At 34.1% G+C, this 72,089-nt stretch overlaps 1 protein-coding gene and 3 long non-coding RNA genes across 4 annotated transcripts in view; 1 reads left to right on the top strand and 3 right to left on the bottom strand.

Moving 5' to 3' along the window:
• Positions 1 to 21,168: 21,168 nt before the first annotated feature.
• Positions 21,169 to 22,474, bottom strand: LOC107946890 (uncharacterized). The gene is made up of 2 exons (XR_001697023.2): positions 21,801 to 22,474; positions 21,169 to 21,482 (listed from the first exon to the last, which is right to left on the bottom strand). It is a non-coding gene; the product is annotated as an uncharacterized lncRNA (long non-coding RNA).
• Positions 22,475 to 24,735: 2,261 nt separating this feature from the next.
• On the bottom strand, positions 24,736 to 29,608 carry LOC107946898 (protein NLP6-like). The gene is given in 6 exon segments (XM_016881391.2): positions 24,736 to 26,057; positions 26,167 to 27,100; positions 27,747 to 27,794; positions 27,962 to 28,153; positions 28,155 to 28,534; positions 29,026 to 29,608. Coding segments are annotated over 6 exon segments (2,961 nt in total). The 5' UTR covers positions 29,285 to 29,608; the 3' UTR covers positions 24,736 to 24,909.
• Positions 29,609 to 50,440: 20,832 nt separating this feature from the next.
• On the bottom strand, positions 50,441 to 51,276 carry LOC107946905 (uncharacterized). Its single transcript, XR_001697026.2, has 2 exons — positions 51,059 to 51,276; positions 50,441 to 50,766 (listed from the first exon to the last, which is right to left on the bottom strand). It is a non-coding gene; the product is annotated as an uncharacterized lncRNA (long non-coding RNA).
• A 19,265-nt stretch (positions 51,277 to 70,541) lies between these two features.
• LOC107946913 (uncharacterized) overlaps positions 70,542 to 72,089 on the top strand; it is a 4,265-nt gene continuing 2,717 nt past the window's right edge. The window contains exon 1 of the long non-coding RNA XR_001697027.2: positions 70,542 to 71,329. This is a non-coding gene — a long non-coding RNA (uncharacterized lncRNA). The remainder of the gene's footprint in view (positions 71,330 to 72,089) is intronic.

Consider the following 72,089-nt stretch of genomic DNA (forward strand, 5'->3'; position numbering starts at 1 on the left):
ATCCACTACTCGCTCATCCTCGTAATGGTTATCAGCTTCTTACCAAAGGTTGGGACACAAGCAGCTCGAGAATAAATCCTATCACACTGAAATCTAGGACACCGAAGTAAGGCTGTGTACTCCTCCATAGTAGGCACCAAATCTACCTCCCCAAAGGTAAAACAACTGTATGCTAGGTTCCAAAACTGAGCGAGAGCTTGAAACAAGTTCTCATCAACTTGAATATCAAACAAAAAGGGCAAATCTTCGTACTTACCGTAAAATGATTGCTTGGTCTCATTGCCCCACTGATCCCAAATCGCCTTAAGCTCCTGCAGGTTATTCTGTGTGACACTGATGCGAGTGTAGTCTGACAGCTCCGACATATATCCATAGTTATGCTATCCCCTTTCCCTAGCTGAGTTTGCTCAGACCACCTATGGATGTTAGCGTTGCCCTCCACTCTATCAAGAAGTCCGTTCTCCATAATAAAACTTTCTAACTTAAAAATTGACCGTGAATCGATACCTTTTAAATGTGAAATGACATGCAATGAAAAAAGGAAACAGTCAGTATCACATAATATTAATAAACTCAAGAATGATATGTAAGGGTAATATCTAAAGTATAATTCTAACTAAGTTGAACTCTTACGGTTTTTCTATATGAGGTTTTAGTTCTAAAGTTGAGGTACCTGAACCAGCAGATTCCTCGATTTTCACCCATTATAGGCTCATTTGAATCGAGTTCAGTTCAGGGGAATACATTTCCCTATGGCTACACGGAGATGAAAATCTCACGAAACCATAGGTACGGATGTATCCCGAAAGTGATCACTATCCTGCACAGAGGCAAAAACCTCACGAAGGCGTAGTTTCTCACTCCCACTTAAGGGTGTGACCACAACGGTCATGCAAATGCAATGCGTATCAGAATATATAACATATACAATAATACAAACACATGTAATGCAAAGAGGATTGAATTTTAAAATTTTTCAAATTTTCGACATTAAGGCAAAAGGTAATCAATTATATGGCTTGACTCTCTTATTAGTCCCCAGCGAAGTCGCCAAGCTGTCGAGACCATTTTCAACTGGTTTGGAAAATGGGAATCGACTTTATAAAAAAACGAAAACGGGAGTCGCCACCAATCTTTTTAGGTGTGATTGGATTACCTCTAAAACATTTTGTTTTAAAATTATTAGTTTTGGTCTACGAAATCAAGAAAATGGGTTCGGGAGTCGGTTACAAACGAGGAAGGGTTAGCACCCTCGTAACGCCCAAAAATTGGTACCTAATTGACTATCAAATGTCTTTAATGTCGGAAGTTTAAAACTTTTAAGATGCAATCCTCTTTATAATATTTTAAGTTTGAAAATTAGGGTTCACTTGTATCAAATGAATCAAAATATTACATCCAATAAGTTAGGAAGCAATATTTTTAAGACATTCGAAGCTAAACTAGCCCTTTTTTGAAAATCCCTATCTCAAAACGACAAAACGCCATATCCAGTAAGTTAGGACACAACGCTTTGAAATTCCAAGACAGTTGCTCGTATTTTGAAAACCTTAAAAATTTAGAAGGGTGCTTGACTATTCAAACTCAACGAGAAAAGTCGCAACCCAGTAAGTTGGGGCACTACCTTTCTCGAAGTTTCCAAATACCAAGCATTGCCTTTTTATTTTTGAAAACTTTTGAATTTCGTTTTTAATTAACGCATGAAGAACCATATATATACATTATAACATGTAAGATAGCATATTACAATAATAGGTAGCTCAAACATGCATTTAAATAATATGATAGCAATAATATAAAGGTCATATACTAGATACATACATAAATATAGCAAATCTTAGTTACATAACAACATACATATTAAGATATACATAGCATATATTGAAGATGAATAAGCAAAATATATAGCATATATTGAAGATGAATAAGCAAAATATACGAACATACAAAGTAATAATTAATTTAAAAAAAACAATGCATGATATACAATTAGACATATAAATATATATACAAAACAAATGTGATAATATATAAAAATAATAATAATAATGTAGTAACATATATATATCAAACAAACAACACTTAATAATATTATGAAACTAGCATTTAATATATAAATGATATAAAATATAACAATACATAAAAGATTTAATACGTATTAAAATATAAAATAAAGTGAGTAATTATTTAAAAAATATACATATATAATTAAAATACAATATTTAATAATGCATGATAATAATATAGATAATATATATCTAATGAAAAACAATTTTATAGCACATGGTATAACGTATAATTTTTAAAAAAAACATGATTAAATAATTAATAGAATATATAATACCAGTTTTGTACAAAAATCTATCAAAATAATAATATAGATAATAATATACAAAAATATATAATAAATATGATGTAATAATAATATAAAATAACATATATTAAAGTGTAAAATAATATAATAATAAAATATAAAATAGTATAATAAATATTATGTAATAAAATATAATATAGGTATAGGTAAATAATAATATATAAATAATTTTTTTTTTAAAAAAGGACTAAAATTGAATTAAAATAAAAATCAGAGGCTAAAAAAAAGAAAGGTTTGGACCCAATTGCAATGCCTATGTAAACCCCAGAGACTCATGGGGAAAAATTCCCTTACGCCTAAAACGGCACCGTTTTAATCCAGGACTTAAAGTGGCTATTGCAGGGACTAAATTAAAACTGAGTATTCTTTCTTGACTATCGATTTTTAGTATAAAAATGAGTTTTGTTTTTTATTGAACCTCTGTGTCATATTACAAGTCTGAAGAAGGGCTTTATAGCCTTTAAACTATGCATATTTAAGAAAGAAATCTTTGATTTCTTTCCTTGTTTGTTCGAGTTTATCTGCTGCTATTTGTCATCTTTTGTCTGTTTAGTTTCCTTTTCTGTTCCGTTTTTCTTTCTCTTTTAGCAGGTAATCAAAGAAAATACAGCGATGATCATGCTGGTGATGTAGATCTACCGGTGGCGTTGATCACGACGTGACTTGGAGCCTAGAATCGTGGCCTTGATGGTGGGCAACTGGAACGACGAGAACTGAAGGGACGTGACACTTGGCCTAGCTTCTAGATCCTTCCGTTTGCAGTGTCTAGGGTTCCAAAAACCCTAGGTCTTCCCTCATCTGTTAAACATTTGGGCCTCTTGGGCCCCAGGTGTAATGGGTCTGCTGGGTTTAGACTAAAACCAAGTGTAGGACTTTTGGTAGTTGGGTTGGGTATAGGGTAGTGGTAGGTTTACTAGGTTGTAACCGGTTTTGGGCTTATCAGGCCTTGAGGCCTGTTCATTTATAAATGGACTTTATTAATGGACTGTTGAAACATTTATTTTTTAGTATTAAAGACCGGGTAAATTTAGGTTATTACAATCATCAAAGGAATTTCATCTAAAATCTTACTAATTCCACCAATAAACTAATGGGTGTTTAATATTTATTGTACTTTAATAAAAAAATCAATAAAAAATTTATGACTAAACTTACCAATTTCCTTGGCAAGCTCGGCGATGGTGAAGAAATGAAGGAGATATTTTTCTTTCTTTCCTAGCTAGACTGTAAAAAGGATGAAAGAAAATGATGATTTCTTTCTCTCATTATCTGATTAACCCTTAATTAGTTAATTAATTAATCTAGTAATCTGAATTAACAAGTTAAATGATAGATAGTGGAAAGTGTTGACATTTCTAGTAATTAAAGGGTTGGCTAAAAAAATACCCCCAACATACTAAAAAAACACCCTAATAAATAACACACATTTACTATAATTAATAATTAGTTATTAATTAATGTTCTTTTACTTTATTGATTGGTTAATAATTAACATCTTTCTACGGTAATGATTAAGAATTAATTATCACCTCTCCACTCACTTTTTTATCTCATTTAATTGTTAAACATATTTTTATTATTGTATTATTATTAAATATTATAAGTATTATTATTATAAGTATTATTATTGTATGATTATTAATTATTATTATTATTATTACTAAAGATATAAGTATTATTATTCAACATATTTTTTTATTATAGGATTATTGTTAAACATATATATGAATACATAAATACAAAAATATGAGCAAAATGCTAAAATATAATAAATTAATATTATTCAATAATAATCCTTTATAGTTATAACAGGTGTTTTGAGATTACAAGGTTTCAGTTGTCTATAAAATTCCAGACGTGACATATACATGGTTTGTCATCCAACTGTAGACGGGGCTTTATGGTGGATCCAATAAGCCGAAATGGTAGGCATTGGGTAATCTCCTTCTAATTGTACCATCACATTATGATTATCATATACATGTGCAATTGTAATAGCATGATGATATTGAAAATGTTCTGGACCTCTCCAACGAGGAAAGAAAGTTATGTCACCTCGCTTGGTTAAATAATTGAGGATCACCCCAAACCTGTTGGCAATCAGGACACTTGTTATAGGCATAACCATCCAGTGTTCTGCTGGTGCAGGTGATTGTGAGAAACATAATGAATTACGTAATTCATCAATTCCATTAGTGAAAACTCTAACATAGACATAATATGAACTCAATAACTCGTCTAGCAGTTGACGTCAAACATAGAGCCACTGATGTGACAGCCCTAATTCGACCCTAGTCGGAATGTGGTTTCGGGACCACAAAACCGAGACATAAAATTTAGTTAAAATTTTAGTTGCATATCATATATGTGTGATAGTACCTGTACAAAAATTTGATGTTTCAATTTTATATTATGAATGTGAATTTTGCTTGAAAGGACCTAGTTGAAAGACTTGGAAAATTATGATAGGTAAATAAGTAATGACCAAATAGTATTAAAGTGGGAAAGTGTTGTCCTTGCATGTCAAATTAGCCAAACTAAAGAATAGTGGCCGGCCATGCTATGGGTGGAAACATGTCTCCAACATGTTATGCTAGTGATGCATGTTAAGAAAAATAAAATAATAAGCATGGTGATTAAATAATGAAAGGAAGGGTGATGAAAAAAAAATAACATGGTCTCACCCCCTTGTTGCCGTGAATGGAAGAAAGAAAAAAAAAGAAGTTCATTCTTGAACATCCTTGGCCGAATAGAGGAAAGAAAGGAAGGGGAAAAAGGCTTGAGAAAATCGGCTATGGTGGTTTGCTAGACTAAGGTATGTTGATATTATTCTTTGAGATTCATGTATATTTTAAGTTGTAAGTGAAAATCTACCTAGCCATGGTTCAAATTTTGTTAATTGATGGAGATGATATTCGGCCATGAATGTTACATTCTTGGTTGGTATTTTGATGTCTTTGGTGATGAGGTATGAAGATGGTTGATTTTAAGTGTTTAATAAAAAGGATGCATGAATTATTGTTAAATAATGGTCGAATGTAGCATGATTAAAGAGGTGAATAAATTGAAGTTAAGGAGGTTGTCAATGAAAAATATGAGTTGGATGAGGCTTAAAGAATAAAAATCTAGGTGATTAGAGGTCAAGGACATTCGGCCATGGATGGTTGAATTTCTTTGATGTCATTTTTTATGCTTTAGGGTATTGAGGGTTGATTATAGATGAGGTGAGTTTCTTGATTTAAAATTTGATGGATGTTAAGCTAGTTAGGCAACCAAAGGTTCGATATTTTGTTATGTGGTTATATGTGCATTTCGGCCATGGTTTTTGTTTGAATTTGAGATTTGCAATGTGATTTTCCTAAATTGTCTATGAATTTGGTTGTTGATTTCATGGTAATGGTATATTGAATCCATGAGAATTTAGTAAGGTTGCATTCGGCAACTTACTTGAAATTAAAAATTGATGTCTAAGCTTAGGTGATTTCGATGATGATATATGTGTATATACATAAGTATATTTAGTTGATTCGGCTTTGGTAGTTGCATGAGATTATTAGCCGAATATACTAACATACATATACATGGGAGATTGGATTGTAAATATTTAGCAAGGTGGTTAACCTAGTTAAATTATTGATTTAGCTCAAGGAGCTAAAGGAGGTGAATCGAGCAAAGGCAAAGAAAAGGTTATCGAGTAGCCGAGTTGGAACCGTCTTACCCAACACGAGGTAAGTCATTAAGCATGTAGTTGGTATTATTTCAAATGGTCATAATGTGTATGTATTGATGCTGAATGGAATGAATAAATATACATATATATATATGCATGTACGTATGTGATGATGAAATTGTTGAATGAAAGAAAAGAGGTAAGATGTACCGAGTTGTTGATCTCGGCACTAAACGTGCGGGATAACCATTTATGACCATGAGATTGGCGCTAAGTGCGCGGGATTAAATTGTACAGCACTAAGTGTGCGATTTGAATATGTTGCACTAAGTGTGCGAAATGAATATGATGCACTAAGTGTGCGAATTGACCATGCGGCACTAAGTGTGCGAGTCTGACTATGTGGCACTAAGTGTGCGATTTGATTACGTGGCACTAAGTGTGCGAGTTGATTATATAGCACTGAGTGTGCGGGCTCAATATATATTCGTGAATCATTATGGACACTATGTGTGCGACACTATTGAGTCGATCGCGGACAGCGGATAGGGTAAGTGTCTTGAGTACATGGCTAATATGTGCTATGCTTATACTCGGTGTTGAGCTCGGTAAGTTGAACCTATGTGACAACTATACTTGAAGTCACGTACATAAAAATTTATCGTAGGATGGGTGAAAGGCCGTTTTGTTGTTTGATTGTAACGAAAATAAATTGATTTATGAAAATGCTTCAATGTCCTATTGATGAGTATATGGATTGTGAATGCATGAATTGATATGAAATTGAATCGATAGATTGGAGGAACTATGGCATGGTTCGGTATGGATGGGGTAAATTATCTCATTCCATTTTGTTCCTCTTGTGATAATGTTATTGATGTATAGTAGTGCATTGCTTATGACTTACTGAGTTATAAACTCACCCGGTGTTTCCTTGTCACCCATTATAGGTTGCTTGGACTCATCTATTTTTGCGGGGTCGGGCCGTCATCGAAGTCATCACACCGGATAGCAAGTTTTGGTATTCTCTTCTTAGTGTGCTTAGAAGATCATTTTGGCATGTATAAGCTAGTACGTTGTGTTAGAATTATGGCATGTAAACTTTAAGCCATGCGAAAATGGCACGAATGTTCGATTGAGTTGGATCAAGGGTAGGCATGAAATGGACCTAGTTACTTTCGTAACAGATGCTGGCAGCAGCAGTGTCATGAGATTGAAAAATCACTAAAAATAGTAGGAGTGGAATTAATTGATGAATAAATTATGTAATCGAAGCTCGATGAGTCTGCTTTCATGAGGAAGTAACGAAAAGATCATATGGGCAGTATATTAAGAGATAATCAGATTTTTGTGGGACAGGGCCAGAACGGTTTCTGGATTCCCTGCTCCGACTTTGGAAATTCATTATAAATTAACCAGAGATAATTAGGGGTCATACCATATATGTACAGATTCCTCTCTGAGTCTAGTTTTCATAGAAACAAACGGCACCAGTATTGAAGCCCCGTGCAGGGAGATATTCAAGTCGTAATGGGAAAAGATCAGTGTAGTCGACCCCTGCAACTTGGGGAACTTTGACTAATAAACTGTACTAATTGGCCCGACCAAAAATTCTAGAAAAAAATACATAGATGGGAACATGAGTCTAGTTTCTGGGAAAAATTACGAAACTGATTTTCGAGTTACGAAACTCAAGATATGATTTTTAAACCGACTAGTACACAGATTGGGCAGTGTCTGGAAAATAAATTTTGTAAGGGGTTAAAGCCAGTTAACACCTCGGGTTCGACTCCGGTGTCGGTTTCGGGTTCGGGGTGTTACATTTTATTGGTATCAGAGCTATGGTTTAGTCGGTTCTAAGACTACCATAGCACGTATGAGTCTAGCTATACATGCCATAATGTTAATGTTTAAAAGGGGTGATGACTTCTGACGGTTGAAATGTTTTTGTCTTGATTAGTAAATGGATCCCGGTGAGGAAAGAACCCTAGCGGATGACGTTGAGAGCGTAGCGGCTGCTCCTGCACAAGGGACGCCGCCTGTTGAACCTCAGTCATCTGCGAATAATCAAGGTGAGGGGGCTAAACAAGCCTTCTTTACCATGATGAATGAGTGGGTCGCGCAGTATGCCCGAGCCAACCCGGCTGTCCAACAATTCCCAAATTTGAATAATCCACCCCAAGAGCCTGTAATGCCATCAGTCGCTGATCCTGTGAGGCTGAGTAAGCCACCGGTAGACTTGATTAGGAAGCGTGGGGCCGAGGAGTTCAAGGCCATAGTAACTGATGATGCCGAAAGGGCCGAGTTCTGGCTTGATAACACCATTCGGGTGTTCGATGAATTGTCATGCACACCCGATGAATGTCTAAAATGTGCTGTATCTCTGTTGCGAGACTCAGCCTACTATTGGTGGAGGACCTTGATTTCCATAGTCCCGAACGAGCGAGTAACTTGGGACTTCTTTCAAACGGAATTCCGGAAGAAATTTATTAGCCAGCGGTTCATTGATCAGAAGCGTAAGGAGTTCTTGGAACTCAAGCAAGGCCGTATGACTGTATCTGAATACGAACATGAATTCGTAAGACTTAGTAGGTATGCCCGGGAGTGTGTAGCTGATGAGGTTGCTATGTGCAAAAGATTCGAGGAAGGATTGAATGAAGATTTAAAGCTACTAATGGGTATTTTGGAAATAAAGGAATTCGTAACACTAGTCGAACGAGCCTGCAAGGCGGAGGAACTTGGAAAGGAGAAGAGGAAGGCTGAATTTGAAGCTAGGGATTATCGTAAAAGATCGACGGGTAAAGCTCCGTTCTCAGCTGTAAAGAAGTTCAAGGAGGACATTAATAAGTCGAGGGCGACTGCGGGAATTTCCATCAGGGCGAGACCATCGATGGGCTCCCGAGCTACTTCGGTAGCTAGTGTGGGCAATAATCGTCACGAGAAACCTGAATGTCCCCAATGTGGAAGACGACACCTAGGTGAATGTTGGGGCAAGTCTACTAGCAGGGCCTGTTACGGATGCGGTTCGAAGGACCACCTCATTAGAGATTGCACGGAGCTGGATGAGAAGAATAAGATTCAAGGTGCAAGACCTAGTGGAGTGACATCTAGAGGTAGACCACCGAGAATTTTTGGAGGCAGGGGTGGTAGTCAGAGGGGGGCTTCTGATACGGCCGATCGCGCCGAGAACCGTGCTCCTGCTAGAGCATATGCCATTCGCGCACGAGAGGAGGCATCCTCCCCCGACGTCATCACTGGTACCTTCACTCTCTTTGATACTAATGTGATTGCATTGATTGACCCTGGTTCTACTCATTCATATGTATGCGAAACCTTAGCAACCAGTAAGACTCTACCTGTTGAGTCTACTGAGCTCGTAATTCGAGTATCAAACCCTTTGGGTCAATGCGTACTTGTTGATAAAGTGTGTAAGAGATGCCCTCTAATAATCCGAGAATCCTGTTTTCCGGCCAATTTGATGCTTTTGCCGTTCGACGAGTTTGATGTTATTCTTGGTCTGGATTGGTTAACCGCGCATAATGCGGTTGTGAATTGCAAAAGCAAGACTATCGATTTGAGGTGCGCGAATAACGAAATAATCCGAGTTGAGTCTGCGGACTTAAGGGGGTTGCCAGCTGTAATATCAGCAATGTTGGCCCAGAAATATGTAAGGAAAGGGTGCGAAGCATACCTCGCGTATGTACTTGATGACAAGGAGTTAGAAAAGAAACCCGAGTCGGTGCCGGTGGTTTGTGAATACCCGGATGTTTTTCCTGAAGAGTTACCGGGTTTGCCACCTGTTCGGGAGGTAGAGTTTGGTATTGAGCTTGTACCTGGAACTACGCCTATTTCGATCGCTCCGTATCGTATGGCACTAACCGAGTTAAAAGAGTTGAAAGCTCAGTTGCAAGAATTGACGGATAGAGGTTTCGCTCGACCGAGTTTCTCACCTTGGGGTGCACCAGTATTGTTCGTGAAAAAGAAGGACGGAACCATGAGGTTGTGCATTGATTATCGTCAACTGAATAAAGTGACGATAAAGAATAAGTATCCGTTGCCGCGTATTGATGATCTGTTCGATCAATTAAAGGGGGCATCGGTGTTTTCAAAGATAGATTTGAGATCGGGTTATTATCAGTTGCGGATTCGAGATTCGGACGTACCCAAAACTGCTTTCAGAACGAGGTACGGTCACTACGAGTTCTTAGTGATGCCGTTTGGGCTCACTAATGCCCCTGCGGTGTTTATGGATTTGATGAATCGGATCTTTAGACCGTATTTGGATCGGTTCGTAGTTGTGTTTATTGATGACATCTTGGTCTATTCAAGAGATGAGGCCGAACATGCTGAGCATCTGAGGCTAGTGTTGCAAATTTTGCGGGATAAGCAGTTATATGCTAAGTTCAGTAAGTGTGAGTTCTGGCTAAGAGAGGTTAGCTTCTTGGGTCATGTGGTATCCGCATCGGGTATTCGGGTTGACCCGAGCAAAATTTCAGCCATACTTAACTGGAAGCCTCCGAGAAATGTTACCGAAGTCCGGAGCTTTCTAGGGCTCGCCGGTTATTACCGACGATTTGTCAAAGGTTTCTCGATGATAGCCACACCAATGACGAAGCTACTTCAGAAGGATGTTAAGTTCGAATGGACGGAGAAATGCCAGAAAAGCTTCGATCAACTGAAAACTCATCTGACTGAAGCTCCAATTTTGGTGCAACCCGAATCGGGTAAAGAGTTTGTCGTTTATAGTGACGCATCCCTACTTGGGTTGGGTTGCGTATTGATGCAGGAAGGTCGAGTTATGGCCTATGCGTCGAGACAATTGAAGCCACACGAGAGAAATTATCCGACCCATGATCTCGAACTAGCCGCCATTGTGTTTGCATTAAAAATATGGCGACATTATTTGTTTGGCGAGAAGTGCCATGTGTTTTCGGATCACAAAAGTCTCAAATATTTGATGACTCAACGAGACTTGAATCTGCGACAAAGACGTTGGCTTGAGTTGTTGAAAGATTACGAGCTTGTCATTGATTACCACCCGGGAAAGGCTAATGTGGTTGCGGACGCCTTAAGCCGGAAATCACTGTTTGCTTTGCGAGCGATGAATGTACACTTGTCTGTTCTACCTGACAATGTGTTAGTAGCTGAATTAAAAGCCAAACCATTATTGACTCATCAAATTCGTGAAGCTCAGAAAGTTGATGATGAATTGGTTGCAAAACGAGCTGAGTGTGTTCCGAACAAGGAATCGGAGTTTCAGATTGATGATGATGGTTGTTTGAGGTTTAGAAGTCGTTTGTGCGTTCCAAGGAATTCGGAACTCATTCCGATGATGCTGAACGAAGCCCATTGTAGCCGAATGTCAATTCACTCGGGGAGCACGAAAATGTACAATGACTTGAAACGTCGGTTTTGGTGGCATGGTATGAAGCGAGACATCTCTGACTTTGTTTCGAGATGTTTAATATGTCAACAAGTGAAAGCGGAACATCAAGTGCCTTCAGGATTACTTCAGCCGATCATGATACCCGAGTGGAAATGGGACCGAGTCACAATGGACTTTGTGTCCGGACTGCCATTGTCTGCAAGTAAGAAGGATGCGATTTGGGTTGTTGTTGATAGGCTGACTAAGTCGGCTCACTTTATCCCCGTACGTACGGATTTTTCATTGGATAAACTAGCCGAATTGTATGTGACTCAGATTGTGAGATTACATGGAGTACCTATTTCTATCGTGTCGGATAGAGATCCGAGATTCACCTCGCGATTTTGGAAGAAATTGCAAGAAGCTTTGGGTACCAAGCTGCATTTTAGCACCGCTTTTCATCCCCAAACCGATGGTCAATCCGAGCGGATAATTCAGATACTCGAGGATATGCTGAGATGCTGCATCCTTGAGTTTAGTGGTTCATGGGAACGGTATGTACCTTTGATTGAATTCGCTTACAACAATAGTTTTCAATCAAGTATTAAGATGGCACCTTACGAGGCTTTGTACGGTCGTAAATGCTGTACACCATTGTTTTGGACCGAGCTCGGTGAAAGTAAAATTTTCGGAGTTGATTTGATTAAAGATGCCGAACAGAAAGTAAAAGTAATCCGTGAAAGTTTGAAGGCAGCCACAGATCGTCAGAAATCGTATGCGGATCTGAAACGGAAGGACATTGAATATCAAGTGGGAGATAAAGTGTTCCTTAAAGTTTCGCCTTGGAAAAAGGTACTTAGGTTTGGCCGTAAGGGCAAGTTGAGCCCGAGATTCATTGGGCCGTACGAAATCTCCGAACGAGTGGGGCCAGTTGCGTATAGATTGATTTTGCCCCCTGAGCTTGAAAAGATTCACGATGTCTTTCATGTTTCAATGCTTTGACACTATCGATCTGATCCGTCGCATATAATTAGCCCATCAGAGGTTGAAATTCAAGCCGATATGAGTTATGAAGAAGAACCGATACGTATCCTAGCTCGTGAGGTGAAGGAGTTGCGAAACAAAAGGGTTCCGTTAGTGAAGGTGTTATGGCTCAAACATGGGATCGAGGAAGCTACTTGGGAAACTGAGAGCTCGATGAAAGAACGATACCCAAACCTATTTACCGGTAAGATTTTCGGGGACGAAAATTTCTTAAGTGGGGGAGAGTTGTGACAGCCCTAATTCGACCCTAGTCGGAATGTGGTTTCGGGACCACAAAACCGAAACATAAAATTTAGTTAAAATTTTAGTTGCATATCATATATGTGTGATAGTACCTGTACAAAAATTTGATGTTTCAATTTTATATTATGAATGTGAATTTTGCTTGAAAGGACCTAGTTGAAAGACTTGGAAAATTATGATAGGTAAATAAGTAATGACCAAATAGTATTAAAGTGGGAAAGTGTTGTCCTTGCATGTCAAATTAGCCAAACTAAAGAATAGTGGCCGGCCATGCTATGGGTGGAAACATGTCTCCAACATGTTATGCTAGTGATGCATGTTAAGAAAAATAAAATAATAAGCATGGTGATTAAATAATGAAAGGAAGGGTGATGAAAAAAAAATAACATGGTCTCACCCCCTTGTTGCCGTGAATGGAAGAAAGAAAAAAAAAGAAGTTCATTCTTGAACATCCTTGGCCGAATAGAGGAAAGAAAGGAAGGGGAAAAAGGCTTGAGAAAATCGGCTATGGTGGTTTGCTAGACTAAGGTATGTTGATATTATTCTTTGAGATTCATGTATATTTTAAGTTGTAAGTGAAAATCTACCTAGCCATGGTTCAAATTTTGTTAATTGATGGAGATGATATTCGGCCATGAATGTTACATTCTTGGTTGGTATTTTGATGTCTTTGGTGATGAGGTATGAAGATGGTTGATTTTAAGTGTTTAATAAAAAGGATGCATGAATTATTGTTAAATAATGGTCGAATGTAGCATGATTAAAGAGGTGAATAAATTGAAGTTAAGGAGGTTGTCAATGAAAAATATGAGTTGGATGAGGCTTAAAGAATAAAAATCTAGGTGATTAGAGGTCAAGGACATTCGGCCATGGATGGTTGAATTTCTTTGATGTCATTTTTTATGCTTTAGGGTATTGAGGGTTGATTATAGATGAGGTGAGTTTCTTGATTTAAAATTTGATGGATGTTAAGCTAGTTAGGCAACCAAAGGTTCGATATTTTGTTATGTGGTTATATGTGCATTTCGGCCATGGTTTTTGTTTGAATTTGAGATTTGCAATGTGATTTTCCTAAATTGTCTATGAATTTGGTTGTTGATTTCATGGTAATGGTATATTGAATCCATGAGAATTTAGTAAGGTTGCATTCGGCAACTTACTTGAAATTAAAAATTGATGTCTAAGCTTAGGTGATTTCGATGATGATATATGTGTATATACATAAGTATATTTAGTTGATTCGGCTTTGGTAGTTGCATGAGATTATTAGCCGAATATACTAACATACATATACATGGGAGATTGGATTGTAAATATTTAGCAAGGTGGTTAACCTAGTTAAATTATTGATTTAGCTCAAGGAGCTAAAGGAGGTGAATCGAGCAAAGGCAAAGAAAAGGTTATCGAGTAGCCGAGTTGGAACCGTCTTACCCAACACGAGGTAAGTCATTAAGCATGTAGTTGGTATTATTTCAAATGGTCATAATGTGTATGTATTGATGCTGAATGGAATGAATAAATATACATATATATATATGCATGTACGTATGTGATGATGAAATTGTTGAATGAAAGAAAAGAGGTAAGATGTACCGAGTTGTTGATCTCGGCACTAAACGTGCGGGATAACCATTTATGACCATGAGATTGGCGCTAAGTGCGCGGGATTAAATTGTACAGCACTAAGTGTGCGATTTGAATATGTTGCACTAAGTGTGAGAAATGAATATGATGCACTAAGTGTGCGAATTGACCATGCGGCACTAAGTGTGCGAGTCTGACTATGTGGCACTAAGTGTGCGATTTGATTACGTGGCACTAAGTGTGCGAGTTGATTATATAGCACTGAGTGTGCGGGCTCAATATATATTCGTGAATCATTATGGACACTATGTGTGCGACACTATTGAGTCGATCGCGGACAGCGGATCGGGTAAGTGTCTTGAGTACATGGCTAATATGTGCTATGCTTATACTCGGTGTTGAGCTCGGTAAGTTGAACCTATGTGACAACTATACTTGAAGTCACGTACATAAAAATTTATCGTAGGATGGGTGAAAGGCCGTTTTGTTGTTTGATTGTAACGAAAATAAATTGATTTATGAAAATGCTTCAATGTCCTATTGATGAGTATATGGATTGTGAATGCATAAATTGATATGAAATTGAATCGATAGATTGGAGGAACTATGGCATGGTTCGGTATGGATGGGGTAAATTATCTCATTCCATTTTGTTCCTCTTGTGATAATGTTATTGATGTATAGTAGTGCATTGCTTATGACTTACTGAGTTATAAACTCACCCGGTGTTTCCTTGTCACCCATTATAGGTTGCTTGGACTCATCTATTTTTGCGGGGTCGGGCCGTCATCGAAGTCATCACACCGGATAGCAAGTTTTGGTATTCTCTTCTTAGTGTGCTTAGAAGATCATTTTGGCATGTATAAGCTAGTACGTTGTGTTAGAATTATGGCATGTAAACTTTAAGCCATGCGAAAATGGCACGAATGTTCGATTGAGTTGGATCAAGGGTAGGCATGAAATGGACCTAGTTACTTTCGTAACAGATGCTGGCAGCAGCAGTGTCATGAGATTGAAAAATCACTAAAAATAGTAGGAGTGGAATTAATTGATGAATAAATTATGTAATCGAAGCTCGATGAGTCTGCTTTCATGAGGAAGTAACGAAAAGATCATATGGGCAGTATATTAAGAGATAATCAGATTTTTGTGGGACAGGGCCAGAACGGTTTCTGGATTCCCTGCTCCGACTTTGGAAATTCATTATAAATTAACCAGAGATAATTAGGGGTCGTACCATATATGTACAGATTCCTCTCTGAGTCTAGTTTTCATAGAAACAAACGGCACCAGTATTGAAGCCCCGTGCAGGGAGATATTCAAGTCGTAATGGGAAAAGGTCAGTGTAGTCGACCCCTGCAACTTGGGGAACTTTGACTAATAAACTGTACTAATTGGCCCGACCAAAAATTCTAGAAAAAAATACATAGATGGGAACATGAGTCTAGTTTCTGGGAAAAATTACGAAACTGATTTTCGAGTTACGAAACTTAAGATATGATTTTTAAACCGACTAGTACACAGATTGGGCAGTGTCTGGAAAATAAATTTTGTAAGGGGTTAAAGCCAGTTAACACCTCGGGTTCGACTCCGGTGTCGGTTTCGGGTTCGGGGTGTTACAACTGATCTTCGCCATAACCAAAACAAACAGATATTGCTAGGAATCCGCAATTTCCATCACCCCTGACGTCTTGTACATGTGTGATGTAAGGGTGGAATATATCTGGAATTTCTTTCATTAGTGGATGAGTGTCACATGATTCAGGCAGCTGGTTTAAGTCTATGAAGTCTGAAACTTGCTCTGATGGCTCCTGGTTTAAGTCTGGAATTTCGGTTACGTATGAACTATGTCTTGCAGGTTCTTTGTTCAACTCTACCAGATCCAACCCAACAGATTTTGACGTGGTTGAATGGTTACGTCTTATGGGAGCTTAACTTATAGAATCAACTCGTTTTTGTTGTTGTTTCTTCAAGGTTGGTTGTCCACGCGTATTTTTTTGAATTGTAGGTTCTTTAATGAGTGTTTTACTCGGCTAGAATATATCTCTTAACTTTCTTAACATGCTTTTTTTCCTGGCTTTTGACTACTTAGTGAAGTTTTCTTCGAACATTTCTAATTCACTGTCACAACAAATATCCTTATTTTCCACAGAAGTTGACGGTGATAAGTCAAGCTTCCTCTAGAATTCATCTATTGAATCCAACGGAATACACTCACCTGCATTGAAATGGCATTAGTTTATAAAATGTCAATATATAAATAAAATTTAGAAAATAATTGTTAAATATAGCACCTGAATTCAAGTAGACTGATAGAATGCAAGCGCATGGTAACCCACAACTATGACATAGTTTACAACCACAGTTTGAAGAGTCAAGTTGATGTCTACTCGACCACTGAAGTTCCCCTTCTAGGATATCTAGAGCTTCAAGTGCCACAAAACCCCGCAATAATTTGAAACACGGTAAGTTGTGTCTGTGTTTGAGGACAATTCTACTCTTTTCAAAACTTTCATATATCAATGTAAGTTGAGACTTGACAATTTGATCGATACAACCAACAAATTTATCTAGAGAAGAATTTTTTGCACAAAGGTATTTCTTTAGCTTTGCATGCTGGCTCTCAACTCTATTCGTAGTTCGTTCTCCATAGTTGAGATGCCGATCAATCCAGACCAACACAAATATTTCCTTATATTTTCTTAACCACACTTGATTTAAATATTTTAAAACACCTGAATTTATATAAATGTTAGTTATGTATAAAAAGTCTTCTAAAACTATAAACAATTATTTATAGAATAACGAGGCTTGTACCTGGATATTCGCTCAACATTGATTGGAGTTTTCTGTAGTTTTCGGTGTACAATATCCACGTTGAAGATTAAACGAGTACAGTCCACATAGCACGAAAGGAGTCCCACTCATGTTGCGACTTGATAAACTGCCTACAATGCTTTTTATATTTTCAGTAATGTGCCATCTGCATAGTAACCGAGTGGCATCGAGGAAAACTTGTTGGCATGCATTCATCAGATCCAACTCTTTGTTCGTCACAATAACACGTGGGTACATGCACTCCTCTAGTGTCAACTTTAGACATGTTAATACCCAATTATAGTTCTCCTCCTTTTCGTTAATGATAAAGGCAAAATTTATACTAAATGTCTTGTTGGTTGAAGTCACGCCAACAATCTGAACAAAAGGCAGATCATATTTGTTCGTTTTGTGCGTTGCATCTACAATCAAAATGTGCGGAAATGCATGCCATATATCCAATGATCGTGGATGAATGAAGAATAGATTTTCCAATTCATTTGAAATATTATTTACTGAAAACTCAGTAAAAAATTGTTTATCATTCAAAAGCAACATAAGAACCTGTATCAGAGTTTTACCGACATTCTGGGACGAGCGAAGCTTTTGCCGTGCATTTATATGGTTTTTAGTGTAGAAACGTTATTCTCGTCCTGCTCTTTCAGTGTCGATAATATGTCACGTGGTGTAACATTCTTACTCGTCAAATCAACTAACAATTTTTTTTTGTTTTCTTTCAACCGCCTCGCATAAGCATGTCCCTCCATATGTTGTGCAAGTGGATGATTATGTTGATCACATATCACCCTTAACGTCCACCCATCATATTGTTTTAAATATGAACCTACCAATCGGAATTTACAGTTGGTCTTTTTGGTGCCAGAACTTTTACTTGATTCTTTAAAGTTGTATTCACCGCCATGGTCACAAATAAGTGTGACGTAAGATACACACCATTTTCCTTTGCTTTTGATCTTCTCGTGATGATGTTATAACCAAGAGAGAATGTCGTGTTTTGCACCCATTGCATCAGCTATGTCGTGTTTTGCACCCATTGCATTAGCTCTTCATGAGACTCGAACACCTAAAATTTAAATAATTTTGTTAACAAATATTAAATGTTATAAAGATAAAAAAAATTAACATCATGATAAATATTATACCCGATCGATAAAAAATAGTGATGTCGCCATAGAGATCTCATTGCCTTCATTTAAGTTACTTCCGTAAAAATTCGACATCTTTTATTGAACACTACAAATTATGACGAAAAAATCAGTAGTTATAAAAATTTAAAACAAATTTTAATTTATACAAGAATTAATAAATAAAAAAAGAAAAAATTGGAAAAACAGATTTTTATAAAAAACAGTTTAGAACAAATTTATAAAAAATAAAATTACAAATAATAAAGTGTAGTGAGAAGGACTTACTTAATTTTATTAATAATAATATGAGTTTACGTTAGGGTGTTGTTAATGTTCATCAAAATAAACATATATATATATAACTCTGCCTATTTATTGTATTAATTGCAACAAAATTAATTTTTCCCCTTTTTTAAAATGTTGACTCTAATTTTTTGGACTAAATTGATTAACTAATTAATTTAATATGTTGAAAATGAAGATATTTGAAAAATGTACTAATTAATTTTTTGGACCACATTAATTTCTTTAGACCACATTAATTTTAGATATTGACTCTAATTATTATATTAATAAAAAGATTCGTTGAGAAAGACACTCATCCAATAAAATGAAAAATATTGTAATCAATTACACGGAAAAGGAGAATTAGAGTCTTTTTTTTAATATGTTGCGATTTTTTTTAGCCAACCCCAGTAATTAATTATGCTTCTTAACTTTACAATCCTCAATTTTCTCTATTTTAGTTACTAATCAATTTACTCTGTATTATTTTATTAATTAGTTTAATTCAATAATATTTAATAATTCAAATTTCCTAATCCCTACTTTAACTCAAAATTATTCTATTCTAATTGTTTATTACCTTAATTCCAAAATCTAGTCTAAAACTAAATTTTATAACATCGCTAAAATCAAGTTGTTATATCAAAGATGAGAAAATTTCTGCCCCGAATCACCATCTCAGTGGCCAATTTCGTGCCCCGAGACCGTAGAGATTCTCTGCTCCTTGGCACCGACTACACCTGCATCGGGTTCTTAAATCACTAAGTTGGCAATCGATTTGGTTCCCAAAGTCGACAGATGAGTGGTAATTTTCAAAACGTAAGAGTCCCTCCTCATTTTCACCCCAAATCGCCATTTGATTCACCTATTTGGGTGTCAGTTGTGCCTAAGCATATATTTAATTCTTGAGGTGATTAGCTCATTTTTTTTCTTTTTGGTTTTAGTGTAGCAATCGGGTAATGATTGTTTTATTATGATCCCACCTTGTTTTGTCATTACAGCTCTTTAGGGACTGGATTCTACTCTTTTGGCAATGGCTCTGTTTAATGGAGCTATTTTATCCATCCCTTTTGTCGGGTAAATTTTGACATTTGTTGGTTGACACCACATATTTTAAAAAATAATTTTTTAATTAGATAAATGGGTATCGATTATTAGTGTACTAATACTTTAAAAATAATTTTTTTAAAAAAAATATACATAAATATCAATCATCTAGTATCTAAAACCCTAAAATAGAAAATTTTAGTGTGTAAGTGGGGGTTGCATTCCGTCCTAAAATAGAAAATTTTTTATTTAAATTTTTAATGTTTTAAAAATGATAAATTTTAATTTAATTTTTTAAAAATTATAAAAATATAAACTATTAAAATAATAAAATTATATTTTTATTATCGTAAAAATTATAAATTATAATTTAATTTCTACTCTCCTAATTTTTTTTTTAATTTCACCCCAATATGATAAAAAAACATTGTGCTCTTCATTGTATTTTTTAAAAATGTTTAAAGTAATAAAATTCAAGGATAACCTACAGATTGGTACCCATACAGCAACGCAGGCCTTAGAACATGAGTACCTTAGGCTAAAACCCTTACCTGGTCGCAATGCACTGGTTCCACCCAGGCAATCCAGAGAGAAAGTAGTTAATTATCCAACTCATCCAGTGGATCAGAAAACTTATTTTGAAGGGACAACCAGCATTCAATCATCACAAGCCCTGTCATCTAGAAATGCAGTTGCCGACAACATGGGCAGTTCTGATGCAGGGAGAAATGAATCTGTAAATCGGCCTATGCCCCTCCCTCCCATGCAAACAATGCCTCTGGGCATGATGGCTTATAATTTCTCATCTCAGGTTGGAGTGGGTGATGGAATCAATGGCGGAGCTAAAGAGGGTTGAGCCTGTCTCCTTAAAATAAAAAATTTTTCATTTAAACCATTTATAATTTATTAAATTTTAAATTAGAAATAATAAAATTACACTTTAACCCCCAAAATGATAAAAATTTAATTTAATTATTTAAAAATTAAAAAGATATAAACTATTAAAATGGCGAAATTATATTATTACTGTCATAAAAGTATACAATTTAATTCCACCCAAAAAAAAATTTGTAACTCCCCGCTTGGAAGAATGAATCCTGGAGGCATGTCAATGCAGTAAAATCGTGCTACGCAACCTCATCAGCAGCAACAATTGAGAAGGAAACATCAAGGAATAGGCATGAGTGGATACTCCCCGTAGTAAAAACCATGAGGCAGGTAGACTTGAGCATCATGTTGTATTTATTCACTTTCAATATAATATTAAACTTATTTCATGGAATTTTAACCACGTGATGCTTAAAGTTAATATATTAATGTAAACTTTATAATTGTTCAAGTTCTGACCATGCTTCAACATTCCAGATCTTTACATACTTTACCCTGGCCTCCCTAAGGTTTAATCTCCTTGTTCTTGCTTCATGAACATTTTCTATGCTAAAGTTATTTATATTTATTGGATTGTTTCTCTTTTTTGAGGGTTCATGGATTAAACTCTTCAAAAACCTCAACTTTCTGTAGTTGCAAGGAAAAACATAGAATATTAAGGAATGCTTTGTGTAATAGGCCCATTTTGCCCGGGTCCATAATATAAAAAAATAAAAATATATATATTTATAAAACCAAACAAAAATAAATTGTTTATAGGGCCAAAGTCCAATTACAAAACCCAAAGCTAAAATGAAAAAAAACAATACAATAAAAGTCCAATAACCTAGCCCAATTACTAAAATAAACCATGACCCAATAAGCCCTAAAACCCGAGGCCCAATACACCTAAAATTATCTCAGCAGCACTAGAAGCTTCAGGAACGTGCCAGAATAGGCCAGAGAGTTAGGGCTCACACGAGTGGCTCTTCGCACGGCCTCCTTCGCACGTCTCCTCGCTTCTCCGTACAACCGAGCCTGCAAAAGAACACACCAGAAGGAGCCAATAACAGAATTCATAGCAGATGACAGTAGGAAAATAGGATTTTTTTATATATTTTTATTTTGTAAATCTGGCTATGAAAGCCATGGATGTAATCCTTTAATTTTTACGCATAATATACGCCTACGCACGCACACTAAATACGAGAAAAAGTGTTTCGAAAGCAAATTTGTAAAGGTGATTTTCAGTTTTCTATTTGCTTTAGTTTTTTCGTTGAATCATTTCATTTTCCTTTTCAATCTTTCGATATTGTATTTGAAAATAAAAAAAGAAAGCGAAGGAAGGGGTCTTACTTTGCAAATTCGCCATGGATTCTTCTTTGCTTCGTTGAAATCGAAGTCAGAGGAGGGATCTTGGGGCTGCAAATTGATTTCATGACTCAAATACTCCTATTGTCGGCGGCAGCATGCTAGATGAAAGCCTAAGGGAATGGGCTGATAGCATAATTTATTTTAATTTGAATGATTTGCTGCGTTTTAAGTAGAAAACAATTGAAAAAAAGAGGGTTTAATAGCATATTCAAAAACGGCATCGTTCCAAGGGGGAGATCCGCGCGCTGACTCACTTGGAGACCCGGATATGCCCTCTTGCGCCTAAAATGGATTATTTATGAAGTAAGCCCTTTCCCTTCGCGCCGTATCGTGATTGGATCCTATTTGTGACTGTTTTATTTTGGTTTTCTCTTAAATTTTCCCCAGAATTTATATGACTTTGCATTTTAACCCATGTCTCCACGCAGTGTTTCAGGATCGGGGATAATTTCAAACGTGGTCCCTGTGAATTCATGCGTGTTATATATGAGTCCTTATTTTATTGTTAGTAGTTTATTTATTTATGCAAATTATCCTTTTTATTTTACTTTGGTTTCAATTAGGTAATTTGTTTATATTCATTTTGGTTTTTTTCTTAACATGTATATTATTTGGGAATGTTTATATTAACTGTATCATTTATATTATTGGTTGACTTACTTATTGTAATTTGGGTAATTGTATTTTCACATGTTGCATGCTATTTTGTGTAATGTTTTAGGCATTATTGTATATATATATACCTTATAATAAAATCGGCTTTATTCTATGAATATTATTAACATTAAATTATTATATACATTTAACTATTTTTTGAATTTATTCACATATTTATGTTATATATGTATTTGTTGTTTAAGATGAAATCACATGTTTTATACATTATTTAATTTCTAACTATATGTATACAAAAATATTAGTATATATGTTAAATTTATATACATCACTAAATACTAGTATTTTATACTTATAATTTTTTTTAGATCTATTCACATATTTTATTATATATCTTTATTATTTAAAGGAAAAATTCCACATATTTTATGTATTATTTAAGTTATTATTAAGCAAGTACCTAGTACTTATATCTAACTTGCATTCGTTACTAAAGCTAGGTTATTTTTATATATGTAGTTTTTTTAGTAGATTTATATCTAAATGTTATTTAAATTTATTACATGTATATTTTATAATAAAGTTAAGTTAATTTTATAATTCATATTTTAATTCCATGTTATTTAAATATACAATTATTTCTAAAGTGTCTTCACATGTATATAACACATATTGAATTATTTTTACTATGGTACATGTTATTATTTTCATATAACTTTATGTAAATATTTTTCTATATATATATATATCTTTTTTTAAAGTTATTTATGTGTATAATATATTTCTTTTAAGAACCATATTTTAAATCATACAATTTACTTATTGTATATACTTTCAAATTTTATTATTCTTATGTATGTATTATTTATATGTACCATCAATCCAAACCAATTTGTTACATGTAAAATTATGTTATATATTATTTGTTTTAAAATTCCCTTTATAAATACAGTTTTATAAATATACATCACTAAATTTATGTATTTTGTAAAATATAGTTTTTTTTTACCTTTTTGTGTATATGATTATATTTTCCAAAATTTGTTACATAATTTATATATTTACTTAATTTTTTTTTCATACATTATTAATTTCATGCTATTTTTTTACAAACAATTATTCCCAAATTTATTTATATATATATGTTCTATGAATTTATTATGTACATTATATTTTATCATGTGATTTACTCTTTTTTTGTATTTTATATGTTATTTAAGCTACCATGTCTATTGTCAATTTTTTAAAATTTATGTTTAAAATATTTTGCATATTATTCAATTCAAATGTTTTATTCTACAATATTTATTTTAAATAATTATATATCCCTAGCTTTCGTACAAGCTTGTCAACTTATGTTATATGCTAATTAATTCATTATTATTTTGAAAATGTCCTATACTATATTGACTTTTAATTCTATTTTATTTTGTACTTATTTTGTGGATCATTTTATATTGTGCCATGTTAATTATTGTTGCATATTATTTTTGTATTGATTGTTCACCCTCCATGATTAAAAATTTTGGTTATATTTTACTTAGAATAATTGTACATAATTGTTGGATATATTAGTTGTGACTTGTTGTATCCTATTATTTCACGTTCATTAATCCTTTCTTATGCAAATGTTTCGACACAATGCATCAAGTATTCCATCTATTTTGAAACAAATAAACGTGTTTTGAACGAATTTCTAATTTCCTTTATTACTCAAAAATTCTGAAATAAGGCAATATCAAATATTTGAGAATTCGGAAAATCATGCTTAATCATGCTGGGTATGATTTTTTCAGTGAACTAAATATTTGGATAACCTTTTAAAATTTTATCATACGAGTTTTCAAAAGTCAAAAATCAATCATATTCTTAAAGGTATAAAGGATCGTATCCAAACGTACTGGGTATGATACTGCATATCTTTGAAACGAGAGAATTTTGACCGCTAACTTGAACTATTCAAACATTTTAAAAAGAATCATATTTTGAAAAATCTTTTCTTTTAAAAAAACTTTTGGCATAAGGATAGCAGCAAATCAATTTGGTACCAATTTTTGGGCGTAATGAGGGTGCTAACCCTTCCTCATGCGTAACCGACTCCGAACATATTTTTTGATTTTACGTGAACTAAATTTATTTTTAATGGATTAAAACATTTTAGTAGGTGGCCCAATCACACCTAAATCAAGAGATTGGTGACGACTCCACATTTTTGTTTTCAAAAGTCGATCCCCGTTATTTTCAAAATAAAAAGAGTTTCGACCCTTTGGTTCTGGGAAATGCTTTAAGATTAGCTGCTAAGTTTAGATCCAAATTGTCATATATTAAGAATGAATTGGTTGGTTAAAGTTACAATTAAGTCACCTATCATAAAAAGAAGTTTCCTACAATTGAGAAAGCTATTGAAACCAAAATCTGCACTTTCACTATAATTCTCTCAGTAAGAATTACACTAACAAATATATCTACAACCTAATTATAACTCTCCAGTGCTTTCACAAGAACTCTCTAGATTGGCCATGGTGTCATGAATACACAATCTAATGATATTGTTGCCTGATGATCTTGAAACATCTATACATTCCTCAAGGTCGGCATCACATGCTATCAAAACCCATTCATTATCGTCATCCAAATACTTGATGTCGAAAGTACCCACCTCTAGCTTCAGCCTATTGGCTACTTCCTCTTTTAGTTCCAGAATACAAGAACTCATGGTGATCCGAAATCTGATAATATCTTCTCTGTAAGTAGCCTTGATGGTCACACTCTTCGTTTCCTCTCTAGCTGTTACACGGGGTGTTGGCTGCGTAAAGGTGGACATGGCTTGCTTAAGAGCCAGATCAGAACATGGAGGTGGTGTCCAACTAGATTCTGGAAATTGCTCATTAACACCAACATTTGCTATTGGACATAGGTTGCTTAAGTCTTTTGAACTTCCAGCAGCCTCCACTAGCATACCTCCAATAGGTTCTTCAAGTTCTGTTGCCATAAGGACTTTAGGCATTGAGAACATGGCTGATATATTTGGTTCCCCTAAAAGTTGTTGAAAGGCCAACTCAGGAGACCCATGTGCTTTAAAGCATTGGTCATGGATGGAACCGAACGAAGCCTTAGTAGCAGCAGTTTCAATTCCAAGGCTACCTTGGCATGAACTATAAGAAATTGGTGTCCCAGCACTCTCTTCTCTTGAGCTACTCCCTATTCTGGATCTTTTTACCCCTTTATCGAAGTCTGATGAAAGCCCATTTTGCTGAGCGAAAGGTTCTGGGCTCAGTGTCCTCCCTCCCAGCAACTGATCTTCCACTAGAACTTGTCCATTACTTTGTGGTGTCAAACAAGTTGGTGAATCATTTTTCTCACCTTTATGCTCAAAAGGTCTAGAGTTCGGTGAGTTTTGTTGATTGGACCCTTTCAAACTTGTTGGCCATGAAATAGAATCAACACCAACAGGTAGCGGACTATTGGCAAGCGAAGTTAAACCAAATGCTCCATCAGTACCATGTACAGATTCGATAACATGTTTTAGCTTAGTGAGGGAACGGTTGACTTTGTTGATCTTACGAGATGGCCACCGTGAGATCCCATGCTGCCTGCAGATGCGCTTCATTGTAGTTGGACAAACTGCAAAATAAGAAGCTCCCTGAGTTAGTTCACTCTGATAGGTACCAAAACATTTATTCTTTTACGTAAAAATAATAATGAAAATTTATCCAAGAGAGAAGATGCATACCGCCAAGGCTTTTTGCAGCATCTTTGAGACTCCCTGTAAAATAATGTTGGAGCACCTCCAGACTAATTGATTTCTCAGTTTCCCCACGCTTTCTCTCTGGTTTCTTCAAGTCTTTATTCTGTAGAGGACAATCAAGATTGTGGCTACCGCTAGCGACAACCCTTCCTCCATGAGCTGGAGGGTCAAAATTCACAATTAATTTTTGCTTTGAAGAATCTAATTGCAATTCTCCTTTATTGGGTGAGGTGTTATTCTCAGGTGGTGACTTCACAGGTGGAGGTATTGGAATACATTCTAGTCTTGTGACGAATCTCTCTTCTGAAGAAGCTCCAATGATTTCAATAGATCCTTCATCCTCTTCCAATTCAGCTCCAGAAGCAACCATAAGACTTTGGAAATGCTGCTTCATTGTTGTCAATATGGAACCCAATAACGCCTGTTGTTCATTGCGGTCGGCAATAGCAGGGGGCAAAAAGAATTCGAGAACATAATCATCATCTCTTGTATAAGTACTCCGTAAGCAGATTGCAAAACAGCTGGTTAATTTAAACATACGAGCATAGTGTACTAAGGGATACTCAGGTTTGGAGAACTGGCTGATGTCTGAGCAAAAGCATGAGTTGAGTGAAAAAAATGCCCTCCCAGCAACCCCTTGACCCTTCTGTAGGTGATGCTCAAGACAAGCATCCCGGAAACCCCACATGTGAGCATCTACAACATAGAAAGCCACATCAGTTGTTGACATGCAGACTTGTCCCATGCAGCTACCATCAAAGCTTGTACAACTTTTCTTTAGACCACCACCATGGACCAAAACCTTGCGATGCCTGCAGGGGACCCAGGTCTGAGCCAAAGGTAGTTTGTGCGTTTCACAGACCACTGTCAAAATCTCCAAAATTTCTGCCAGTGCATTTTGGCGATTTTCACTGCAAATCTGACACATAGGGATTAGTTTGTCAGAACATGTAGAAAAAAGAATAAAACCGCCAAAAAAAATAATTAATTACTTAAATAATTTATTTTTTATAAAATACAAAAATAACTCAAAATCTACTGTAAAAGTTAGCTGTACCAACTTTTAAAATATTATAAATAAATAATAAATAAATAATAATAAAGAAATACAAATAAAAAAAAAGGACAAGAAAAACAGAAAATAAAAAAAATGAAAAACAAATAATAATAAAAAAATCAGAAAAAGGCTAGGCAGCAGAATAGGAGCCGAACAGGGTTGGTGGCGCCAGCTCCACCAGAAAAAGGGCAAAATTGTTTAGAAGTCCCCCTATTTTTTCAAAAATTACAATATTTTTTTATTATTTATATAAATGGCTCCATTCTATATGATTCCGTTAAAAAATTAATTTTTTTTCAAATTATTGATGTAACATATTGGTAGTGCTAAATATTTTGACTCTACCAACTTTTACAGTAAATTTTATTTTCTTATTTTATTAAAAAATAAATTATTTAAGTAATTAATTATTTTTTTGGGTTAGTTTTATAAGAAAGCAACAAAACAAGAAACATGTCTCAACATCCAAATGAATTAGAGATTTGACAAGATTACAATTAAATCTCACCTGGGTGCATGGGTAACCCAGTATTTCTGAGCTTTTTAGATTCACCGCCTGCACAAAGAACCGAGGAATCTCAGAGCATTTAAAACTAGAAATATTTTCTAAGAACCAATGATTAAGAATGAAAGAAAGTTTTATCTGCCAAAGTAGCCAATGAAGACTGATGATTTAGCAATAAACAAATAAGAAAAAGACGTGGGTAAAGAAAGAAACCCAACCTCAAGTGCTTTGCATACTTTATCAACCTCTGGTGCATAGTTAATCTTCTGTGATGTCATTATGAGTTCAAGTACACCCACACAAGACTGTCCAGAAGGTTCAAAGACTGGCAATGCCAAAGTACCCTGAACATTGTAATGCAGAGCATGATTAAGCCGAGAATACTCTCTGCTGGAATAATACTGTACATTTTGGAGTCCATTCTGGCAATTTTTGCTGGAAAACACGGCCAGGAAGTCCAAGCTGTACATCACTCTCTCCGTCCACAGAAAACATGTACATCAAAGAAACCATCCTATACTGATGCAATCCACTGCTATGCGGATCAAGGACGAAGGGTTGCCCCAATGTTGTTAGCACATATCGACCCCCATCCTTTACAGGTGCCCAAACCTGTGCTAGAACATGTTGTTCAGTTGATTCCTTGAAGTAACGCAACGCCCGAGTCATCCTCTCTTTAATTACACAATAACTATCTGGGTTCTCAAGGGGCAGCAATCCCAGAAATAGAGATGGCAACCCTCTATTATCATTCTCCTCCTTTGCATTTTCATTTACTGGATTCGGAGTACCTGCATTTAGTATATAACCTCAAATACAAATACACTCAGCTAAGCAATAGATGCTTGCACCAATCAAATATGTATAGTTTCTAATATGATAAAATGAATTAAACCCAGAAAATTCTAAAATTCAGGTGCTAGACTGTTGAACTTGGAGGCATGACTTATTCAGTAAACCTCTTTTACTTTCTGGGGCATTGATTGAGAAACTGAGCTTTGAATGTTGAAAACCAGAAATAGACTGGCCAATTTATGCATAAAAGTCTAGGGTCACCAATTTCTAAGAAAGTAGCCAAAATTCCAAGAAAATTTAAGGGGAAAAAAATATTCAACCGGGACAGAGAAAACCAAATTCAAGCTCCAAATAAACCAACGAAACCATAAAACAGCCAAAATTGAAGGGAAGAAAAAGCTAATCCAAATCAGTAAACGAAGCCAAAAAGAACAACAGAAAGGAAGAAAACAGATAAGCAAAATTATCAAGTTAAAAAAGGACTAACACGTGACGAAAAGATTGTAACCAGCGGCAGCGGCAGACCCAAGCTTATCATCATCAGAGAAAGCCCATAGAGGAGAACAAGGCTGCTCAGAAGAAGAGGAGGTGACGAAAGGAGAGGTGGGGTTAGAAAGGGAAGTCAACTGATCAAAGGGCCAGGAACTCTGAAGGTCCAGTTCATCGAAATCCATTATTCCCTGGTGTTGTGGCTGTACTTGTTTGGGCGGGAACGGACACGCATTGTCTTCCTCCGGCTCGCACATTTTCTGGGAAAGGAAAAACCTGAAAACAGGTTCCCTCCTTCAATAACTTTCCTGACGACGATTTCCCGTGGAGAAGGAGAATAGTTATTTTCCTCGCTTTGCTGTTTGGAAGGCTAGAAGACATAGGAAATTTCACATAATGCAATTGCTCAGATGGCACGGGTAAATAATTGCAGCCAGAGATTACAATTTTTTTTTCTGATTTTTCTTAATTTAAAATATTTTAATTGATGGAATCCAAGCTGGGTTGTGGGCTACGCCTAGTTGCTACAATTTGGATAAAAATGTTGTAACGTGAGGAGATGATTCTATGTTCCTCCCCTCCATTATCACCACCATCCTCTTTCTTTTATCTTTATGTATATAACTAAATATGGTTTAATTTTGCCTTCACTCCCTCTACCCTTTAGACTTTTAAATGTGATCCTCTTCTCTTTTATTCCATAAATTTGAATAAATCACATTTTAATAATTTAAAAAAATTGAAATTTGAAAAGAAAGAATAATTAACATATTGAACGGTGGTGATGTGTGCTTTAGAAAAGGTAACCTATTATCTCCCATAGTCATATACTTAATTAATGTATATAAAAGAGTTGCTTGCATCGTCAAAGATTTTACTAAAAGTGGAAACTTTCATGCAAAAGATACAAAGCTTTCTTAATGAATCCGGCAACTTTGTGTTTAATTTTGGAAAGTTTTCGCCCCCATCCCAATTGGGCGACTAAAACAAAGTAATCATTTCGCAAATAATGCTAATCTTGTTTTAAATATTTGATTAGCGTTTAAGAATTTAACTTACTTACATCACTGCTTCACCCATGATGAATCCATTAATTAACCAAATTTGTTTAATTAATCATACACGATGATTACTATGAAATTTTCTACTAAATCTTTAGCTGTGTCCTTAGCACTTGCAAAAAATTCAAGATTATGATTGATGTAGCCAAGTCCATTGCGCCCAACAACAATTCTATTCCTAGAAAGAAAATTGGGAAATTGGCTGCTCAAAGTGATGGCATAATGGAGAAAAGGATGTCTTAATCATGGCAATCAAATTGAGGTTGATGAGGGATAGATGTTGAAATCTAGTTTTTTTGGGGGGTAAGGACCAAATAAAAATTATTTATATTTTGTAGGTTGGAATCTAATTAAGAGGATAAGCATTAAGTTTTTGTCATACTGTTGTATTTAAATTTGTTTTAATTAGATGCCATATCTTTTAGTTTTTATTATATAAGTTATGCATGTTAAAATTAAAGTTGATAAAAAAAATGATTTCTTCAAGAGAAATATAATTTATAATACAAAATACATTAAATAAATAACCCACAAAAACTTAAAACGTAACACAAGTATAGGATGAGATGAAGATTTGCAGATTAAAAATGACACTCTACCTTAATGGCTAAACCAAAGTATTATTGGGAAAATAAAAATTGTTTTGAAAATAGAGGTGGTATCTCCAATGAGGGATTTGGGAAATATGATGTTGCTGTTGCCCTACATATCACTCAATTTTATATTATTATTGATGGAATGATTAGGGAGTTGGCTGAGGCTTCTCGAGATCGCACCTCGCTTCACCTAACATTGCCTTCCCATGCTTCTCTCCTACAATTTTACCACCATAAAACTAAATCATTAACCAATTCCATTTTTATTTATTTTCATTTATCAATCATAGTTGTAAATATTTAATTATATATTACTTAAATAATAAAAAAAATCTATTTAATTATTATAATAATATAAAATACCATATTTACTTGTATATTTATCAACTTCATCAAAATCAATTTGAAATTTGAAGATTCAACCTTTAGCATATAAATGGAATTTTAAAAATCCAGTTAAAATTGAAAATTTATTTTTATTTTTTTAGCCAAAAAAAATTGAATTTTTCGTTACGTTAATTTTTTAAAAAAAGAAGCAAATAATTGATGACCTATAAAATTAGTACCCGACGACTTGATTTTTGGTTGGAAACCCTTTGTGTAATTAAGAAGATGACAAAAAGGAGCCGACATTGTAGGCCTCTCAATATCATTAAAGAAGAAAAAGAAGAAGAAGAAGCAAAACTGAAATAGAAGTTTATATTGGGCATTTCTACTTTTTACTGATTTCCAACGTAAATAGAGAGAAAAGGACGGCGGAGGCAGTTGAGTTGCCACCTCCCCCTCATGCAATCCACTCATTTAACCTAGACTCCCTCCTGCCACAACCAACCAACATCCTTAAATTCTTACTCCATTTTTTATTTTTATATTTTAATTTTATATTCGTGTTTATTTTTAATTTTTAATAAAAAAATTTTAGATCCCAAATTAATGTATCAAATGAAATATTATTTTTAAATAAGAAAAAACATTAAAGAAAGTAGTTTAATACAGAAATGTTCATTTAATTATTGCCCGCGTTTTATTTTGGGCACTGAACTTTTAATTTTTCTAATTTAGTCACTAAACTATTTAAAATCAATTTTTAGCCACCAAACATTAATAGCCTTTTATAATCTGATGGAAGTGTTGACATGGGCTTTTTTTTATTAGTCTAATAATAAATTTAGTCCACTAATATTTATACATTCTATCAAATTGATCCTAAATATAAAAAAGATTAACTATTAATGTTCACAAATTTTATCATTTTAGTTCAAATTGTAAAACAAATTATATATCAACATTAGAAAAATTATATGCCATTACGTCTAGTGAAACTCTGACAACTCTCATCAAATCTGCCACCAACCACACCTCTGCCATCTTCTTCTTTGTCAACACGTTCACAATTGGATGAAAGGTGACAACGTTCAACCTACTATTTCCCATTATAGTTTAAACCACGTATAGCGACTCCTCAATCCTTTCGATCTTACAGAGACGTGCAATGAGAAAAACGAACGTGTACTTACATGTAAGGCCTTTGTCTAAACAAGATAAGGTTTGTACCAAAGAGTTGAGGATCGAGAGAGAAGATTCTGTATTGGTGGTGAAGCTGAAGGTTTTGATGGTGTTGAAACACTTGTATTTTACGCGCTTATTGGGGAGGTAGCCTACCATCACCATATATTCATTTTAGCCAACTTTGTGAACCTTCTTGTCGTAGTTGCCTGATGTGGGCTTGTTAGGTCAAATGGGCCCAGACAGAAGAGAATTGTTAGGTCAATAGTTTAATAACCATTTCTATACTTTACCCTATTTTTAAATGGATAAGTTTTTTTTAGAGAAGTTGATAGGTTTTTTTCCCTTAAGTTACAATTTAGCCTTTGAACTATACCTTTTTTTTCCATTTTGGTTTCTATTTTTTTTTGTATCTTATTTTGATTTCCAAATTATTATTTTTTATACAAAAAGAAAATTATCAAAATCCACTAAGAATTTGCCACATATCACATTATTATTAATAACTTTTGTTTATCTAGGAATGGTTTCCTTGAATTTGTCCATATTAATATATTTAGGTGAACTTGTCTAAGTTCATTCTCAACGTTATAATTTTTTTATAAATTTATAAATTTTTGCTTTTTTATTAAGGTTTACTGCGTGTTATGATACGAGGTTATCCCTTATCATTTTTTATTGGTTGTCATTGCTATGTCAACAAAATTTAATGACATTACTATAGAGTTAACAAAGTATGTGATAAAATCTAAGTTTTGGTACCAATTAGGCCTTTAAAAAGTTAAATACCAACTAAGTATAAATGGATAAATTTAGAAGGCGATATATATATTAGTCCTATTGGGATAAAAAAATGATAAATGATTGTTTAAGAATCAAAATGGGACAAAATGATAAAATTTCGTAGGCTAAATCGTGACTTTAAATTTCTTTAGGGAAATAGTTTTTTTTTGAACAAAAACATTATATAAAAAAATTAAATGATTTCATTACCCTTACAATAGTATATTAATTGGTTACATTAATTCAATAAGTCAACTTTGTATTGATATAAAAGTAGATAACAAAATGTGCAGTGCAAAGTGTAACAGTAGAAAATGTGATGTATAAATTAGACGATAATTAAAATATATATATTCACCGCATCAATTGTTGATATAAGAAATCGGAGAAACCAAAAAGAAAAAAGGTGGTGGGAGAGTGGTTCACCGTTGTTGGGCGGAAAATAGTAAAGGAAGGAGATGAGAGGAAGAAAATATAAACAGCTTCATATTAGAAAAAAGGGGGTTCAAGAGATGCTTTTGATGGCCTATAAACATGAAAGAGGAACCTAAAAGGACGTTCCCTTTGACCTAATCCCAAGAAGGATATATATATATATATATATGATGATTTTGTGATGAAAATATATAAATGAGATCTAATATAATAAATAATAATTTTGATTATAATAATGTAGCATCAAATGTTCTGTGGTGGGGTAATGCTAATATAATATTCGCCTTCCCACTCCCACTTTCAATCCACTTGTTTCCAACCCAGTTGCTTCCACGTCCACCTTTACCATTGCCCTTTTTCGTCATCCGTGATTCACTTCCTTCAAATTCAATTTTCTTTTTGTTTTTTCAGAGAAAAAAAATTGCTAATGTAAGACGCTCTTTTTGGAGCATTTTTATTTGCTTGGTTAGAGATTTTAAAGAATGTGGATGAGAACTGTGGTATTTGCATTTTCAAGTTTAAGAAAATCCCAATCTTCCGAACCCAAAATTTATGAAAGAAAGATGTGAAAGCAACAATATTCACTTTTGCATTATAATATTGTCTTCGTTTCTTTCTTTTATTAGTAAGCAATTAAAAACAATTAATTATATCATTAATTTAATTGGTATAATAATAAATATATATATAATGTTTATATATTTGATAAATTTTTGAGAGCTAAATTTATTAAATCAAAACTTAATTTATAAACTAATTATTCACATTTAAAATCATTTGTGAAATTAAAAAAAAAACCTACTCCATTAATTATGCCTAAAACATTCATTCCACCAAACCATCCTAATTCGGCTTTTTTACTAAAATAAATTAAAAAAATTTATTTGTCAAAATAGGTTGTTAGCCCGATTATATACGAAAATGGGATATTTTTTTCATTCGCGCCTATCTAACAGGAAAGAATCATTATTTTATATTAATTTTTTTTGTTTTTTTAAATAAAATATTATTTTTTTATTTTCGGGTTAGTATGACCCGTGTATAAAAATACAGGTTGCGCCTACCTGAGAGGCGCGACTAATCGAGCCTTTCTCTGAGGCGCAAATGGTTGTGCCTATCTCAGAGGCGCAAATGATTGTGCCTATCTCAGAGGCGCAAATGGTGGGGCCCACACGTGCTTGCCTTTTCCTCTATATATACACCCCCGAAAATCAAATGAACACATAGCAAGTTGAACGGAAATAAGAATATAGGGAGAAGAAAAAAAAGAAATGAGAAGAAAACAAGGAGGAGGATAAAGTATTTTAGTATATTTTTTTGTAAATAGAATGTAAAGTTTTGTTAGTAATTTTATTATTTGAAAGCTATTTTGTTAGGTTATTAATTTTGTTAGCTTATGAATAAAAATTTTTGCATTAAAAATTTTATGTATTTTTTTTGCTATTCGAAACTGTTTTGAAAATTTTAAAATTTTTTTAATAGATCTAGTATTGAAGATGGAGAATCAGTTTTTCGTATGTGTTTTTTTCGATGGAGAAATTTTGACAACAACCGTGGGATGTATATTTGAATGTCGCAAACAAGTAGCAATGAGATTTAATAAAAATATCTCGTTAGATGATATGAAGGAAAAAATTAGTGAAAAAATTTATAGACGTTGTGGGAGAAGGATGTCAAAACTTTTCTACAAGTTTCCAGTTTCGACAGATCCCATAAAATTCATCGAAATGGAACTCGTAGACGATGAAGACATGGAGACAATGATCGCTCTTTATTGTGGGACTCGAAGCAACCAAAATGCACTGATTCAGTTATTTGCTGAGTTAGCTGGTATAGAGGCAACTGAAGATCCCACTTCATTAGGTGAAGAAGATGGAGCTCAAGAGCCGTGTGTGGTGGTTCCGATATCGTACGTTGATAGTCAATCAACTATACACGGGATCGACATTGATCTTAATGCTGCACCCGAGACTAATGTGGTTGGTGATGATGTATACCAGAGTACTGATCCTTCTGATCACGAAGTCGATAGTGAGAGTGATCCCGACGTAGACGAGGTTCCGGATGATATTGACGATGAAGGCGTGAATAATGATGGAAACGTTAACGCGTCTTCAGTCGGGAACCAGATTCGTCGTATTATGATACACAATAATCCTGGGGTACACATGTCTCAGATAAACCCCGATGCGGCATACGCAGCTGAGTTTTCGGAGTACCCTAAAATACTACCTGCTCACCGAATGACTGTATATTCTGATCCTGAGGAGTTGTTCGTGGGCCAGAGATTCAAAGTAAGGAAGAATGTGTTTTTGCCATTAAGTGGTATAGCAAGAATATATCAATAGACTATAAAGTTGTAACGTCTAAACCGACATTATATATTGGAGAGTGTTGGAGGACGGTGGAAGGCTGCAATTGGCGGATACGAGCTACATTTATCCAGAAGTCGCAGATGTGAGAGATACGAAAATTTGTTGGGCCTCACACATGCACTTCAACACGTATGACAAAAGATCATCGAAAACTTGATTCCAAAACTATCTGTACGTACATCATGCCAATGGTGAAAGACATGCCTACAATTAAAGTTTCGGTACTGATTGCCGAAATGCAGACACGATTCCAGTATCGAGTATCATACCGAAAGGCATGGATAGCTAAACAAATGGCAATGGAATAATTGTACGGAGATTTCGATGCATCGTACAATGAGTTACAGGGATGCAGACTGGAAGAGACAAGTTGTGAGTGTAATGACCTAAATTCAAGGTTATCGGAACAATGGTTTCGTAACCATAGATCCGATTTAAAGAGAAATTTATTTCAATATTTTTGCTTGAAAACTGATATGATAGGAAAATCGTATGAAAATATTGATAGGAAAATTTTATCGATTTAGTGATTAGTTAGAAAAAGAAATTATTGAAGAAATTGAGTAAAATAAGGTATCGGGACCTCTATCTCGTAAAACCGAGTCGAAAATAATTTTATAAATATTTTTGAAATGTTATTAATGTGGTATTAAAATTTCGTTAGGAAATTTTAATGTTTGGGTAGTCAATTAAATGAAAAGGACTAAATTGTAATAGGTGTAAAAGTTGCTAGAGTGATTAAATAGCTTAATAGTCTAATGAGAAAGGATTTAAAAGGCAATTAGACCCAAAATTTATTTGGGCTGGACGGCAAGGGTATGAAATCAGTAGAAAAATTGATAAATTAAGGGTAAAATTGGAATATTGTAAAATTAACTAAATAAAACTAAGACTAAATAGGAAATATCTAGATTTCTCTTCATTTCTCTTCAATTCCAGCAGCTAAAAACGCCATAGGAGAGTTCTCTAAGCTGGTATTTCATAATTTTTGCACCAAGTGAGTTAATCCTTGCCTTTTTCTTGTAATTTTTGTGTTTCTAAGACTTTTACAACTAGGTCCTACTATTAAATTCATTAGTTTTTGATTTCATGGATGAAATTTAAAGTCACCATGGTTGAGTGCTGTAAGTTTATGATGAAATAGAATGAAATTAAAGCTTTAATTTGTTTATGAGATGATTTTATTAGGCAGTTCCAATGGAAATTGATTTTTAGGACCTAATTGTGCAAATGTTTGGAATTAAAGTCTATTGCTGAAATTCTGATTCCTAAAGGTTGTAAACTAGTTTAAGGTGATAGAATAAAATGTTAATTGAGAAAAATCAGCTCAATTGAGAGGCTAATTGAGTAGGGACGAAATTATCATTTATTAAAAGCTTAGGGGAAAAATGGTAATAAACAGCTTGCACTAAAACAGTTTGGACAGCAGCAGTAGACTAATTTTGAAAAATCACCAAAAATTGTAGGAATCGAATTAGAAGATAAAAAAAATATTGAATTAAAGCTTATTGAGTCTAGTTTCTCATAGAAGAAATATTGTAAGCAATGGATTTTTAAATTTTGAGATATAATGAATTTTATGAGACAAGGTCAGAATGAATTCGGGTTCCCCTGTTCTGACTTTGAAAAATTATAAAAAATTGAATAAAAATAATTAGGGACTTAAATTTATATGTCTAGAATTATGAATGAGTATATTTTTAATAGAAACAAATGAGAACATCATTTGAATTTTTTATAAAAAGATAATTTATTTTTAGTGAAGAAGGGTCAGAACTGTTAGACAACAGAACAGGGGTGACTTTGAAGAATAAACTGTACTGATTAGCTAGACCAAAAATTCTGAAAATTTTATGGTAAAAATATATATGAGTCTAGTTTCAGGGAAAATTAACAGATCTTAATTTGGAGTTCCGTAGCTCAAGTTATAAATAATTTAGTGACTATGACTCAAGTAGACAGCTTTGAATGAACTATAAATAATAGTTGAATTATAGAGAATGTTGCATATGAACATGAAATGTATTAAATTGATAATTAAATTTATTTATTTAGATCCAGAAGATTCAAATACGAAGCTAGATCGAGGAAAGGAAAAAGTTCGGGATTAGTAGATTTTTACTGTTTACAAACAAGTATCAAGGTAAGTTCGTGTAAATTGAATTATATTCTTAAATGCTTGAAATGCATGTTTTTGATATGAATATGATTTGAATGTTCATTATATGGAAATTTATGAAACATTGATATATTTGATAAAATGGGAAGAAATCCCGGTTGAATGAAAGGAAAATTCGATGGATCTCTGAAAAGGAATTGAAGGTAAAAAGGATCTAGCCCGGACGGGTGATCCTATCCTGATATAGCCCTCCCGAAGAATATGTGTAAAATGGATTTAGCCCGGACGGGTAATCCGAATTAGGGTTTGAATTTAGCCTGGACTGGTAATTCAGATCCAAGCTCATTAGAGTAATTGTCGTTGCAGGGGATTTAGCCTGGACTGGTAATCCCGACAATACTCTATGAGTTTATATTGCAGGGGATTTAGCTTGGACAGGTAATCCTGCTGCAAGGTTGAGGTTCGCGGGAGTGTGCTCCCTGAAATGGATATGTGCGCACATGAATATGATTTGACGGACCCGGAATTGTACAATAAATGTGTACCTCTGAAAATCTATCGAAATTCCGATAAATTCAACGGGATAAATATGGAAAAATAACAAGGAAATGGAAATCATGGTATTGACGAGCTCATCAATCATGGTATATATTATTGGTACATGGAAATTATTGTACTAACTTGAATGTTGAGTTTGTGCATATTAGGGTAATAATGCATTGAATGGATATATGGATGTTTATTGTATTGTATTGAAAATATAAGGTAAGTATAATTCTTGTTACATGAGCTTACTAAGCACAAAGTGCTTACCCCATTTCCTTTTTCCCTGTTTTGTAGTGTTAAGAGCTCGGAGGTCGGATTTGGTCGGAGACACATCACACTGTCAACCTCAGGATTTTGGTATATAAAGAAACTTTATTTTGGAAATCAATGGCATGTATAAGCTAACAAAGTAAATGTTAATGTGAAATGAATGTAAAATTAGCTATTAGTATGGTTAACGAACCTGGTTATAGATATGTGATGACGTTATCTTATATAAATGCATGAATCTATCATGAAAATATGTTGAATTGATTTGGTTGATGTGGATTGGTCTCGATTTAATATTATAGGGAAGGTTAGATATTTATAAAGGGGCTATATTGAATATAAAAAAAATTTAATTCGTAAACTCCGGTAATGCCTCGTACCCTATTCCGGCAATGAATACGGGTAGGGGTATTACAGTGAGAATGGGTAAAGGAATTACCTTATCTTTTCAATATAAGTTTTAATGTTTTATGGCAGTGCTGTAACTTATCTTTTCTTAATACATATGCAGCGCACGAGTTAGAGCTACACATTTTTCGCCAAAGAATGACTCAACTTGAGAGCGACATGGAGGGTCAAACAAACACATCTTTCCGACAGTGGTTGGGTACTATGGAGCCGTGGCAATGGGCTCAAAGTTTTGACGAGGGCTTTCGTTATGGTCAAATAACCACAAACTTGGTGGAGGGGATCAACGTTGTGTTGTTAAAAACATGACATCTTCCAATTTCATCTGTCTTCTCAGCTATATTCTACAGGTTGGCTACCTTGATGCCAAGAATGGGTCAACAACAAGTTAACCAAATAGAGGCGGAACACGTGTTTGTAGAAGATGTCAGGGATGCAATTGCTGCAAACCATCAGATGGCAAGGTCAATGACTGTAGAAGTATATTCACGATGTAATGAAACGTTTCGAGTTACTGAGACTATCGGTCGTCGACCCAGTATACCATCTAGATCCTACGGAGTTGATCTTCGAAACAGACGATGCGATTGCAGGAGGTTTCAAACACTTCATTATCCATGTGCACATGTTGTGGTAGCTTGTGCTAAAGTCTCACTCAATGTAGAACAATTTATCGATGAAGTGTACACCCATGAACGCACGTTGCGTGTATGGGAGAACGAGTTCCCCGTGCTTCCTGACCTATCTACTTGGGAGGTACCTCCGATGACCTTCGAGCTTATTCCAGATAAAGGGTTACGTAGGAACCCGAAAGGTCATCCGCAATCATCCAGAATCCATAACGAAATGGATATTAGGGAGAAATCCGACGAAAAGCTGTGTGGTGTATGCAGATTAACCGGTCATAATCGAAGTAAATGCCCGCTCCGAAACTATCATGTTAGACAATCGTCCCAATTGGGTAGAAATTGATATGTAGTTCATTATATGTTAAAAGGATTGAATCACAAATTTGTCAACAATTTGTTGCAGTTAATCTAATTTGACTTACATAGTTAGTATAAAGTTTATTTATTTAAATAATAAATAAAAAAACCATAAAATTGATAAATAAAATGGCAAAAAAGTCATTACATAAATACAAAGTTAACTATTTAAATTGCAAAAAAAAAATTGTTAATTAAAATGCCAAAAGATTCATTACATAAATAAATATAAAGTTATTTATATTACAAAACCCCCTAAAATTGATGATTTAATGGTGTCGTTCTAGGGGTATATTTTTGTGGAGCTCGACGTTCACGTTGCGGGCGATTACGGCGATCAACATTCTCTTCATCCGTATGTGGGGGTGTGTGAAACATAGAAGAAAAATCATATGTCTCAAACGCCATCAATGAACTTGAACCGGGAGGAGTGGAGTACAACGATTGATACGGGTCAGGAGGAGTGGAGTACGACGATTGATACGGGCCGGAAGGAGCGGAGTACTGAGATGGATACGAGCCAGGATGACTGGAGTACTGATGTGGTAGTGGGCTGAAGATATCAAACTTTGAATGATATCCGTGGCCTGATGAGCCTGGGAAATAGTCATTGCCCCCCAAATCTGGATGATAAGAACTATCTCCAGAGTGTAGCTCTGGCTCTGCCTCTGGTGCATGATGCGAATCTGAAAACGGTTGCCCAATTCGTGTCGTATGCGGAGGGACTACCATCGACCGCCCACCAAATAAAAATGGTTTCCCTATCTTACAGTACCACTGTATGTACTCTAACGAGGGCTGCAGATCCAAAGCACGACCCATCTGAGGTACCCTCCCTAATCGGTTGTTCCACATCGTAATATATTTTTCATGCACTTCTCCCCAATTATTTCCATACGCCCCCCTCTTACTCATCCTATGGATATCCCCCAATTGTACTGGTAGTGTCGGGATATACTGTATACAACCGAACTGCCGGAGTACTTGATCGCCATGATACCACTCCACTATATGAAAATTGGTAACAAGTGCGCTAATGCACCATATGTTTGAGTGGACGTGGGTAGATGAGGGAATAACTATCATAATTTCTGGAATGAAATACGACATCCAAACGAACTGTACAGTTAATAACATTTTTATATTAATGCGGGTCGAGTGAGATGAAATAATAAAATTAAATTTATATTGGAAAAACTTACCCCCTCTCCAGCATGATTCTCAATCATCAGACGGTATATCAGAATCGTGTATGACCTTCCGATACCCGGATTAATGCTCCATCTAAAGAGAACAAATTGTTAGAACAATATAATTTGAAAAAAAGTCAACTAATTCTTATAATGAGTAAAAATTCATCACCTATTAACGAGTGGAAATATATATGATTGATGACTAATGGATGCCAAGAATGGCATCCGGTAAAGTGCCCACGACTGCAGCAGTATGAGGCATCCGCCTATGTCCATTGCAGAAGGATCTGTCGTCCAACAAAGTTCGCGATACAACATGGCTAACACTGCGGACCCCCACTGTATGAACGGGTGTTATGCAAATTGGATAATAGAGGTAAGTACATCAAGGGAACCATACTACCGTTTGCATCCGGTATGAGTGCACCCCCTATAAGGTGCATAATATAAGCTCGAGCGGCCTGCATCACCTCCCATTCATTGGCAGTACTCATCAAATGCTCAAAATTGGCCTTTAGCCATGAAAACCTCAAACTGGTAAATTTCCCCTCACTTGGCGAACGTCCAACTAATTCATAGTAAAGGATAACCGGCCTAGAGATCAAACTTACGCCCGTGACCACATTTCCATCGATGGGAAGCCTGAGCTGCAGTGCAACATCCTCTAGAGTGATGGTACACTCCCCGCAAGGCAAATGAAATGTGTGGGTCTCCGGACGCCATCGCTCGACTAAAGCAGAAATCAAGTCGTATCGCAGATCAAAAGTCTGGATCAATGCCGCTGATCCAAACCCGGCTAATTCCAAGTATGGTATTAGGTGTTCATCTGGCAGAAACCCTACGCTATTAACACGGCCCCTCAATACGCGGTACTGGCCCTGACATTATTAAATTAGCAAAATAATTAATACAATATAATTTAATTCCGCAAATAACATGAGTATCAAATAAAAAATTTATTACCATCTCATTAATAGTACTTGATATGTGATTATTATTATTAATCAAAGAACTCATTTGCTGCAAATCTGCAATTAAAAAAATGAATTCATTTAATTTGTTTCAAAAAATATAATAAATTATTTCAAATTTCAGAAACAAAACACGGTAAATATCTAATAATTTCCCATAATTTACCTACAATAAAAAAATTATGTTAGATTACAATAATAATATAATTAAAATTAATATAAACTATGTAAACATAAAAACATACGAATTAAAAAATAAAAATAGAAATAGAAACATACCTGATTAGTTTCTTTCAAACAAACAACCTATAAAAATAACAACAAATTTAATCAATTTTTTAATAAATCAATAAAAATTGTCAAATAAATGAAAAATAAAATAAAATTACACTGCATAACAAATACTTTATAACTTTTTCAAATATTTTATTGAAAAATCAAACACATGAAAATTAATTATATATAACAGTGATTTGAATTAAGATTTTATAACTTTTTCTAATACCAGTAATTCTCAAATCCTTAAATCAAATGATAATTTTATAAATTTAGAGGTTTTTAATTAGATGGCATATAAATGAAGTATTTATTATGCTCCTATAATTGGTGAATACAATATCAATATTCTAGATTTTGTAGCAGGTGAAAGTTACCAATCGTATTGTTTCTTTTATGGTCTCAATCATATTGTATGTATATGCTAAAGTTTAAAAAAAATGGGTTTGTATAATTTTTAACTTGATTTTCAAATAAATAAAAATAATAATCATTCTTTACGGGCTCGATCCACTATAAATGAAGCTATTGAGAGGACAGCAAGCAAAAAAGAAAGATCGGTGTGTGTTTAGTGCAAGCAGGTGAGAGAGAGAGAGAGAGAGAGATAGGCTATGATAATTGGTCTATCTTTTTTATATGTAATTTTTTGGTAAATTCTTAAACCATTCTACGAAAATCAATAGAGGATATGAACGGAAATGGTAGATAGCAGTGGTGGGTGTCTTTGGTCTCCACCCCATAAATTGATATTACCTATAATGCTGAAACCATCATACAGAGGCAATGCCATGGTTTAACATCAATATAATATATATATGTTCATAACTAAATGCGATTATTGGTTTAATTTGTTCAAATATGTGAGTCGATATTATGCTTCTTCAATAATCAGACTTAGTTACATTTTATATGATATCTTAACAGAGTATTTTTAAATAATATTTGCAAGATAGAGTAAGCAAGCATCCACTTCTATGTTATAACATACCAATACTTCTATTTTTAAATATGAATTTTCATTGTTTGGCCTAAAATCAAATAATAACATACCAATACTTAACAATAACTTAAAAAATTTAAATGAGCTTAAACATCATTTGTCCAAATTTATTTTCAAAATGAAATGATTTTTAATTTTTTTATAAACTTATGTTAAACTCACCAAATACTAAACTAAACACAACAATTTATAACTTAATCCTAAATTACTAATAAATTAATTTTAAAATAATTACAAACACAAAAATTTTAACATAATCCTAAATTACAAACAAATTATTTTTAAAATAATTATAAAAAACAAAAAAAATTACATTCATACGACATATTAATCCAAAACTATAAACACTAAACATAAATATTTTATAATTAATAATTAATAACAAAAAAATCACAATATCTTAATTAAACTCTTTAAATTATAAACAAAATTATTTACTAAAAAATAAATTACCTTTTTTTTCCTTTTTTCTTTCTTCTTCTCCTTCTTCTCTTCTTCTTCCTTTTTTCTTCTCTTTTATCTCTTTTCTTTCCCCTTTCCGGTGTGTGGATGGGGTTTGGGGGACCATACTTATAAGGTCCCCCGTTTGCTTTTCCCATTGAAGGGACTAAACGGTGCAGCAGCAACAGCTGCTGCTTTGTGGAGCTGAGTAAGGGCCATGCATGCAGGCTGCAGGGAGGACTGTTCGGGCAGCATGCAGGTTGCAAGGAGAACAATTCGGGCAGCAGGCAGGCTGCAGGGAGGATTGTTTAGGCAGCATGCAGGGCAGCTCATTTGCGCCTAGCTGCCAGACGCGATTAATTGTGCCTATCCGACAGGCGCGACCCGTTTTTACCGTATTTTGACCCTTTTTACCCGTATTTTGACCCGTATATATATTTAAATATTTTTAATAAAAATAAAAAAAAAATTTATTTTAAAAAAATTAATATAAAATAATAATTCGCGCCTGTCAGATAGGTGCGAATAAAAAAAACACCCCATTTTTATATATAATCGGGCCAACAACTTATTTTGACAAATAATTTTTTTTAGTTTATTTTAGTAAAAAAGCCTCCTAATTCATAAACTAAGAGTAAATTAATTAAGTGCTGCAATTTGTCAGCATGATAAATATATTGACTTCTAATATAAATTATTAACCTATAAAATTTTATTTTTATATTCAAATTTTTTTTAAAAAAAATTGAGGAACAAATACGTATATATTGAAATAAAAACTCTTAGGTAAGATTGATAACAAAGACATAAAATAGCAAAATAGACACCAAAAAGATTAGTGAGCGTTAAATATAGAAAAAAGAGATCCAGTGACATGACATAGCGCTTTGTAACTTTGTTATACTATAATAAAATGAAGGAAAACTTTTGTATTAAATACAAATCTCAAGTCAACCAGCTTTAATTGCAAAACTTACACCACTTTATATATTAATGGTTGGTTGTTGGGACCTGGGAAGATGATTCATATACTAGTTATATTTCCTCCATACTCAATTCAAAATATAATCACTGATTATTAACTGTTAACATTATAAATGATGTGGTAGCTAACATGAAAATTTATATGGCGTGATGGCTGACCTAAAAAAGGCAGAAGTAAAATATTTTATTGATTTTTAATTATTTTAGGACTTAATTAATTTCTAGAGATTATATAAAAATTCTCAAAAACTATAAAAATAAAATTATAATAGGGGTTGTAGTTTTAAATTTTTTATTACATTTAATAAAATTTAATAACTTATATAATTTTTTAACAAAATTATAATATTTTAGTAATTTCTAATCATTTTTAAAACTTTTTAATAAAAATTACTACTCATTTTTTGGTTTTCCACATATGCTACCCTACATCATATGTCATAAACCGTCTTTATCAATATCGATCGATCTCCTCTCTTCAACCAAAATAATTATTTACCTTAAATCACCAAACCCTTCATTCGATGCCTTATTCAAGTCTAATTACCATCACACTTCAAGCAACCATTATAATCTAATCCAAACCTTAAAATAATAGAAATTTTATAATTTTCTTATATTTTTAAAATTTTTACAACTTTTTATACTTTTAATTAGTTTTTATTTATTTTTATATTTTTATCATTTTTATCTAATTTTCTTTCATTTCTAAATTTTTTATAATATTTATTTAATATTTTCAATTTTCAGAACATATCAATAATATTTTATAATTTATTAAAATTTTATGATATTTGATAAATTTTATAAATTTTCTATAAATTTTCAAAATTTTATAATATTTTAATAATTTTTGAGCTAAAGTTTTAGAATAATTTTAATATTTTCATTTTCATTTTAATTATTTTTATATAAATTTCTATAATTTCTAAAATATTTTAATAACTTTTTTAAGAATTTTTATATAACTCAATTATGCCACTCTTAAAATAATAATAAAAAAATTAAGCTTTACATGTCAACATTTTTTCACGTCAGTCACCATGTCAATAAAATTTTCATGTCAGCTGCCACGTTAACACTTAACAGTTCGTTAGGGGCATTAACAGAAGTGAAAATTTGGAAGGAGCAATTGATGGTTATTTTAGATTAAAGGTCCAATTGATTGCACTTTTCAACTAGGGGCGCAATTGATTTTCGAATTATATTCGAGATGCTTTTTTAGTACTTTAGCATTTTATGAATAATGATGAAAATTATTAGTTAAATATATTTATTAGTGAAGGATCCAACTATGTCGGTGTAAAACTAAAATGATTTTAAATCTTTTCGTGACTTTGTAGACAAATAATGTTTTAATGACCCAATTGCTAAATTTATCGATATATCTGAACTTCTCAATTGTTATGCATATAAATTTTCGAATTGATCACATCAATAAAAACAATGTGTATATATAATAGTTGATTGTTAAAATATTAATTGTAAAAAATTATAAAAGTGTGAAACTACATTTATTTTATACATCCCTCCACTTTATTATTTAATGATTATTATTTTTTTATCAATTTTATTCAAAATTTACATACCTAATTTATATGAAATACAACTATTGAATTAATGAGCTAAACAACTATTATATAACCAAAAAAAAAATCTGATTATGTAAAATAATAAAAATAATGGTGAATTAATACACATTTTGGTAATAAAATAATTAAGGAGGTCATGTTAACGATGGGTTGGACGTACAAGATTGGATCCAATCAAACTCAATCTTTGCCTAACTGGAATCAATCTTTTGATTTGATGCATCGGTCCAATTTACATATTTTGAACCTATATTTACAATTTGTTTAGACTTTTCTAGGACCTTCAAAAGACGACACCTTAAATTCCTATTATCTGATGTAGATAATAAACTAGTTTTTCATCCCCTATAAATCATTAAAATATAATATATTTGGAATCCCATATTGGTTTCATAGTCAGTGTAACATCCTAAATACGGTGCAGACGTTATGGCTGAATCTGAAGGAATTATATTAGTTTGTTTAAAAGTCTTGTTTAAATCAAACTTAATTGTGCATTTTAAAAGCATAAAACTTTACAAAACTCTCACAGACGTTTAGAAGAGCTTAAGTTCAAAAACACTTATTTCAAGTCTCGAAATTTATTTCAAATTTGTTTGCTTCACAAATACCAATTTTGAACAAACATCTTCCGGTTAATGCTAACATTTCTCAAAAACTATTTATTTATTTACAGAAAAATACCTAAAGGTTTATTTAATTTGCAGCGGAAAACTTTTCATAGTTTTAATTTTGAAAACAAAATTCTAATTTGTTAGCTTGTATGATTTTGCAGTTTACGTTAAAACTTCCAAAAATTGACGAACAAAACGAAACCAAAACACGACCCAAAAATAAAATATAGCTTCAAAAATCCAAGAACAAATTTTGTATTGTAAATCACCATATTTACTTAGTCGAAACAATCCGAGCTCCTACACGCCGTCCGATCCTAAGTCGAAGGTTCACCTGAAACGTATACACAAACAAGTGAGCTAGAAACCCATTATGTGATCTGACCTACAAAAAGAAATTTTACTATGGTTTTGCAGTTGCAATAAACAGCTCATAATTTAATAACATACTACATATAAGAGCATATCATAAATCAAAACAGAGCTCAGCATATATTGAAACATATCTTATCATACTAGAGCATATAATAAATCATACCATATTGATTCATATCATATCATATCATACAAAGTCCTACACCCATCCACTACACACATCTCCGACCAACCAATCACACTAAATAGGACTACAAGAGTCTATCCATCCAATCACACCAATATAAGTGGAGGTGTGCCATTCACATAATTGCAGCTGAGCTGCCATATATATAAATTTGCGATCTAGCCGCTATAATTGTAATATAAACTGCCATATAACACTTCCTCCATCATATCATAACCCACCCCAATGCATGTACAAAGTCACGCTAACATACATACATATCACATAGGTTGTATGGCATGCATACATAGATAGATGTTATACGAAGCGTAACATAACACATAACTTATACAAATCATAGCATAACATATTACATAATCGAATCGGAATGTTTATCAAAATAGATAACAAGATATGTATAATACACAAGCTTAACTCACGTACCTACTTATAGCAAATCATAACACATTATTATACTTATCAAAACTTATTTAACATACCCCTAACACTTACTCATGCTTGTTTACTAAAACTTACGTTTTTCTGGGCCTACATAATGCCCATGGACCTAATTTTTAAGTCTCGTAACTGGCTCCTTTTGGGCCTCAAAGTTGGCCAAAAAAGCCCACATGGCCCAAAATCCTAGCCCGTGTATGCATGATTTCACATGGTTGTGTGCCTCACATAGCTTACCCACCGGCCTACATGATTTCACACGACCATGTGCCCAACAAGGTCTACCCACACGATTGTGTGCTCCACAGGCCTACCATACGACTATGTGATGCACACGATCTACCACATGGCCTGGCACACAGTCATATAGCACTAGGTAGTTTCGAAAACAGCCTCTGTTTTATGAATTTCTTGAGTTTCAAGTGATAAATCAGATTAGAATAATACACTGATTGAAGATTTGATCTTTCACACAACCACATCACTTCGAAACCTACATACCATGTTTAATCGGACTGATTACAATATAATTAAATCCCAAAATCTCACTCAAAGCACCCATTTTTCCTTAAAGAAACAATCCCTAAATAAGCACACAGGCACTTACTTCACATGCACCACGTTGAAACAACGATTACACTGCTAGAGAGTTTTGATTCTCCCACCCTTTGCTTGGTCTAACATTGTGAAAATACTTTACACAACGCAGAACAAAAACTAAACATTAATTTCTCAAAACTTGCTCAAGAACGATACTACTTACACGAATCTTGTATTACAATCAGAAACAAAGAGTCAAAAAGTTTAATTCAGCACTTAATGGTAGCAAAACAAAACAAAAGAATCCATCAGGAAGAAGAACAAAAAGAAATGAAACTCTAAAACGAAAATAAAGAAAAGCATTAAGGGAAAGAAAAAAAAAAGTGAAAGCTGAATGGGGAAAATGAGGATATTTTTATTTATTAAAGATCAACTACTTCCCCCCACTAATCCTAGTAACTCCTATCACTATCTACATTGGATTTTTCTTCCAAATTTAAAACAAAAATAATTATTCCACTTTGCATATGCAAGGATTTGAACATAAGATTGAAGGATAAGCTGAAGCCTTACCATTAAACCAACAAACTCATTTTGTTATAACTTGCATAGAAATAAGATTTAAACCAAAAGACTAGGGATAAGAATTGAACTAGAAACTAATAAAATCTTAAGGGAAGGGATTTAAACACAAGATCTCTCACATACAAACACAACACTTAACCACTGAACCAAACCAATTTACTTAACATAATTTTCACAATCAAAACTAAATATCCGGACAAGACCATTCTTGGTTTCACTAACCCAATTTCTTTTAACCCAATTTTTGGGATGTGGTAGTCAGGGTGTTCACCACATTAGGTGTGACCTTAATTTGAGTCACATTAGTTGTGTCCCTATTAGGGCTTTACCCTCATCTTGTAATTCACCAAAAAATATATATTTATATTATTATAAATATAATTTATGCTTTAATTATGAAAAAAAGAGATAAAACTATTATAATATGTAGATATATAATCAATTATTTAGAATCTTGGTCCGTTTGTTTGACTGAAAATGATTTTTGAAAAATGATTTCTGGAAAATGACTTATTTTTTTGGAAAAATTAATATTTTTTGGTGTTTGGATGAATTTGTGTAAAATATTTTATGTTATTTGACAGATTTCTTGAAAATATTTAATAAAAGTTGTTTTAAATAAAACAAACACGCATTTGAGAATTTATTGTCTTTTCATTATTTAATTGAGCTTATTTTATATTTATTAAATTTGTATTTTACATTGTTTTTTCATATATTGCAATGATTTATTTATAAATTAATTACATCAAATTAAATATATAATAGTACTCAATTATTAAGCTAGAATATTAATAGTCATAAACTGAAAACAACCAAAGCGAATAGATGATTCCTAATTGTGTTATAAAAAAAAACAAAGATTGAATTATAATAAATTAGCTTCCAAATCATAATTAGTACTACAAATTAATAATATTATCCAAATGCATAATTAGTAGTACACCACATGATGACTATAATATTGTCAGTAAATCTTGGTTACCATCATCCAATTCTATGTCAGTAAATGTTCTGGCAAAACTCCTATTGCCATATCTTTGCCAACAACCGAAGTCATTTAATCATGACTGTAGCTGGCCCAATTTGCCCGGCCCACTATAAACCAAAAAATAATAATAATAATAAACCAAAATAAAAAAAGAATAAAAGGCCCAAATTTAATCAGAGTCCAAAGTCCATTTACAAATGATTTAACCCAAAAATAATATCCCAATGAACATATACCCAAAACCCCTAATTTAATTCCTAACCCAATTACATAAAATGGGCCAAAAATTACACCCAAAATCCCTAAACCTAGCCCAATTAATAAATGACCCAATAGCTTGAAAGCACCAGAAACCCTAGAGATTTTTGGAATATGCTAAAGCAGCAGTAGATCGGGCTACCACGAATGGTTCCCACGCACGGCCTCCATGGCCTCTTCCTCTGTACAGTAGTCCCACGCTTCTATAGAACCTGCGAGAACAAAAATGATAACAGAAAAATAAAGCTAGCAAATGACAGCAAAAAAATAGGATTTTTATTTTTTCCTTTTATTTATTCTGTAAATCCGACTATAAAAAGCCATCGATTGTACTTTTAAAGCTTACGCATACTGAATACAAAAAAAGAAAAGAGCATTTCGAAAGCAAATTAGAAAAGGTGATTTTTCAGCTTTTCCTTTGATTTGGTTTTCATTTTTCTTTCTTCATGATTTTTATTTACTGTATAATAAAAAAGAAAAAAAACCTATCTACGTTATTGACACCTTCGAATCCTCTCTTGTTTCGTCACAATCGAAACTAGGTGACGATCTTGAGGCTTGTGAGCCAAACTCGCGGACTTGTGGTTGAATGAGGCCTTTGATTGGCCATTGTATGATGCCATCCGTCGAGAAGAGAGGCATAAGGGCAGCTGAATAAGTGACTGTTGGTCGGCTGAATGTTTGAGAGAGTAACTTAGGTTTTTTTTTTTTTTTGTAAATGACTAAAGGCTTTATTTTAGGGTTTGTTTTTTGTGGTTATAAGAGCATTAGACGTCACCGTTTTAGGCCAACATCAATGGCCTCAAAACGGCACTTTAAAAAACTACAACCCGATGACCCGACCCACGCACGGTCAAGATCAGCATGTTTGGTCTTGGAGGGATATTTGTGCCATAAGTCCTTCCCTTTTTCCCTGTAGTTCAATTGAGCTTTATTTTTTTTTTCTTGTTTTTTAATTTATCTCTGTAATTTGCGCGTGGATTCAGTTTGATCCTCACCTAAGTGCTGCGTTTTGGGATCTGGAATATTTCCAACTTTGGTCCCTGTGCATTTGCACGCGTTGCGCATTGGTCCCTACTTTAATTTTAGTAGTTTATTTTATTCATAAATTATCCCTTTTATTTTAAATTTATTTTAATTAAGTTTTCTATTCATATAATTCGTTATTTTTTTAAAAGAATTCACTTAATTTTTTTTATATGTGTTGAGATTACTTTAATAATTTTACTTTGTTTTAAAAAATCATTATTTTGAAGTTTTATATTATATTGTTTTAACATCTAGTATAACATTTCATTTAAATATTTTTATATATATTTGTACATATATTATTTTAATTGAGTTTTCTATTTGTAATACTTGTTATTTTAAAGTTTCTAATATTTTATATATGTGTTGAGCTATTTTAATAAACTTTACTTTGTTTTTGTAAAATCATCATTTTGAAGTTCTTTTTATATCATATTATTTTAACATTTTATATAACATTTCATTTAAATGTTTTTGGATATATTGGTACATATATTTGATCCTAGATACATATCTAATTCCATGTTATTTTTACATATAATTACTTCTAAACTTTATTTATGTATATATATATTTTAAAATCTATTATGTATATAGTTTATTTCCTAAGATTATATTTTATTATATAGTTTACTATCTTTTCAAATTTTATATATTATTTAAATTTTCCTTTATTGTGTGTATATTGTCAATTTTAAATAAATATTTTTTTTAACATTTTGCATATTATTTGATTTAAATATCTTCACTCTATAATATCTATTTTAATAATTATATATATCCCTAGTTTTTTATGCAAACTATTTCAAATTCATCAATTCATATTACATATTATGTGTTCATCAATTTATCATTATTTTAAAATTGTCTTATATCACATTGATTTCTAATTTCTATTTTGTTTTATACATTTTGCATTGATTGTTTTATATTATGCCATATATATTATTATTGCATTTGTTTTTTTTGTATTGTTATATCAATTGTTCTCCATCCATGCTTGAAAATTTAGTTACATTTTTTCTTAGATTAGTTATATTTAATTGTTTGTTTTGTTAATTAGTTAAATAAAGTTATATTATCTTCATTCACCAAGTATTGTACTTTATGTGTGCATATTATCCCCTGGTTATTATTCCTCTTTTTGTACAAACATTGCTTTGTAATGTCCAACTTTTTAAAATTAATTATTCCATTTTATTTCAAGTCAAATAAATGTGTTTTGAGCTAGTTTACAATTGATTATTTAAAAATTCTAAAATAAGGCAATGTTCAATGTTTGGAAATTCGGAGAATCGTGCCCTACCGTACTTGGTTTCGATTTTTTGTCGGACTAAATAATTGGGCATCCTTTTGTAATTTTCAACGTATGAGCTTTTGGGAAGTCAAAAATTAATCGTGTTTTCAAAGGTATAAAGGATCCTGTCTTATCATGCTGGATGTGATGCTGTATTCCTTTGAAACGAGAGAATTTTGACGACCAACTTGAATCACTCAGATGTTTTAAAAGGAACTATATTTCAAAATCTTTTTAAATCTTAGACATAAGGACAATACTTAATCAATTTGGTACCAATTTTGGGCGTAGTGAGGGTGCTAACCTTCCTCATACGTAACCGGCTCTCAAACCCGTTTTTCTTTAAAATTTACGTAGGCCAAAATTGATTTAAATAGAATAAAATGTTTTATTAGGTGATCCAATCACACCTAAACAAAAATATTGGTGGCGACTCCATACTTTGTTTTAAAAGTCGAGCCCCGTTTTTCCCCCAAAAAATGGTTGCGACAATGATGATCAATGCTTTTGCTAAAAAATGGTTCATACTTCTTGTGTGTGTAACACCCTATACCCGTATCCTACGCCGGGTCAGAATACAAGACATTACCTAATTTAAACTCGTGCTTACGATCAATTTCGAGTCTCCAAGACTTGGACAAATTTAAAAACTTTCTCAATCTTATCTATGCGTCCTTAATATGGGCCTACGAGACCCAAAATACATATCGAAAATCATTCGAAAACAACTCGAAAATCAACATGTCCTTAATATGGGCCTACGAAATCATTCGAAAACAATTCGGGTTCTTTAATCAACTGTAGAAAAATGACACTTGACACAGGGTCACAAGCCTGTGTGGAAGGGGCAACACGCCCGTGTGACAAATTTGACATGGTCATACTATTGGCCCGTGTGGCTCACGCGACCTAGGCAACATCGGGACACGTCCGTATCTGACACCCGCGTAGAATTAAATTTAAATGCACACCTACAGGGGTTTTTACACGGCCTGGCACACGCCAATGTCCCTGGCCCGTGTCCATCACACGGCCATGACACACCCATGTCCTAGCTCGTGTGCAAAAACCTGGACATTTTGTTTCTAACGTCAGCATTTCTTAAGGGTCACACGACCAAGGCACACGCCCGTGTGCTAGGCCGTACCTTTCACACGGTTGAGACACACGGTCGTGTCTCTGCCTGTGTGTTTACTATCATGCATACTGGCTTGTAAAATTTACGTACAGGGGACACACGGCCGGACCATACGCCCATAGAGCAAGCCATGTGTCACATACGGTCTATACATACCCCCATGTGGACAATATAAGGCTATTTACCAAACCTAATTGCCACCCTTATATACACAACCTACACATAAGCAACCAAAATCAATACAAGGCTATCTCATGCATCCAAATCAGCCACAATAAATAACATTCCATTAGTGCATTTTACTCATCCATGAAAATAACATCTTTGCCTATAAATCAAAATGAATAATAGCCATCATTCAAGACTTAATATAAAATGAAGGGTTTCCAATCCAAGCTAATACATTTGACCAACTCTCAATGACACAAAACAATACTAAAAAATATAAATCAAACTATACCGAAAGCTTCGATTAATAGTGTGATCGATATCTCTAACTTCTATTGATCCTTGAGCTAAATAGGCGATACTATAAAAAAATGAAAAAGGAGAGGGAGTAAGCATAAAGCTTAGTAAGTTGCACATAAATAAATATACAACATAACTTTACCATTCATGAACAAGTATTATAATACACAAGTGGCCTAAGCACAACTTACTCATCAATGTTCAATACTCTCATATAGCATATATCGAGCTCACAGTTCATACATAGCACATAGGTACCTGTACCACTCACAACACGGTTATACTGTTCTCGTTAACTTGAAATTATACCTTCACTGTTGAACCACTTGGAACTTTATCGGTTACTCATTTAGCCTCAAACATGGGGTCAGGTGCTGATGCCATGTCCCAAACATGGTCTTACACAAGCTCTAGTATATCTGTGCCAATGCCATGTCCCAGACATGGTCTTACACTGGTACATCTCGTAGCCGATGCATGTCCCAGACATGTCTTACACTGGCTTACGTCTCGAGGCCGATGCATGTCCTAGACATGTCTTACACTAGAGCTAGTCTCAATGCCAGTGACATGTCCCAGACATGGTCTTACACTGGCTCTCATAATGTGGCCGATACATGTCCCAGGCATGTCTTACACTAGCTCACACAAGTGACCCAAATGTCATAGCATGAATTTCTGATTTATTTCCTGAGGTTCATTCGGGAATTCTACTATCTCCATTCTCATCACATTATCTCATTTCCACAATCAAGCAATTAATGCTATAATAATTTCAATACAATTCAATCACATATATTATCAATGTAGTTGTATTATTTACATACAACTTACCTTGGATTACAAAATGTAGCGACTAGTCGATTTAGTCAATTTGCTTGGCTTTCTCCCGGTCTAGATTTGGATTCGGTATTTCTTGATCTAAAATAAAAAAATGCACTTATTTAGTCACCTTATCAATCTAGGCACTCTACAATACATAATTGGGAAAAATAACCAATTTGCCCCTAGACTTTTGCAAAATGACCATTTTACCCCTAAGCCCGAAAATCGATTTTTATCGAATTTCTTCACACTTTAAGCCTAGCCAAACCTTTATACTCTTAAAGCAACTCCAAAATCCCACTATTTCACACACTTATAATCTATTTTACAACTTGTGCAAAATAGTCCTTTTAGGTGTTTTCATACTAACACATTTCACAAAAGTTGGTTATAAGACACCCAAAACTCATTTTCTTCCATAAAAACTCAGAAAACATTACAAATCCTTTCATGTCAAAACGGTAAACTCTTAATAATTTTGTAAAATAATATCCTCATTTGAAAGCTCATGCTTCAAGGGTTTCAAAAGTACAAAAATATTCAAGAAAAGCCATAAAAATCACTTACTTGTGAAGGCTTAAAGTTTCTAAAATTTCAAGCTCTTAAAACTCCATTTTTTGCTAGAAATTTCGGTTAAGAAGAAATAATGAAAGAAAAAAAGATGATAGCTAGGCTTAGGGTATTATTATATCATACATTATGTCTTCAACTTACCTAATGTTGACTTTTCAACATTTTTACCTTCCATGGCCAGGCAAGCTATCATAATAGGGTCTAATTTCCCTTGAAAGACCTCTAATTTTTATTTTATATCTATTTGACACTTTTAGCTATCAAAATAGGACTTTTGAAATTTATGCAATTTAGTCATTTCTCACAGTTGGGCTCACAAACGTCGAAATTACTTCACCAAATTTTTCGTGTACTAATATAAACATGAAAAGACTCCAAAATAATAATAAAATAATTTATTTGATTCCCAATTTATGGTCCTGAGACCACTATTCCGACTAGGCCTTAAATCGGGTTGTTACATTTCTCTCCCCTTAGGGATTTTCGTCCTCGAAAATCTTACCGGCAAATAAGTTCGGGTACTGATCTCTCATAGTTTCCTCAGGTTCCCATGTGCCTTCCTCGACTTCGTGTCTATGCCACAAAACTTTCACGAGTGCAATACTCTTATTTCTTAACTGTTTGGCTTCCCGAGCCAATATCTTGATCGACTCTTCGCCATAAGTCATGTTTGGAAGAATCTCAACCTTTGTTGGCGTAATCACATGCGAAGGGTCTGATCTATACTGGCGTAGTACGGATACATGAAATACGTTGTAAATCTTTTCCAACTCTGGTGGCCAAGTTAATCGATAGGCAACTGGTCCTATTCTCTCGATAATCTCATAAGTCCTATGAAACAAGGACTTAACTTGCCTCTTCTACAAAATCTGAGGATTTTCCTCCACGGGGATACTTTCAAAAACACTCGATCACCCACTTGAAATTCGATCTCTTTATGCTTTAAATCCACATAGGATTTCTGCCTATCCGAAGCAGCCTTCAAACAGTCACGAATCAATTTAACTTTCTTTTCAGTCTCTTTAACTAATTTGACGTGAATCTGACCCTCTCTGAGTTTGGTCCAAAATAAGGGCATTCGACACTTTCGCCCATACAAAACCTCATAATGCGCCATCTTCAAACTTGACTGATAAACTGTTGTTGTAGGCAAATTCAACTAATAGCAAGTACTTTTCCCAACTGCCTTGAAACTCAAGAATACAACACCGCAACATATCTTCTAAAATCTGAATTACTCTTTCAGACTGGCCGTCGATTTGCCGATGAAATGCCGTGTTAAAACTCAACTTTGTTCCCAATGCCTCTTGTAACTTTTTCCAAAACCTTGAGGTAAATCACGGGTCCCTATCTGAAACAATCGAAAAAGGCACTCCATGTAGCCTCACAATCTCGGAAACGTATAATTCAGCCAATCTCTCAAGGGAGTAGCCGGTACGCACAGTACAAAATGTGCCGACTTTGTTAGCCTATCCACAACCACCCAAATAGCATTCTTTTCTTCGGGGTTACCAAGAAACCCGTCACAAAGTCCATAGTAATCCTATCCCACTTCCACTCGGGGACCATGATAGGCTGAAGTAGACCCGAAGGTACTTGATGTTCAGCCTTCACTTGTTGACACACAAGAAATTTGGAAACAAACTCTGAAATATCTCTTTTCATCCCCGACCACCAATACATTTTCTTTAGGTCGTTAAACATTTTCACACTACCTGGGTGGATGGAAAAACACCAGCTATGTGCCTCATGTAGAATCTTCTGTATAAGCTCATTTTCCTTAGGTACACAAACTCTATCTTTGAACATTATACACCCATCGGTATTAATATGAAATTCGAATTCATTATTCGTCTCGCATTGTACCATCTTAGCTTGTAATTCTTTATCACATTTCTAAGCTTCACAGATCTCTTGTAAGAATGTCAGCCTAACTCTTATCTCTGCTAGTACTGAACCATCATTAGACACGGTCAAGTGAGTATTCATGGCCTTCATGGCAAACAATGACTTTCTACTCAAAGCATCGGCGACTACATTCGCCTTTCCGGGTGATAGTCAATTATCAGCTCATAATCTTTTATAAGCTCTAGCCACCTTCATTGCCGTAGATCCAATTCCTTCTGTATCATTAAATACTTGAGACTTTTGTGGTCAGTAAATACCCAGCATTTCTCTCCATACAAATGGTGTAACATCTTGATTTTGGGCTTAGTTGGAACAGTGGTTTCGGGACCACAAATTCGACGAGGAAAATTTTGTTTTTATTATATTTTTATGGTCTACGATTTCATGAAATGATTTCGTGAAAATTTCGTTCGAAAATTTCGATGTTTGGGCACTCAATTTAGTAAAAAGAACTAAATTGTAAAAAATGCAAAAGTTGAGTTCTACATGTTAGAGGTATCAAATTGTTATGAAATTTTAAATGGGAGGTCCTTAAATGATAATTAAACCATTTTATAACTTTTTGGACAAAAATGGCCTTGATTGGGTAGAATTTGAAAGAATAGTAAAAAGGGCATTTTGGTTATTTAGGGGTAAAATGAATTAAAAGACAAATTTTAAACTCCAAATGTGTCCCTTTCTTCTTGCTACAGCAGAATGTACCAAGAGAAGCCATGGTTAGGGTTTGGCCAAGCTTCCAAGCTTAATAGTAAGTGATTCTGAGCTCCGTTTTTAATGTTCTATGTATTTTTGAAATCCCGGTAACATAATCTGCTCATTTCTACCATTATTTTGAGTTAGGATTTATGTTTAAAAATTTACCCATGAATGATATGCATGTATTTTGATGTTTAAGATAGAATATGTAGCTTGCAATTGTGTTAAAAAACTTTTGCTAAGCAATTTTACATGAAAACGAGTAAAATGGTATAATTGGTAAAAATACCTAATGTTCATAAGTACATGTTAGAGTGAGAATTTGATGTTGCCATTGAAGGGAAAAATGATCAGCATGTTATAAAACATAAGAAAATAGGAAGAAGTTTAATTTCCGAACCTTAGGGAAAAAGTGCAAATATGCAAAAGTTTAGGGGTCAAAATGAAAATTTGTAAAAATATAATTTTTAGACCCATATGAATAGTGTGACTAATTAGTAGGCTAAATGTGATATTATAGATCAAGGAAATCGAGATTTGGGCTTAAATCAGGAAAATACAAGGTTATAGGCTAGAATGGTAAATTGCCATTTCTAGATCCAAGTAAGTTTGTACGTAAATAATTTATCGATTCTTTTTATTTTATTATATTTTGTTATTATATGAAATGTGGCTTCCTATAGAATGATTATTTGTTGTAAATTGCAAATTGAAAAAGGACTATGAATAAATGGTAACATGTTGGAAAGTGAGGAATTTCCCGGTTGAGCCTTCGGAATAGAAACGATACGAATGATCTATTGTGAGGTCATGTGTGTAGTACTAAGTGCAGGCTACTACGTGTACCGGATAATTGGTCACATGTGTAGTACTAAGTGCAGGCTACTATGCGTACCCGATAACTTCGATCACGTGTGTAATACTAAGTGCAGACTACTACGTGTATCAAATGGTTAGGTCACGTGTGTAGTACTAAGTGCAGGCTACTATGCGTGCCAGATAGCTTTGGCTACAAGTGTGAAAATATGTGCAGGTAACTGAGTATCAGTTATTATTCCGAAGAGTTCAACGGGAAAATCGATTAAGTAAAAATACATGTGAACATGATTATATGATGAATAAAAGCAGGTATATGTTTAAGAAAATTTTGAGCAATATGCTCGATATTTGAGTGAACTTCGATAAGACAAAATGGATTAAGTGAAATTTTGTAAGAGTGAATTTTAGTAGTAAAATAGTGTTAGACAGAAGCAGTTGTGTGATTTTGAAAATTCACCAAAAATTGTGTAAGTTGAATTAAATTTCAAATAAATTATGGAATTAAAGCTTAATGAGTCTATTTTCATATAAAATAAATAGGGGGAGAAAAATAGTTTTATATTATGTGATATTCTAATTTTTGTGAGATAGTTTTAGAATGAATTCGAGATCCCCTATTCTGACTTGGAAAAATTGTTAAAAATTGTAGAAAAATAATTATGGGTTAAAATTTATATTTTTGGAATATTTGATTAGTCTAATTTTAATAGAAACAAACAAGAATATTATCTGAGTCTCGTAATATTAGATAAATAAATTTTAGCGAAGAAAGGTCAAAGCTGTCAAACAGTGAAACAAGGGAGACTTTGAATAATAAACTGTACTTATTGGCTGGACCAAGAATTATGAAAATTTTATAGTGGAAATATATATGAGTCTAGTTTCTGGGAAAATTTACGGATCTTAATTTTAGGTTCTGTAACTCTAGATATAAATGATTTAGTGACTGTGACTAAAGAAAGCAGCTTAACCAGAACATGTGTAAATGTACAATTGGGTTAGTTTTACTATGGAAAGCATGTTAGTAAATTGCTTATTATTATTTCATGCGAGCTTACTAAGCGTAAAGCTTACCCCCTCCTTTCCATTTCTTTTAGTGTTGTCAGGTTAGCTCAGAGTTGGAGATCGTCGGAGGCAGCATCACACTATCAAGCCAACACCTTGACAGAATAAACACATATGCTAGAATTATCAAGTGAGTGGCATGTATAGGGACCTAGTTTTATAACATGTGTTATTATAATTTGGCCAAATATATTGGTCTTTAGTGAGCTAATGATTCTGACTTATAAATCTAGCTATTTATATTATGTTTGATATTGGTGATGTGTATATGCTTGTTTGCCATGCATGGTTGGTAATATGTTATGCATTGTTGTGAATGTTTAAGTCCGTTAATGCTTCGAACCCTGTCTCGACGTTGGATACGGGTGAAGGGTGTTACAAATGGTGTCTCCAAATTTTTAATACGAACACGATGGCGGTCAACTCTAGATCGTGCGTTGGGTAGTATTTCTCATGATGCTTTAGTTGTCTCGAAGCGTAAGTTATAACCTTACCTTCCTACATAAGCACACACCCCAAACCATTCAATGAGGCGTCGCTATAAATCACAAAATCCTTGCCCGACTCTGGTCGTACTAACATAGGAGCTGTGGTCAATAAAGCCTTTAATTGCTCGAAACTCTATTGGCACTTTTCTGTCCATTCGAACTTGACATCTTTTTGCAGTAATATTGTCATCGGGGTAGCTATCATAGAGAATCCGTTTACAAACCACCTACAGTATTTGGCCAAACCCAAAAAGCTTTGGACTTCTGTCACATTCTTCAGTGGTTTCCATTCAACAATAGCCGAGATTTTGCTTGGGTCAACTCTAATCCCGTCACCCGACATAATGTGTCCTAAAAATCCAACCTCCTTAAGCCAGAAATCACTTTTACTGAACTTGGCGTACAATTGCTTATCTCTCAGGGTCTGTAATACAGTCCTCAAATGCTTCGCGTGCTCACTCTCATCACGCGAGTAAATCAGTATGTCGTCAAAAAAGACCACCACAAACTCATCCAAATACGGTCAAAAAATACGGTTCATCTGATCCAAAAACACCGCCAGGGCATTAGTCAAACCAAAGGGCATGAGGAATTCATAATGCTCGTATCTTGTCCGAAATGCAGTCTTCGATATATCTTGTTCTTTCACCCTTAACTGGTCGTATCCCGACCTCAGGTCAATTTTTGAAGATACAGTGGCTCCCTTTAATTGATCAAACAGGTTATCGATCCTTGGAAAAGGATATTTGTTCTTCACTGTTACCTTATTGTGCTGTCTATAGTCGATGCATAACCTCATCGACCCATTATTCTTTTTCACAAAAAGCACCGGAGTACCCTACGGGTAAAAGCTCGGTCTTGTAAAGCCCTTGTTGATTAACTCTTGCAATTGAAATTTCAACTCCTTTAACTTTGTAGGAGCCATCCTATACGGAGCAATCGAGATGGGTGCCATGCCCGGTATCAACTCGATTCCAAACTCTACTTCCCTCATTGGAGGTAGTTCGGGTAACTCTTCTGGAAACACATCTATAAACTCACAAACCACTGGTACCGATTCTATCTTCAACTCAGACACTTGAGTATTCAGCACAAAAGCGAGATAAGCCTCATATCCTTTTCTCAAATATTTCTCAACAGTCAAAGACGATACTATTACAGGCAAATTATCCGATTCATCTGGTCCAACCCGAAGAACATTTCTGTCTTCATATTTCAACTCAATAACTTTTCTCCCACAATCCACTACAACACTATGAAAAGTCAACCAATCCATCCCAATGATTACATCAAATTCATTAAATGGCAATAACATCAAGTTAGCCGGAAAACAATGACCTCTAATTGTCAAAGGACAGTTTCTACACACTTGGTTTACTAGTACATGTCTACCTAAAGGGTTGGGTACTTCTACCACAAACTTAGTGGACTCTACTATCATGCTCATACGAGATACTAATTCCATACAAATATAAGAGTGGGTAGACCTTGGGTTAATTAACGCAACAACAGATGTTTCATGAATAGAAAAGGTACCCATGATTACGTCAGGAGACTCTGCCTCTTCACGGGCACGAATAGCGTAAGTCCTTGCAGGCGCTCTGCCCTTGGACCTCACTGCAGCATCTCTTGGCGCACCTCTGCTAGCAGTCCAACTTTCGGGGTTTTTCTGTGGTCTACCACTCAAATGACTATTACTTACATTCGCTTCTTACTTTTTCTCTCTTTCTTCCATTTTAGGATAGTCTCGGATGAAATGCTCTAATGATCCAAACTTAAAACAACCCCTTTCATTCCCCCGTCAATCGCCAAAGTGACGCCTACCACATTGTGAACATTCTGGCTTAGTTGGCCGAACACTACCGACGCTCGCGATAGAAGTGGTCTGGGCTTTAGAAGTTGTGTTCTGTCGGGTCTTGTTTCTATTCGAAAACCCCACAGAAGCATTCGATTGAGTAGTGAAGTCCTTTGATCTCTTGGATGAAGATTGATGTAACTTCCCCATCTGTCTCTTTTTTGAATCTTGCGACTTAAAAACCACTTTCCTCCTTTCTTTTACCAGCTCCTCTGCCTTGCATGCCCTTTCAACGAGCACTAGAAATTTTCTTAGTTCTAGGATACTAACAGATACTTGGATATCTTCATTAAGATCATTCTCGAACCTCTTACACATAGTGGCTTCTAAAGACACATATTTCCGCGCATACTTACTGAGCCTCACAAATTCATATTCATATTCTGTCACTGACATTCGGCCTTGCTTTAGCTCTAGAAATTCCTTCCTCTTTTGATCTATGAACCTTTGACTAATATACTTTTCTGGAACTCTTCCTGGAAAAATTCCCAAGTTACTCTCTCTCTCGATACCACAGATACAAGAGTGTTCCACCACTGGTAGGCTGAATATCTCAAAAGCGATACTACACAATTCATGCACTCCTCAGGCGTGCACGATAGTTCATCAAATACCCTGATGGTATTTTCTAGCCAAAACTCTATTTTTTTTGGGTCGTCATCTATGTTAGCCCGGAATTTCTCAGCCCCTTGCTTCTTAATCTTGTTTACCGGAGTCTTCTCTCTCCTAATCAAGTCCGCGCCTTGCGGAGCTACCTAGCATATTGAGGAATCAGAGGAGGTGGGGAAGGTGGAATGTTCGGATTTGCACGAACGAACTCCGTGTACCAAGCGTCCATTATTCTGAGATAGGCTTCTCTAGCCCCTCCGTCTTGGCCCATAGTCACGGGCTCACTCTCAACTAGCGCGGTCCCTTTAGCGGGAGCCGACACGTTACTCTCTACATCATCCATCGTGGCTCTATTAGGATCCATTTACTATATATAAAATACAGTTTATAATCGTCAAAAGTCGTCACACTATCAATATACAGTTATGGCATGTATAGCTAGACACATACTCTCACTAGTTTAGTCCTAGAACTGACTAAACATAGCTCTGATACCACTAAATGTAACACTCTATACCCGTATCCTATGCCGGGACGGAGTACAGGGCGTTACCTAACTTAAACTCGTGCTTACGACCAATTTCGAGTCTCCAAGACTTGGAAAAATTTAAAACTTTTTCAATCTTATCAACACATCCTTAAGATGGGCCTACGAGACCCAAAATACATATCAGTAATCATTCGAAAACAACTCAGGATCTTTAGTCAACTGCAGAAAAATGACACTTGACACAGGGGTACATGCCCGTATGGAAGGGGCAACACGCTCGTGTGACCAATTTGATATGGTCGTGCTGTTGGCCTGTGTGTCTCACATGACCTAGGCAATATCGGGACACGCCTGTGTTCGACACCCGTGTGGAATTAATTTTAAATGCATACCTACAGGGGTTTTCACATTGCCTAGCACACGTCCGTGTCCCAGGCTCATGTCCTTCACACGGCCGTGACACGTCCGTGTCCTAGCCTGTGTGCAAAAACCCAGACATTATGTTTCTGACGTCATCATTTCTTAAGGGTCACACGGCCAAGGCACACGCCCGTGTGCTAGGTCGTGCCCTTCACACGGTTGAGGCACATAGCCGTGTCTTTGCCTGTGTGTTTACTATCATGCATACTGACTTGTAAAATTTACGTACAGGGGACACACGGCAGGACCACATGCCCTTAGGGCAAGCCGTGTGTCATACACGGTCTAGACACATACCCGTATGGACAATATAAGGCTATTTACCAAGCCTCACTGCCACCCTTATATACACAACCTACACATAAGCAACCAAAACCAATATAAGGCTATCTCATGCATCCAAATCAGCCACAATAAACAAAATTCCATTAGTGTATTTTACTCACCATGAAAATAACATCTTTGCCTATAAATTAAAATGGATAATAGCCATCATTCAAGGCTTAATACAAAATGAAGGGTTTCCAATCCAAGCTAATACATTTGACCAACTCTCAATGACACAAAACATAAGTCTAGTTCCCTATACATGTCATACTCAAAAATATAAATCAAACTATACCGAAAGCTTTAATTGATAGTGTGATCGATATCTCTGACTTCCGTTGATCCTTGAGCTAGATAGGCGACATTATAAAAAAATGAAAAAGGAGAGGGAGTAAGCATAAAGCTTAGTAAGTTGCACATAAATAAATATACAACATAACTTTACCATTCATCAACAAGTATCATAATACACAAGTGGCCTAAGCACAACTTACTCATCAATATTTAATACTCTCATATAGTATATATCGAGCTCACAGTTCATACATAACACATAGGTACCTGTACCACTCACAACACGGTTATACTGTCCTCGTTAACTTGAAATCATACCTTCACTGTTGAACCACTTGGAACTTTATTGGTTACTCATTTAGCCTCAAACATGGGGTCAGGTGCTGATGCCATGTCCCAGACATGGCCTTACACAAGCTCTAGTATATCTGTGTCGATGCCATGTCCCAGGCATGGTCTTACACTGGCACATCTCGTAGCCGATGCATGTCCCAAACATGTCTTATACTGGCTTATGTCTCGAGGTCGATGCATGTCCCAGACATGTCTTACACTAGCGCTCGTCTCAATGCTGGTGCCATGTCCCAGACATGGTCTTACACTGGCTCTCATAATATGGTCGATGCATTTCCCAGAAATGTCTTACACTATCTCACACAAGTGACCTAAATGTCATAGCATGAATTTCCAATTTATTTCCTGAGGTTCATTTGAGAAATCTACTATCTCTATTCTCATCACATTATCTCATTTCCACAATCAAGAAATTCATGCTATAATAATTTTAATACAATTCAATCACATATATTATCAATGTAGTTGTATTATTTACATACAACTTACCTCGGATTACAAAATGTGGCGATTAGCCAATTTGCTTGGCTTTCTCCGGTCTATATTTGGATTCGGTATTTCTTGATCTAAAATAAAAAAAATACACTTATTTAGTCACCTTATCAATCTAGGCACTCTACAATACATGATTGGGAAAAATGTCCAATTTGCCCCTAAATTTTTACAAAATGACCATTTTACCCCTAAGTCAAAAAATCGATTTTTATCGAATTTCTTCACATTTTAAGCCTAGATGAACCCTTTCTAATCTTAAAGAAACTCCAAATTCCCACTATTTCACACACTTATCATCTATTTTACAACTTATGCAAAATAGTCCTTTTAGGTGCTTTCATGCTAACACATTTCACAAACGTTTGTTATAAGACACCCAAAACTTATTTTCTTCCATAAAAACTCAGAAAAAATACAAATCCTTTCATGGAAAAACCCTAAACTCTTAATCATTTTTGCAAAATAATACCCTCATTTGAAAGCTCATGCTTCAAGGGTCTCAAAAGTACAAAAATATTCAAGAAAAGCCATAAAAATCACTTACTTGTGAATGCTTAAAGTTACTGAAATTTCAAGCTCTTAAAACCCCATTATTTGCTAAAAATTTCAGTTAAGAAGAAAGAATGAAAGAAAAAAAAGATGATAGCTAGGCTTAGGGTATTATTATATCATACATTATGTCATAACTTACCTAATTCTGACTTTTCAACATTTTTACCCCCCATGGCCGGCCAAGCTATCATAATAGGGTCTAATTTCCCTTTAAAAACCTCTAATTTTTATTCTCTAACTATTTGACACTTTTAGCTATCAAAATAGGACTTTTGAAATTTATGCGATTTAGTCCTTTCTCGCAATTGGGCTCACAAATGTCAAAATTACTTCACCAAAATTTTCATGTACTAATATAAACATGCAATAACTCCAAAATAATAATAAAATAATTTATTCAATTCTAGTTTTGTGGTTCCGAGACCACTATTCCAACTAGGCCCTAAATCGGGCGGTTACAGTGTGCTTGTTGGATATTATACACAGTTAGAATAACAAGTAAAAAACAACAGAAATATATTTAACATATATATTACCATCAACTGCTACATCATATGTTGCTTTATCACATGTGATCATTTTATGTTATCATCCCATCTAAAACCACTTTCGACCTGAATTGTGCATATAATTTGTCACGTGTTTTTTTCCAGTCCTCATATGATTTTCCACATGCTTAGCATCACATTAAACTTGAAATATTTCAAAAATAGCTGCAACAACTTGATTAATAGAAATTTCTTTGAAAGCATTAGAAGACTTATTTCTTTTTTATGTCTCCTCTGCAAGAATTTTGACAAAAAATATGTTCCATCGATTTTGTCCACTTGAATTGTTTTATTGTCCCTTCTTTGTTGCCCTTACCCATTCTACATTAATAATTTACATTGTCAATAATTTTAATATCCAACAAGCTAATTTCAATATCAATATCCAACCAACATTAAAAAAATAACAATTTTAATACTAAAACATACATAACATAAAAAACGTTAACCCTAAGCTCTAAATCTACCTAATGTTTCTTGCCATATAATCAGTCAACATAGTTTGTGCAATTTCCTCTCTTAGTAGACCATTATCTAGTTTCTTCTTGCTCCGTAAGAGTTGATATTATCAAATCAGACTCATTCTCCTCGTATAATCTTTGATTAATTAAATCATTAAGATCAAATCCCATTATATGATTATGAATGATACAACAAGCCAACATTATATCTACTTGGTTTTGAAAATTCCAAAATGGTTCAACATTTAACAACAAAATTGTTTCTTCAAAATCCCTAAAACACGTTCAATATTGATTCGCAATGATGAATGATGAAGATTAAATAGTTCCCTTGCATTTTCTAGCCCCTGATCACTAATCTCTTAAATGATATTGGACACCACGATATGAAGTAATATATCCATTTCGAATGCCATATCCATCATTAGCAAGATAATATTTATCTACAATTTTACAAAACATAATTATTACCAATAAATTATTAGCTTGAACTGTTTAGTATTTAATATTAATTCTTAGCTTCCAGAATTCTTAATCCTTTTGGGCGTGTAAGTGCATCACTTAAAACACGAGAATCAAGTGCACTACCTTCCCAACCAGCTAGAACATAGGAAAATTTCAAATCAAATGTAATGTCAGCCATTACATTCTGTGTCTTTACGGTTACAAAATCTTCCTTGAATGCTAAGTGGAATGGATGCACGACCATGAGTTCCATCTAATGCTCCAATACAATATTTAAAATAAGGATAAAACCTTCGATTGTTTCTAATTTCACTAGGAGTTGACTCATTAGGTAATCTAATAACTAGTATATACAATTTCAAAATTGCTCTCAATACAACCCTAAAGTAACGATGAATTGTCTTAATTGATTTATAATATCTTGATCCAATCACTTGAAACATTACATTATGACTAATTATATGTAAAAATATAACTACTTGCTCCTTAATATTCATCGATTGAGTTAATTGTAACAATTTGTTCTTACTAAGAATGTCACAAAATTAGAAAAGCAATCGGTCTCATCCTTATCACATTAATACAATGTTGGTCATCTCTATATAAAATACTATAAATATAATTTTGTCTTTCATAATCTCGATTCACATGAGGGTGAGAAGTGATTTCCTTCCTAGTTTTTAATTTTTTTAATCCAAATAGCCCCAAAAGCTAAAACTGGAGCCACGACCCCAACAATTGCATTATGATTTTATTATGGTCCATCTACACAAAAAATTGCCACACAAATATTTGATCACTAAAACAATAATTTCAAGTTGTATTTAAGCTCAGGAAATAACAAAGCCAACATCAACAATAAACAATACAAATCAAACAGATTTTTGAGCTTTGCAACAAGTTAAAACTTCAGAAACGCAAAAGTGAGAAACTAAAAACAAACATTCAACTAAAAAGAATGATAACAAATCATTCAACTAAAAAAAAATCATAAAACAATAAAAGAATTAAGCAACAGAAATAAAAATTTAGGAACAATCGACAACTAACAAAGATATTTTTGTAACATTGATCAAATGTCATCTTCTATATGCGAAATACCTCAAAAGCAGGATTATCATTAAAGTGATCTAGTTTCATGCTAATGGGTAACCATAAATCTAAACTGATCTTTATATTATTTAATGTGATGTGAAGTTTTCATAGTTATCATTAATCGATTGAGCCTTAGACAATTTAGATTTTTTCTGGCTATAACAATATAACATCATGTGTTGTTATTGTATGATGCCCTTTTCTTGAGAGAAATTGTTCTTTAAACCTCAGTGTCGTCAGAAAACTACTAAAAAAATCAACCACAAAATTCAATTATTTTTTAGCCAAAACTATTTTATGTTACTTGTATATGTTGATAAATGATATGGGTAAAAGGCTGAACATTTTACTGGCAAAACCATAGACTTAGGATAGGTTTTGATAGGCGAAGCATTTACCTACGGTTAGTGTAAAAATAGCAGTAGTGATGAAATTAGATACTGTAGTGGTACTGTAGCATGAGATAAAAAGTAAGTAAACACATCGTACCTCACCCCACTGCCAATCCAAATCCACCTTTAGACTAGACCTAATTATGGGTCGGACTACCCAAAGGCTCGCCTAAAAATGGGAGGGTTTGGACAAAAATATATGCCCAAAAAATAGGCTTGGGAAAAAAATGAAACTTGTTTTCTAATGAGGCGAACCTCAAGTAAAATTTTTTTGGCCTGGTCCCTCCCGAATAAAATAATTATTTTTTAATAAAAATTGTCTTACTGTTCCTGGTGTTTTGGTGTTGTTTTTGCTATTCTTACTGTTATTTTTGTTGTTTGGGTGTTGTTTTTTGTACATTTTTTATATTGTTCCACTATTGTTTTTAATATTGTTTCACTGTCGTTTTTAATATTATTTGAATATTGTAGAACTTATATTTTATTGTTAATTTTGCTACTATTTTAGTTGCAACTATATTAGTATAAAGAATTTTTAATGTATTTTCAATTTGTTTGTTGTTTTAATATTTGTTTTTAATGTTTTTAAGTGTATTTGATATATTATATTTTTTAAAATTTGTTTTATATAATAAAATAATCTAAAAAAGTTAATATGGGCTGGGTCGGACTCGGGTTTGGTTTCTATAATTTTGACCAAGCTTGGACAAAATTTTAAGCCCATATTTTGGGCCAAACCAGGCATGGGCCTAGAAAACGAGCCTAAAATTTTGTTGAAGCCCGACCCGACCCACGATCAGCTCTAACTTAGACAGGTCTAAGGTCCCTTGATTTTTAGACTTGAAATATTAAGGGATAAATAAGTAGATTCACAAACTGATTTAGAAATAGATTCATAGAAGGCAATTGATTTAGAAATGAATTAAATGGTGCAAATGTCAAATAGAAAATAGATGAGCTGCCTTAGATGGTGGAATCCTTTGAATTAGAAGGATTACAAGCAATAATGAAATTGCAAGCAATGAATTTGGGACAAATTATTTTTTAACATGTTTTCTTATTGTTCTTCCTAATTGTTGCTTTTCTTTTTTCATTCTGCTGCTTGAGAAACAACTTTTGTAGCGGTAATTGTAAGCAACTGGTTGAGAGAAAATTTTACTTCACATATTTTTTCAGTCAAGATTAATTAGAAATTACAACAGGTCTTTTGTTCTTTTACCTTGAATCTGTAAATGAAACTAGAATCCTTACATAATTTTCAAAACAAGCACTAAGCTAATCAAATAATATTTTTATAGATACTTACAAATCTTTTTTTTTTTGAAATAAATGCTCACTGGTTATATTGAACAAATGCTAATACATCCAAAAAAACAAAACAGAACAAGACCAACCAGCCAAAAAACTACTCATAACAAAACTAGGAAAAGCCCAATAGACTCCAAACCCAGCTCAACACCAAACAAAAGCATGATAACAAAGAATGAAAGAAAACCCACGGAAGAAACAAAACAGCAGGTCCAAAAACAAAAGAAAATTAGCCCAAACATATAACCAATAGAACCGACAAAAGGGAAGCTCTAGTGCCTTCTACTCCAGCTGGAAACCAACCAAAAGAAACCCCTCTTGAAAAACATCAAAACACGTGAGAAACAGGGTCAGAAATTAAATGCCAACAATTAATTACCCACTGGCCGTTTCAAAAACCAACAACTTCATTGATTACACCCTCCTTCCTGAAAGATTTTCCACAGATAGATTCAAAAACATTTTCTTCTTCATCTTCTACCCTCTAACTCCTCAGTTCTCTCATGCTCTCTGTCTTCCTTTGATCCTCAGCCACCAACTCCGCCGTGACAGAAAATACCTGATTTACCAGATAAGTTGACTCTCTCCTTCTTATTCCTTCTGATGCAATGAGATGCGCAACTTTGTTAACATCTCTGTTTCTAAAAAGGAAAACACAAGTCTGGAAACCCAAGCTTAATTTTTTAGAGTCATTTATAAACACAGCAATCTCTGATCTGTCCTCATACTCTACTTGTAGCTTACGTATAACCGTCTGGGAGTCACCCTCGATCTCCACCTCCCGCAAACCAAGATGTAAACCAAGTTGAGTATAATTTCATGATTATTCCAAGTTGTCAAGTTTATAAATGGAATTCATTTAAGAATTTTATTGTACTGGATATGAATTTATAAACTAGTATATTTCCTTGTACTCATTTTGACATCTCCTCATAAAGTGGTTATTTCATAACTAAACTTGCGAAAACAGAAAGGTTCATGATCTGGCTCTTTAGAATATAAGACTAATCATCTTGTTTTATAAGACATGAAAATGAATAATATTTGAAATATACTTATATGCATAAAACTGGTGGGTACGTCCAAAAGAAATAACCCAAAAATTAATTCATCTTAACAAGAGAAAGGTGAAACTTTGAATAACAGAGTTTATCCCATCAAAGAAGTTCCAAAATCCCTGAGCTTACATACAAGCAACTAAAAAGTTAAATCAAACTTCATCAAATTTCCCATTTCCTTATTATCACAATTTGATCATTCTATAATCAAGTTTAGGGTTTTATAAAGTTCCAAAAGCTAAAACAAAAAGGCATGTCCTTTTTCGATTCTAACCCTTCAAACTATACTAAAAACCAAAACTTGAAACAACCTAGATTAGAGACCGTAAACAAAAACCAAAATAATGGATCAAAAAAGTATCTTTGATCAAATATGAGCCCAATATAAAAATATTTCAGATTAGAGGTGAAGCAAAACTAACTTGTAAAATAAACAAGAAAAGAGAGTGAGATACTTAAGAGTAAAACCAGTAAAAGACCAACGAGAAAGCCGAAAACAGAAAAAT

Source organism: Gossypium hirsutum, chromosome A08 (genome assembly GCF_007990345.1).
Source record: "Gossypium hirsutum isolate 1008001.06 chromosome A08, Gossypium_hirsutum_v2.1, whole genome shotgun sequence".
In the NCBI taxonomy this organism is placed as follows: domain Eukaryota; kingdom Viridiplantae; phylum Streptophyta; class Magnoliopsida; order Malvales; family Malvaceae; genus Gossypium; species Gossypium hirsutum.